Source organism: Rhinoderma darwinii, chromosome 7 (genome assembly GCF_050947455.1).
Source record: "Rhinoderma darwinii isolate aRhiDar2 chromosome 7, aRhiDar2.hap1, whole genome shotgun sequence".
Taxonomy (NCBI): domain Eukaryota; kingdom Metazoa; phylum Chordata; class Amphibia; order Anura; family Rhinodermatidae; genus Rhinoderma; species Rhinoderma darwinii.
Window position 1 is genome coordinate 107,411,333 of NC_134693.1, and position 72,089 is coordinate 107,483,421.

The 72,089-nt window shown below is 42.6% G+C and overlaps 1 protein-coding gene across 1 annotated transcript; it reads left to right on the plus strand.

Annotated features, from left to right (window-relative positions):
* Nucleotides 1-3,803: 3,803 nt before the first annotated feature.
* CDC42EP1 (CDC42 effector protein 1) lies at nt 3,804-33,870 on the plus strand. Its single transcript, XM_075832339.1, has 3 exons — nt 3,804-3,896; nt 24,877-25,699; nt 32,872-33,870. Exons 2-3 carry the CDS (start codon nt 25,291-25,293, stop codon nt 33,405-33,407), a joined length of 945 nt encoding a protein of 314 aa, XP_075688454.1. The 5' UTR covers nt 3,804-3,896; nt 24,877-25,290; the 3' UTR covers nt 33,408-33,870.
* The last annotated feature ends 38,219 nt before the right edge of the window (nt 33,871-72,089 follow it).

Sequence of the window (72,089 nt, forward strand, 5' to 3'; positions counted from 1 at the left end):
TATAGGGGGGTGTGGCACGATCTACAGGGGGATGTGTGTGTGGTGCTATCTACAGAGGCTGTGTGTGGCGCTATGTTCAGGGGGCTGTGTGTGCCACTATCTACAGGGGCTGTGTGTATGTGGTGCTTTACTTTACAGTGTTTAACACAATTATATTTAGGGGCACAGCGTTTGGTACTATTTTATTCAGGGGCACAGTGTTTGGTGATATTATATTTAGGGGCACAGTGTGTGGCACCATGATAATTTTATCTTTGTTTATAGGTGTGGAAATGTTGAAAAAGTGAGGAGCCGAAGACATCTGAGTGCCAAATTGTGCAGAAATGGGTCATGGCCGGGAGACGTCGTCATGAAGTCTGGACTGGATGGAGTAGAAAAGAGGAAAAAAACGACATCGTCATCTGTGAGTCACTAGATTTATAGAGAGTCATCTTTCCTGACATGTTTATTATAGGAAATCCTTGTATTTCACAAAAAGTCTTTGTGCAGTCCAGGACTGATAGACAAATGAGTGTTACTATTCCCCTTGTCAGGAGGATGTGTCCCTATACGGTGCGATACTGTCAGCGGTGGTTGGAGACTGTATGTATATAGGGACACAGCCTTTTGACAAGGGGAGTCGTAACACCCATTTTTTTAATGCCTGGACAAAAAGGAAGTGTTAACAATAATTACGGGGCGGCGGTGGAGAAAGGGGGCCTATGGTCTACTTAATCCGCCACTGGGGATATCAATCAAACATGAAAACGTGGGTTTGGATAAAGGACTATGTGACTCTTAAGCATAGCATCACCGCCCCATGATCCTATAATGAGTAATTAGCATATAGTGTGCACCGTTTTAAAAGTGGATTTTAAAGATATTGCTGCATCTGAAAAAAACATACATTTGGAAATATTGTCAGGTCATGTATTAACGCATGGTGGCGGTTCAAGGGGTTAAAACTACCTGACAGGTTCCCATGAAATATACAATGAATTGAGAACAATTCCATCTGCCCTGCAATTTTGTTATTATAAATATATCCTATATAATTACAGCTCCAGACCCAAGCTCATACATATATACTGCACCAGAACCAACCTCATACATGTATACAGCACCAGAACCAACCTCAGTACATAAATACAGACCCACAACCAAGCTCAGTACATAAATACAGCACTAGAACTAAGCTCTGACATATATACAGCACCAGAACAAAGCTCAGTACATATATATATATATATATATATATATCCCCAGAACCAGGCTCAGTACATATATAGCACCAGAACAAAGCTCAGTACATAAATACAGCACTAGAACCATGCTCAGTATTAACGCATGGTGGCAGTTCAAGGGGTTAAAACTAACTGACAGGTTCCCATGAAATATACAATGAATTGAGAACAATTCCATCTGCCCTGCAATTTTGTTATTATAAATATATCCTATATAATTACAGCTCCAGACCCAAGCTCATACATATATACAGCACCAGAACCAACCTCAGTACATAAATACAGCCCCAGAACCAACCTCATATATATATATATATATATACAGCACCAGAACCAACCTCAGTACATAAATAACGCCCCATAACCAAGCTCAGTACATAAATACAGAACTAGAACCAAGCTCTGACATATATACAGCACCAGAACTAAGCTCAGTACATATATATCCCTATAGATAGTGCCCTACAAATAGCTCCCCTATAGATAGTGCCCTACATATAGCCCATCCCTGTATATAGTGTCCCACATATAGCTCCCCCTGTATAAAGTGCCCTACATCCCCACATATAGACGGTCTATATGCGGGGATGTGGGCCACTATATACAGGGGGGTCTTTATGTGGGGATGTGGGGCACTATCTACAGGGGGGTCTATATGTGGGGATGTGGGGCACTATCTACAGGGGGGTCTATATGTGGGATGTGGGGCACCATCTACAGGGGGGCTGTAGATGGTGCCCCACATCCCACATATAGACCCCCCTGTAGATAGTGCCCCACATCCCCACATATAGACCCCCCTGTAGATAGTGCCCCACATCCCCACATATAGACCCCCCTGTAGATAGTGCCCCACATTCCCACATAAAGACCCCCTGTATATAGTGGCCCACATCTCCGCATATAGACCCCCCCCCTGTATATAGTGGCCCACATCCCCACATATAGACCCCCCTGTATATAGTGGCCCACATCCCCACATAAAACCCCCCTGTATATAGTGGCCCACATCTCCGCATATAGACCCCCCCCTGTATATAGTGGCCCACATCCCCACATATAGACCCCCCTGTATATAGTGGCCCACATCCCCACATATAGACCCCCCTGTATATAGTGGCCCACATCCCAACATATAGCCCCCCTGTAGATAAAAAATTACATACTCACACTGATCCCGTTCCCACGCTGTCCGGTGGCAATGCAGCTATCTTCTGAGCAGCTCTGCTGGAGCTGAACGGCGCAAGCGGCGCGTCGTTCAAAGGCGCTGACTGGCAGGGCAGAATGAATTGCCCCGTCAATCAGCGCCTTTCAATCATGGAAGCAGCGTGATGACGTCACCGCGCCACTAGCGTAGTTGAAAGGCACTGATTGGCGTAGCAAGTCATTTTGCCCCGCCAATCAGCGTAATTGTAAGGCGCTGAATGGTCGGGCACAGAACATGCTGCTGCATGTGTTTGTACCTGCGTGCTCTAGACGCAGGTACAATTACTGCAAGAGGGGGTGACTGTCGCTAGCACCCGGGCCTCCTTTTGTGCTAGCAATGCCCCCATTATGAGAGGGCCTGTGTCGCTCGGCCCATACATGTTAGGGGCTCAGCGGCGCGGGCCTCGTAGTAGCTTCGCTACGGCTGTAGCAGACATAACGGCTGCTAGCAGCATCCACCGGGCCTATGGGCGGGCGTGTCGGCTGGCGGCATGGGCCCCCTCAAGCCGCGGGGCCGTACCTGCCGCTATGGCTGCTACCGCGGTAGGTACGCCACTGCCCTCTTGTCTTCTGACAAAGTCCCTGCCCACCTTCTGTATTCCCCTGCCGCTCGATAGAGCCCCTGTCATGTCATTCCTTTCCCCCTACATACTCTCCCAACAGAGCCTTACCACATTAGTGTCTCCCCCCTGCTCCTCTCTTTAGAGCCCCTGCCATCTTGTGTCATTTACACCCCAAAGATTCTCTGCCAACATGTCTCCCGCCTTTCAAAGGGTAATGGAGGGTCAGACTTCTTAGCTGTTTGGGTCCCTGGAATACCTGATGGTGGTCCTGTGTATAGTACTGCTGTCCTATGAGGCAAAAGGGCCTTTAGGCTCTCTCAGATGCCAAGATTGAGGCAAGACTGCAACAATTGTGCCCCCTGTAGTTATGACACACCTGTCGTATGTGGAAACTGCTACCGCCGTTAAGAGATTTGCAAATGTATTGTATAGACCAAGTTCACACTTTTCAGTCCCGGTGCAGTTTTTTTTATGCATTTGGACAATGGACAAGTTTATACTTGTCTTTATTTTGATTCATTCTGAAGCATGCAAAAACGGCATGAAAATGCAAAGTGTGAGTACAGCGTTAAAAAGGATCCGTAAGCAGTTCACTGTAAACTTATACAGTGTGCCCATTTTGTTTTCTAGAATATTTTTTTATCTCCCAATCCTTCTTACATATTAACTCTCACCTAAATCCTTCATCCATTCCCTACTCCTGTTACAGAACTTCCTAACTTCCCTCCTTTCCGATCTCATCTCCCTCTCTCCTCCCTATAGGCTCTTTTCCTGCTCCGTCTGTCCAGCCTTCTTTCCTACCAAACTCTGACTCACTTTGTGGACCCTTATTCTTCCAGCTGTTATGTTTTTCCGCTGAAGCTGTACACTCGCAGCCTGGAACATAGATAGACAGACAAAACAGGTAATTGTACAAGATTGCATATTCTTTATTATATCTATTTCTAAGCAGCTCTTAATAGTTTTCCTTCAGAGGGTCCTCAAACATATTGAAAGCATAAAAGGCATTGAGTGACTTGACACCATAGATATAAACCCTCTAAGCCTTAAATCCTTGTGATCCTGTAATGTCTCATATTGAGTACTTAAAGTTCTAAATACTTAATCTTCTATAATGCTGACAAGTGTAAATGGATATACATGTCTGTGGGTTATCTGCATACATTTTCTTGGAATTAAAGATAAAAATGAACACGTTTCTTTAAAACTTTACATATTTTATTGCCAGGATTCTGACACTTTCTGTTGATTCAACTGTATTTAAAGGTAAACAAGGCGCCACATAATATATAGGTATGATAAATAGGGAGCAATGATCCAACTGGCTTACTAGACAACACAGGTCCAGCATATTAGTACCATACTTCTATAGCTGTACTGGTGACCTGTACTGGTGACTCAAGCAAACTATGGCATTTTATATTTTACTTTATGCATTTACTTTAATCTAATGCATGTAGACTTTTGTCATGCTTTGTGTGTGATAGGTCTAGAAATGCATAAGTGTGATTTAAGCATGATTCACACTGCATTCAGGCGTTACATTCGGCAGGACAAGTTTAAACCGTTCCATGGAACATGTGCCCCCGACTGTATGCCTATACGGTTTTAACCATCTGCCATGGACTCCCATTAAAAAATTACGCTTTTCAATACACTTGAGAAAAAGGTGTACAGATGTATACTGGCCACTCTATTGACATATGTTTGGCTAATAATAAGAGGTGACTGCGCATCTGATTGCTAAATCATATGACATCAGTAACCTTGTTGCCCTAGTCTAATAATATTAACCTTTATTTATATATAGTACATATGCAAAAAAGTTAATTGTTAAATATTTAAGTTCCTACTATCAGTACTTGCAGAAAGCAGGTTGCAATCTAGAGATTTGCGTTGTTAACCATTTCATTGCTGCAGTGGCCAAAGTGATTGTCCAGCACATGGCAAAAAATTGTGCTTTCCCACTTTGTGTCCCCTGCAGTCAATAGTCTCCTCTGTGTACAATGTTCTGACCGCTCTCTTATCTTCAATGTATAAATAACTTTCACATTTGTTCAACTGTTTATTATTAATCTGTAATGCCCTTTCCAACAGAACTTACTTCCTTCTTCTGGATAAAACATAGTCTATCCATTTTTATTGTATATTTTCCACTTTTTCACCTATGCTACCACTTCTATACATTATAATATTTGAAGTACTAAATGACACATCTAGATATCCAAAGGAGTGGTGATCCAGCGTTGTCACCCACTGGTGGCATCAACTCTTGTCAGACAGCTGTCTGATCTTATTGGGCCAAGAAAGGCCAAAATCAAAAGTGTGTTGTTTTTTTTTATTAAGCCCCATTCATACAAACGTGTTTTTGCGGCCGCAATTCACCCGCAAATCGACCGTGGTCCGTGCATTGCCGGGGTGCCCGGACCGCAAAAAAATAGGACATGTCTTATTTGCTGTCCGGTCTCTTTGAAATTAATGTACACGGCCATGTGCATGGCCCGTGATTTGCAGGCGGCCCGCGGGTTATACTCCGCGGCCGTCCGAGCCGCAAATCACAGGCCGTGCACATCACTTCGTTCGTGTGCATGAGGCCTTATTTTTATATTTTTAATAATTGATGTTGAAAATTAGATGTTTATCTTCTTCAATCATTTTTCGTGTTTCTCTTCTCCAGAAATAATCTATTATTTTCAAATCTATCTATTCTGATCTATTCTTTTTCTCCATTCAGTTTATTCCCAAATTCTGCTCTTCATCCTCTTAATTGTATATCTTCTCTATGCACTGGTAATAGAAGGGTGGATCTGCTGGACACAGCCAAAAATGCTGAAGAAAGTGCTGATTATACCAAATTTAGCTCAGCCTCAAGACGAAAACTGCTACTGAAAGCAAAGAATGAGAAAGTGAGGGTGAATGAGGGAGTGACTTCAGGAGAGAAAGTATTTGGTGGGCATGAGAACTAAGCTTTGGCAGACCTTCGTATATTAATGTAACCCTTTCACTGCTACAGATGTCTGGAATGTTACTGTATGAAATACCCATCCAATTTAGAAGCTTACCGTACATAATACAAAAGTAGCCGTCCTTACCTTAACTTTTAGCGCATTAAATAAACAATGGCTAGATCTCTTATCTTGACTTTTTCAATGACTTTTCAATGGCTTTTGTTGTGTGATATCAAGCTGCAGCAAGTTATCAGAATCCAGTTAAAGATGGCTACATCTGTAGCTCTTTTAACAGATGTAGATGGTTACAAACCATGTTAAGGGTATGTTCACAGAGGGTGGATTAGCTGCGGATTTTCCGCCATGGATCAAATTGCGGAAAATTTTTGCCGCGGAATCACCCTACTTTTGTTGCACAATTCTCCTATTGAATTCAATGGGGAGGTAAAACAAATATTGCAATTTTTGCGGCGGAAAAACTGCAATTCTGCCGCAAAATCACAAATCAGAAAAAAGATAAACACTTTTTTTGTTTAACCCCTTAACGCACCAGGATGCACCGGTACGTCCTGCATTGAAGTACTTTAAGGCACAGGGACGTACCGGTGCGTCCTGGCTAAAAACTGTCACCCTGTCAAATGACAAGGTGACAGAACTGTGCCGTCAACTGTTTATGACAGTTGACCGGCACAGTAAGATGGCAGGGGACCATTCACAGCGGTCTCCTGCCGGCGATCGCTGTGATTGGTCAGTCAAAGCAGACTGACCAATCACAGTTCCATGACGTAAGGTATGTGATTGCGCTGGCTCAGCTTGAGCCAGCACTATCACCGCCGGTAATCAGATGTCCGGCACCCCTCTGTAACGGCCAGGACCGGAGCTAGGCTCCGATCCGGCCGATTAACCCCTTCGATGCATCGATCAACGCGATCGATGCATCGAAGTGTCTTGTAGCCTGTCGGCAACCACGATGGTTGCCACGGGCGCGGGTGTCAGCTGTTTGTCACAGCTGACATCGTGCTCTAACGGCCAGGACCGGAGCTAGGCTCCGATCCGGCCGATTAACCCCTTCGATGCATCGATCAACGCGATCGATGCATCGAAGTGTCTTGTAGCCTGTCGGCAACCACGATGGTTGCCACGGGCGCGGGTGTCAGCTGTTTGTCACAGCTGACATCGTGCTCTAACGGCCAGGACCGGAGCTAGGCTCCGATCTGGCCGATTAACCCCTTAGATGCAGCTATCGCTGCATCTAAGTGATTAGACCGCACGCTATGGTTGCTAATGACAACCATAGGCACACGCGGGTGTTCCGATGGTTGCTATGGCAACCATAGCCTAACAATCGCTTCCTAGTACGGAAGCCTATTAGGCCCCGCCCGGAGGCGAAGCCTAATAGGCTTGCTGTCAGTGAATAGCTGACAGCTCTAATACACTGCACTATATAGGTCGTGCAGTGTATTAGAATAGCGATCAGGGCTTCATGCCTTCAAGTTCCCTAGTGGGACACAAAAAAAAGGTAAAACAAGTTAATAAAAATGTTGTAAAAAAGTAAAAAAAAAATAAGTTTCATGAAAAAAATAAGTTGCAAAAAACACTAACAGCCTTTTTTCCTATTAGGGTATGTGCACACACACTAATTACGTCCGTAATTGACGGACGTATTTCGGCCGCAAGTACCGGACCGAACACAGTGCATGGAGCCGGGCTCCTAGCATCATTGTTATGTACGATGCTAGGAGTCCCTGCCTCACTGCAGGACAACTGTCCCGCACTGTAATCATGTTTTCAGTACGGGACAGTTGTCCTGCAGCGAGGCAGGGACTCCTAGCATCGTACATAACTATGATGCTAGGAGCCCGGCTCCCTGCACTGTGTTCGGTCCGGTACTTGCGGCCAAAATACGTCCGTCAATTACGGACGTAATTAGTGTGTGTGCACATACCCTAATAAGTCTTTTATTATAGGAAAAACATAAAAACATAAAAAAAGTACACATATGTGGTATCACCACGTCCGTAACGACCCAAACTATAAAAATATCACGCTATTTTACCCGTACGGTGAACACCGTAATTTTTTTTAATAAAAAACGATTCCAGAATCGCTGTTTGTTAGTCACTACCCCTCGCAAAACAGAATAAAAAAAGGGATCTAAAAGTTGCATGTAACCCAAAATGATACCATTAAAAACTGAAGCCCGTCCCGCAAAAAACAAGCCCCCCCCCCCCGCAGCATTTTTGACGGAAAAATAAAAAAGTTATGTCTCTCAGAATCTGGTGACACAAAAAATAAATTTGAAACAAGTGATTTTATTGTGCAGAGGCTTCAAAGAATAAGAAAAACTATATACATCTGGTATCACCGTAATCGTACCGACCCGCAGAATAACGTAAAATTGTCATTCATAGCGCATGGCGAACGCCGTAAATTTTTTTTTATAAAAAACATCAGAATTGCAGGTTTTTGGTCACCTTGCTTGCCAAAAAAATTAAATACAAAGTGATCAAAAAAATCGCATGTACCCCAAAATGGTACCAATGAAAACTACAGATTGTCCTGCAACAAATAAGCCCTCACACAGCTCCGGTGGAGAAAAAAAAAAAGTTCTGGCTCTCAGAATATGGCGATGCAAAATGTGCAGAGTGTCCAAAAGCGGATAAGATCTGGCACCATTTATCAGTGCGACACAGGCCACATATCTGCGGATTATTATTTATTTACCCCATTATTACACCCCCTTATTATGCCCCTGATGTTCTCCGCACATATTACATATGCCCTCACATCATAAACTGAAATACCAGCAAAACCCCAAACAAAACTGCCACTAAGCAAAATCCACGCTCCAAAAGCCAAATGGCGCTCCCTCCCTTCTGAGCCCTGCAGCGTGCCCAACGGGCAGTTTACGTCCACATATATGGCATCGCCATACCCGGGAGAACCCGCTTAACAGTTTGAGGTATTTGTCTTCAGTGGCATGAACTGGGCACAAAATATTGTGCACTAAAATGGCATATACCTGTGGAAATTTGCAATTTTCACTCTGCACCATCCACTGAGCATTCATTTATTATAGAAAAAAAAAACCCTGTGTGGTCAAAATGCTCACTACACCCGTTAATAAAATGCCTTCAGGGGTGCAGTTTCCAAAATGGGGGTCACTACTTGGGGGTTTGTTTTACTATTTGACCTCAGAGCCCTGCCGTTGTGGGCTAATGCTGCGAAAATCACCAAAATAGGTCTCACATGCGCCTTTCACGCCTAAGCCCTGTCATATATCCAGGCAAATTATAAATGCCTTGAGGGGTGTAGTTTACAAAATGGGGTCACTTCTCAGGGTTTTACACTCTACTCTGGTACCTAAGGGAGCTCTGCGAATGCGACATGGCGCCCCTACACCAGTCAAGCAAAATCGGTGCTTTAAAAGCCACATGGCACTCCTTCCATTTTGAGCTCTGCCATGTGCCCAAACAGAAGTTTAGGGCCACACATGGGGTATTGCCGTACTCGGGAGAAATTGGGTAACAAATTATGTGTGGTTTTTTCTAATATTACCCCTTGTGGAAAAAAAATTGGGTGCAAAACTACATATTTTTTGGGGGAAAAAAAATAATTTTTCATTTTCACTGCCTCATTCTAATACAATCTATGAAACACCTGTGGGATCAAAATGCTCAGTATACCCCTAGATGATTACCCTGAGGGGTATAGTTTCCAAAATGGAGTCACATCTCAGGGGTTTCTACTGTACGGGTACCTCAGGGGCTCTGCAAATGCGACATGGCGCCCAAAAAACAATCAACCAAAATCTACATGCCAAGTAGCACTCCTGCCATTCTGAGCCCTGTGGTGTATCCAAGCAGCAGTTTATGACCACATGTGGGGTATTACCGTACTCGGGAGAAATTGGTTTACAATTGTTGGGGCGCTTTTTCTCCTTTATTCCTTGTGAAAATGAAAAAAATTCAACATTTTAGTGGAAAGAATGTAGATTTTCATTTTCACTGCATAATTTCAATAATTCAGCAAAAAAACTGTGGGGTCAAAATGCTCACTATACCGCTAGATAAATTCCACGAGGGGTCTAGTTTCCCAAATGGGGTCACTTTTGCCGAGTTTGCACTATTTTGGCCCCTCAGTGGCTTTGCAAATGTGACATGTGGCCGCAAACCATTCCAGCAAAACTCGAGCTCCAAAAGTCAAATGGCGCTCCGTCCTTTCTAACTTCCGCCATGTGTCCAAACAGCAGTTTATTACCACATATGGGGTATTGCTGTGCTCAGAAGAGTTTGCTTTACAAATATTGGGGTGTTTTTTTTCCTTTATCTATTGTAAAAATGAAAAAATCTGAGCTAAAACGACATTTTATTAGAAAAAAATTTAGATTTTCAATTTCACGGCATAATTCCCATAAGTTCAGCAAAAACCGTGTAGGGTCAAAATGCTAACTATACACCTAGAAAAATTCCTTGAGGGGTGTAGTTTCCAAAATGGGGTCACTTTTGGGGAGTTTCCACTGTTATGGTCCCTCCAGGGCTTTGCAAACACGACATGGCACCGAAAATCAATGCAGCAAAATCTGCGCTCCAAAATCCAAATGGCCCTTGTTCCCTTCTGAGCCCTGCCGTGGGTCCAAACAGCAGTTTATTACCACATGTGGGGTATTGCCGTAATCGGGAGACATTGCTTTACAAATTTTGGGGTGCTTTTTCTCCTTTATTCCTTGTAAAAACTAAAACATCGTATGTTTTTTCAGAAAAAAAGTAGATTTTCATTTTCACAGACCAGTTCCAATAAATTTAGCAAAAAACCTGTGGGCTAAAAATGCTAACTATACCTCTTGTAAAATTCCTTGAGGGGTATAGTTTCCAAAATGGGGTCACTATTGGGGAGTTTCCACTGTTATGGTCCCTCCAGGGCTTTGCAAACACGACATGGCACCTAAAACCATTCCAGCAAAATCTACGCTCCAAAATCCAAATGGCCCTCGTTCCCTTCTGAGCCCTGCCGTGGGTCCAAACAGCAGTTTATTACCACATGTGGGGTATTGCCGTAATCGGGAGACATTGCTTTACAAATTTTGGGGTGCTTTTTCTCCTTTATTCCTTGTAAAAACTAAAACATCGTATGTTTTTTCAGAAAAAAAGTAGATTTTCATTTTCACAGACCAGTTCCAATAAATTTAGCAAAAAACCTGTGGGCTAAAAATGCTAACTATACCTCTTGAAAAATTCCTTGAGGGGTGTAGTTTCCAAAATGGGGTCACTTTTGGGGGGTTTCTACTGTTTTGGCACCACAAGACCTCTTCAAACCTGACATGGTGCCTAAAATATATTCTAATAAAATAGAGGCCCCAAAATCCACCAGGTGCTCCTTTGCTTCTGAGGCCGGTATTTCAGTCCATTACCACACTAGGGCCACATGTGGTATATTTCTAAAAATTGCAGAATCTGGGCAATAAATATTGAGTTGCATTTCTTGGGTAAAACCTTCTGTGGTACAGAAAAAACTGTATTACAAATGAATTTAGTAAAAAAAAATTGAAATTTGTACATTTCACCTCTACTTTGCTTTATTTCCTGTGAAATGCCTAAAGGGTTAAAAAAAATTCTGAATGTGGTTTTGAATACTTTGAGGGGTGCAGTTTTTAAAATGGGGTGTTTTATAGGGGGTTTCTAATATATAAGGCCCTCTAAGCCACTTCAGAACTGAACTGGTCCCTGAAAAAATAGCCTTTTGAAATTTTCTTGAAAATGCTAGAAATTGCAGCTAAAGTTCTAAGCCTTGTGAGGTCCTAGAAAAATAAAAGCACGTTCAAAAAACGATGCAAACATAAAGTAGACATATGGGAAATGTTAACTGGTAAATATTTTGTGTGGTATTACGATCTGTTTTACAAGCAGATACATTACAATTTAGAAAAATGCAGATTTTTGAAAATTTTCTCTAAATTTTGGTGTTTTTTACAATCAAATATTGAATTTAATGACAAAATGTTTTCAGTATCATAGAGTACAACATGTCACGAGAAAATAATCTCAGAATCGCTTGGATAGGCAAAAGCATTCCGGAGTTATTACCACATAAAGTGACACATGTCAGATTTGCAAAAATCGGCTGTGTCCTGAAGGCCAAAACAGGCTGTGTCCTTAAGGGGTTAAAATTGAGAAACAAAACAATACTTACACCCTGGGTGTTGTCATAGCGACACATTCATCTTTTTTCCGTGCAGCCCGGCGTCCTGGGATGATGTTTCATCCCATAGGACTTTTGCAGCCAATCACAGGCTGCAGCTATCACATGGACTGCAGCGTCATTCCAGGAGACCAGGCTGCACGGAAATCAGAGGGACGCGTCACTATGACAACGCCCAGTGGGTAAGTGTCATTTTTTGTTTTTTCTTCCAAGCACTGTTTTCGGCAGTGGAGATTCTGCCCGAAAATCTGCACCATATTTGATGCGGTTTTTCGGCCAGAATTCCCTGCGGGTAATAGGACGGATGCACTGGGTACTTTTACTCAGCATATCCGACCTGTGTGAACATACCCTAAAAGGTTAAAGAGACCTTCCATATTTCAAATATTCTGATTTCATTTAGATATCCCAACTGAGAGCTCTGAATGAAGAGGTCCCAACGCTTGGTAAATGGCCAGACTCCTTTTATCTCTGATTGGAAATTCCATGTCTGACCAAATCATCTATAAAAATCCATTCAGTGGCCTCTGTTGTTGTATCCGCAGATAGCTACGGCCCACATATTAAAAGCCATATTTGGCATAAACTGTGGCCAAAAATGTAGGTAAACTTGCGATAACATTTGTGACGTTTCTTGTCGTTTGCCAAATTTAGAATGTGACGAGAGAGAAGTGGATGTGGTCTCCAAGGAGACAAAGTTTAGGCCGCAATTATTTAAGTGAAAATGGAACAAATTTTGCCACAAAAATAGATTTTATTTTCTGACAGGCAGATATTTCAAAACATACTAAATATATTAAGATACACCTTTTAATAAAATTTTAGTAAATGACTCCAATTGCAGTACCTCCTTTACTGAATTTATTCATATTTATACTTAATTTATTTGAATTAACAGATGGTAGCTACCCTTCATTGGCCAGGATATTAAGACACAGGGTTAGGCCAGCAAATAAAGTATTTGCCCCCAGGGGAAGGAAAACCTCTGATGTGACCTATTCCATTCCATTGTGATCTGAATATGATCTAAAAATACTAACTGTTTCTTATAAAGAAAACTTTTGGAATCCCTTTTTTCCAAAAAACCTAGTTATTGTATTCTGAAAGGAATACACCATAGAAACCGCACAATGTGGCTGCCATGGTGCCCATTGGAAGGGGACATGCAGTTTGGTTTAGCACCATTCCCTTTCCTAATGGGTGATATGAACTTGTACAGGGCATGCTTTTCCATAGGCATTGCAATTTTAGCAAACAAAAAGGACCAAAAAGACCAAAAATAATACCACTATTCTTTCAATCTTTCTTCACCTATGTATGATATTATCTGTAAGGCTAATGTGCCTCGTTTACCCTATTCATAGCAGCAAATATATGGCTTTATACTCATTAGTTAATAGATGAAACAATGCAATGGCAACATGCCATCTATGTCATGACAGCTATGGGTCAAAAGCGAAGTGTGTAGATACACAACATCAGGGGAGGGACAATCCAGAGCATGGTGCCAAGACACGTTTACAGCTCTGTTCCTTGTGATGAAATCTGGTAGCTCTAGCTTAATTTGTAACCTGTAGTTTCTTAACAATCATGCTACAAAATATATCTACCTTAAGCTTAGAGATAAAATATACTGTACTTTGTATGGAGTAACAAGTGAATTATTGGGCTACATATATCACGATAAGGATGGGTCCATCTGAATCTGTAAGATTTATGGTAGAATCAAGCAAACTATTGAAACCTGCTTCACCGGATTATGATACACAAAGCCGCAGAGCACTAACTGCATTCATGGCAATTTCTGTCTAAAATATTGATATATTCTTTTAAAACTAGTCAGGCTGAGGAGCCCGTACAGACAGATTTTCAATAAGTGAATGATGCTGGGCAAATAACAGAATCATGAATTGTTAAGTATAAAGTTTTTGATAAATATCTTTACCACTTCAGACAATAGCACTGGCTTGAAATGGATTTATCTTTGAGTTAATGAATAAGGTTGCTTGATGTCTGGAGAGTTTATCTCCTTCGACGTCCCATTTATATGGAGTGATTTTCTTTTTTTTTCAAATGCAATTATTAAAAAGTGATCGCAATGAAATGTGGTCTGTTTAAATGAGCAAAGCAATCATTCCCCTGAGATAAACTGGAATTTTTGGTTAGAAATGTTATTGTAAATGCATAAAAATTCAGTTACCATTTTTTTTATCAAGTAATCATGTAATTTAAAGGTTTAGAACACCCTGGGAATTCTGAATTAAAAGATGGTGTTCCATCATTAAGGACCCTCATTTATTTGCAAAATAGGAAAGCAACTACGATGAGTTTCTCCAGCTCTAGAGGACCCATACATCGGCGGCCCGTTGATTTCAATTTGAACTGTGCAATCATTTATTTTCACTGTGGTAGCACTGGAGAGAAATTTAAATATTTAAATTTAAATATTGGTGACATATTCCCCTACAGATTATGGCTGTATGGTGGGGTAGCAGCAGAACACCCTGCCTGTCATCTGACAAGCAATCATTCTGCATAAACCTACCTGAATTTGTAGCAAATCTTGCTGTATCAGTAAGGCCTTGTTCACACCGCGTGTATTTGATGCGTTTTTTGCGTTGAAAAACATGTCAAAAAAGCGTCAAAAGATGCATGCTTTAAGCTTCCCAATGGAAAACGCTTTGTAGTGCATACAATGCGTTTTTTTTACGCTTGCGTGTTTAAAAAACGCGTTGTGTAAAAAAAGAAGCGCCAGGTAAAGCCTAATTCTCATAATCAATTGGAGTCCTAATTACACGCCCAAAAAATATGCTGAAAACGCGGCAAAAAATGCGGCAAAAATGCCTGTACTTTAAAAAGCGTTTTGCAAAAAACACTATCATTTTTTACGTGTTTGCTCAACGTTTTTTTGAGCGCCGTGTGAACAAGGCCTTACAATTATAACAATTTTACGAAATCGTTGATCTCTGTTCTGTGTGGGCGGATGCAAAGGAACCTTTGGAGGTTCTATTCCTGTCAATGAGATGGCCCATTTATGAGTTTCATCTTTCAGCTACAAGACCGGATATTGACTTCAAACAGTTCCATTTCTTGCCTTTTCAAGACTCAGTAGGCTGTCCTGTTTGATATTTAACACAATACAACTCACTGTCTGATGGTCATGAATACAGTTGCTCCGTGCATGCTTCAAAATACATCATTTCCATGTGTCATAATTTCTCTTAATGTATATAATGCTTTAGTAACTTACAAAACTGCAGATAAGGACGTAGGCATTTTTCTTAAATATTTGAAGGAAGGAAGTAACATTAGAATCTAAGGATTTCACTGGGGCCAGAGGGTCCACAGGAAAGCCAATGTAAACTTCCCCCCATTAACAGAGCATTGAGTAGGAAGAAAGTAGACAATGGGATCTTGGAGGAAGGGCGAGGACACGAGTTTAACATTGGAGAATGAGAACACAGGCGGCTTCCACCTGTGCCAATAACATTGTAAACAAGTAAATCACTGAGTGATATTAAAGTTACTTTATTTCTGGAGATGATCCAATTCCAGGACAAATAAGTAAACTATGAGTAGAATTTATAAATGCCCTCTGTTTTCAGGAGGTAGAAAACTGACAGTTTTATCAGAATAAGTACAATAGTACTTTCAACGGAGGATAGTTTCTGCATGGATAAACAGAGAATAAGGAAAGCAGAACAAGATCATCAAAAGATATGATTATGCACGGCTATTTAAACACATTGGTGGGCCCAGTACAAAGATTTTAAGAATGGACCCCCCGCCCTCCTCTAGTGAACATTGCTAATTGTCTTACGACATCTACACAGTGAATTAAACATCATAAGAACAATTCTATCTATTTACAGTCAATTCTTTAGAGACATTAATGAAAACATTTTGGACTCACAGGTGACACCTTCTCCGATTGGAGTCCTTGGCTTTCCCTATTCTTCTCTATCTGGTCCAGACTGCCATGATGACTTCTTCCAGCCAGGATTTGACAGTGCCCCTGAAAACAATAGTGCCAGATAGATAGTGACCCAAACAGGAATAGTGGACCAGGCAATAATAGTAAAATTACCCTTGTTTGTGTTCCATACACTAATAGTGCCCCCTTTAGACCCCTAATACTGCCACATTTTAGACCCCATACACTAATAGTGCCCCATTTGTGCCCCGCACAGTAGCATTGCCCCCTTTTGTGCCCCACACTTTAATAATGCCCCCATTTGTGCTCCCTGCTGTGGGGAGCACTGTCTAGGCTGTAATATAGGCTGTAACTCAAGATCAGTGTAAGATAAGTAATACAACGTTGCTTTGAATCTATATATAAACTATACAAGGTAGGCTGCAATCATAGTCCTGCTCCTGTTTTTTTTATTTAAAACGGCAAAGGGAGGAGATAGGAGCAACTACATATCCTCCTAGTAACACAATGATGTAATTACAGACATAACCTAGACATTAAGAGTCCTGACAACCCAACATCAGCAGTTTGGTGCAGGTAGTGCGATGATGTGACTGCATTGAACTGCTCCACCATAGTTTTCAACTGTATCTGCATCCTGAGATCGCATATACAGCTGAAAATAATGCCGCTGCCAGGGGACCCAGTGCAGGTGCACCATATGCTCTATGGTTATAGCGGCCCTGTGTTTATGTGCAGTCACTGATAGTTTTACCAGCCAAAGTAGGAAAAGAAATGCTGGGGAAACTCTGCATTGCAGCCATCTAGATAAGTATTTTTTGGGGAAAGGCTGTTTGATCTATTTCTGGACAAAAAACCCCATTTATTTGTCAAAATTAATTTTAAAGTGAATGCCCAACTTTTAACACTGCTGTATGTAATTTTTAGGTCCAACATTCTGTGCTAATTATTTCTTAATGTAGCTTTGTAGTGATTGAAGCTCCGGTTTTCTGATGCAAAGCTCCAAATCACCAACAGAGACATAAAGTGAAATGATAAAATTCCGGCTGCCTGCAGTTGCCCCTAGGGGCAGTTAGGAGCCATTTTTATACTATTTTATTATTGAGTTCTATATATAAACAGTATGAATTAGGTTGTTAAGCTCCCCCTATAGGTTGTATAATTTAAAGGCAATCTGTCAGCTGTTTGAGCCCTCAAAACTGCTGGCAGCACTATATACAAGATGGGAAGAGCAGCGTAATGATACCTGTGTTGATGGTCATGCAACTTGAATGACCAAGAAATTTACATTTTGATGGCCCCAGCGGCGCAATTGCAAGTGCCACTCTGTCCTCTGAGTGACAGCTCCAGAAGTTTCCTGATTGGACACTAGCGCCATCACTTAGAGCAGAAGAGTGGAGCTGGCAGCGTTCGGTGCAAAGAGCCCGAAACAAGGAACATGAAGAGTTAGTCTCTGTGGCTCTTGTGATCGCAACGCCAGGCACATTAAAGGTTAGATTTCTTGGTCGTGCAACTTGTATGACCAATAAAACCGGTATACATCGAGTCAGCAGTTTTGAGGGCTCAACACTGCTGACAGATTCACCTAAAATATATATCTTTGCATGGGTTATGAAGTGTTGTATCAGATTAAAGGAGCCAACCAACAATAAGTCTATATTCAGAAAATAATCTGCATAGCACTTTGAATATATTTACATTATATTACAAAATGATGTTTAAAAAGGTTTTCCGAGTTGTTTAAAAACATTGGCCACGGTAGGAGAGATGCAAAAAAAAAAAAAAAAAAAGAGCCATTGCTTACCTCACAGATCCCCGTTGTTCGAGCGCCGCTGTTTCCGGTACTCTCTGCCGCTTTGTATTGACCTAGCTGCAGCAATGATGTGCTTGTATATCCACACGATCGCTGCAACTAATTACTGGTCTCAGTGGGTATACAGCACAGGATCGCTGAGGCCAGTGCTTGGCTGCAGCAATCACGTGGGTATATGGGCACGTCTTCGCTGCAGCTATGTCAATAAACAGCGGTGGAGAGCAACGAAGCAGCGGCGCTGGAACGATGGGGATCTGAGGTGAGGTGAGGTGAGATAATGGCTCGTTCTTTTTTTTTTTTTTTACATCCCTCCTACCTTGGCCAATTTTTTAAATAACTCGAAAAACCCCTTTAAGGGTAGATATTCAATGCATTATTTTTATCTGTATTCATCCCATTGCATATTTCTCTCTTATCTGCGTGTTTAGATTCAGAAAAATTACATATATAGAAAGAGCTGAGATATAGCTGCATATTGACATACATGACCTACGTACCGATTATGAGTAAAAAAAAATACTGTATAAATAATTTAGAAAAATGGAACAGAGTCTGCCATTAAAAATCTGTGCTATAGACTGAGCTGTTTTACCATATGAGTAAACAATGTTTTTACTTGTATATTTTCCCCCATAAAGATATTGGAAGGTGGTATTGAGTATATTTGGATCATCATGCAACAACCCAAATTGCTTATTTAGATATTTTCAAACATCACTATTCACCACATAAAAAACCACTATGGCGGTGTAGGTTCCTTTGTCCTCTTATTCCAACCTATTACAAACTAAATTAGTATATATTTTCTTTAGAAAGCACAGTATAGTACACAAAGGCTACAGGGTATATACCATCTCGCCTAACTCTAAAAGTCTTCACAACATTATCATTACATCTCAGATAATAAAAGAATATACAGAATATTCGACATGAGCACTGTGCAGAGAAGCCAGGACTCACAGGCTTACGGTACCTAATAATAAAAAAGTTAAATTTAAACCTTAAAATCATGCCTACTCATGAGCCAAGTAATGGGCTTTAAAGCTGGTTGGTGTGATATTTCAGCCCAGTATATTGGGAACTATTGAGTGTAAACAGTATTTATAGTAACACTTTACTACATGTTGGGAAATCAGTTACCATTATAGGACCTGAGAAAAGTAACCACTGGCACCAGACTTCTCACTATATTCAGCCTTCTTAACCCCTTTATTGTAGTATTGGAATGTTTTAAACGTCAGGTCCATTAAGTGTCTTTTTGTTATTTAAAAAATATATATATATTTATGCCGTAGCATACACTGTTCAGCAATAGAGCAATCAACTATATATTAAAAAATAAAATGTATAACAAGTATGTGTAGATTGCCAAACAATTGATTAACATTAGCTTCATTTAATAGATTTCATAATACACATGTTCTATTAAAGGCTTTTTATCTAGGAGTATATCAGGCACAGTATCCAGTGTGTATGACTCATTGATAACCTAACCCCTATAGTGACACAGGTCAGGGTCTGAACAGTAGCTGATGTGGAATTCCTTTTGATAAGTGTGTGTGTTTACTAAAGCATTGATAACAGAACAAAGGTAAACTTGTGTGGCGTGGGCTCTCGGGAGACTATGATGGGTGTAGATCGGTCTTCAGAGGATGGGTGAAAAAAGAGGGAGACATATATCATTAATATTTCATGTCTTCTTCTTATCTTACTGGTTCAGGTTACAGGGTCATTGGAAGTCTGGCCAGACAGGATATTTCTTTTAGGTATTAAGGGCGTTGATGTTTGTTTTTGTTTGTTTTTGTTCTTTTACCTTTATATTTTTCATTGCCTTTGCTGATGAAATGCAGATTGAGAAACAAGGTTTTCCAGGTCCAACAAATCCTATATATATAAGCATGTGCCTTCTAGTCAAAAGGAGGCACCAAGTGACTGTAATTTTGATGTTTCTTCATAGTAAATTTCTAGGCTCGATTTTGGTTTGACTACCAGACTGGATGACTTCATGTTAGCAAGACAGGCAGCTCCGTAATAATGTCATGAATTTCCAAAATGACAATTTATAGCAGATTTATCTTAACTGCAGGAATATGAGTATGCAGGATTTTCAATCCTACATATGCTTGCATTTTTACCCATTATCTCACATTCCACATTCTACAGTAGCAAGTCAACATAATGTAATTTTCCTACATTGCCATCCGTTCAGTTTATTTGAAACTTGTGAATTGCATTCTGCAGCGGAATGTTATTTGTCTGTAGCATCAGATAATGTCCAGAGAAAATCTAAAATTGTTTCAACCAGTTCTGTCATTTCCAGTCATAACTAAAGACATTATAAAGATAACAGAAGCTAGAAATTATTCAATGACAGACACTAGACGTAATTTAAAGAGCATTTTCCCATAGAATAAAATGAAAAATTCTGAAAATATAAAGGTCTGAATTGTTCTTATGTGTGAAGTTTCTTTAAAGGAATTTTACCAACATAGACATTTATGGCATGTCCCCAAAAGCCGGACCATCATATAAGAAAAGCGGGGTCCCTTGATCCCCATTTGCCAGATGAGGTGGTCACATTCAGACGGAGATTGAATGGAGACCATTCAAGTGCATTGTTTTATCTATTTTATACTTTGGGAGTCACAGAAACAGCCTCTCCATTTAATCTCTACCTGGATGCAGTTTCTTGGTCTTCTACAGTACATGAATAATGATGGATTTTATAGGGGTTAGCACGCATATAAATCTTTATTGCCATGTGATTTAAGACTGCATAATAATAATGCAGATTTTATACGATTCAGGGTCTGTGAAGGTTGGAGGTGGCAACCCTTTAAGTTCTATAATGGCAGCCATTACAGATTGCCACCCAGAATTCCATACACATGTAGACCAAGATTATTCAGGAATAGCTGAGCAATAAATAAAAGACATGAAGACAAGCTAGAGGTTTCAGATAATTATTTTATTTGCGAGTAAATGCTCAATACAAGTATCTGCACTGAAACAACCTTTCCTTTAGTAATGAACACATGCAGCTACCAAAAGAAACAATATATTTCTAATATTGGAGGAAATTAGCCGTCCATACAATTCAATGTACTGATGGTGCATACCAATATAGCAACCATTTGGTTTTATCTGCAGTTAAATTTCATTTTAATGCTGGGTTTTCCGAAAAACCTGTAAATGCAACATATTTGAATTTCATGACTTGGATTTTAACTATGACTGTGGCCAGTGAGGCAGAATACAAAGTTGAGGGGTTACTGAGGGAACATCTACCAAATTGCTTTTCGTGTGGGAACTTACTAAATGCAAGGAGTTGTAACAAAATATTCAGTCCTTTTAAGACTGATTTTTACTTACTCTACACCATGCAGTGTATGTTTTTGTTTTTGTTTTTTCAGTTTCCCAGTGCTCTTTATGTACATTCAGTGGAATGCTGGGCTTGTTTGTCACGAGATATTTTAGGAAGCCTCTATAATACTAGCTTTGTCTAAGTTTCTCTACAAGTTAAGGTGTCATTTTTCTAAAGGGTATATTGCTCTAGACTAAAAAAAAATTGCAGCTACTGTAAATAATGAACCATTTTTTTTCTTTTATTTTTCTTTTGACAAAGAAACCCCAGTATCTAAATATGATGTATACTTTTTAGTACTGTCTCTCCTTGGTGTTACTATTCCTATGTCATTCAACGCGTTTTATTCCAGATTATCATATAAACAAAAGGTTAAAGCAAACCTTACTTTTTAGGGAACTCTTCAGAATAAGTCATATGGGTGTACATGAGGAATATCAGTATTCTGCATTATTTACCACTTTTCCCCTCTGCAGGCTCTGTCTCTAATGCTCAGTTGTCTCTGAGCTAGTGGGTGGAGCCTAACGGCTATCATGTCTTCTATAGACTGCACACATAGAAGAGGAGAATCCTGGTCTTCTATCTCTATCTATAACAAATATGTAGAAGATGCAGCAGCATGGAGCAGATGGTGGAGATTGTACAGCAGTACTAAGCAGTGTAGCTAAGAATCCAGCAATGGGGTGACATAGAAATATTACCAGCAGCGTTTGTCTCTCTCTCTCTCTCTTTCTCTCTCTCTCTCTCTCTCTGCTCCTGCTTCCTCCTCCTGCTCCCCTCCCCTCTCCATAGACTCGTATGCAGCATGTATGTTGCTAATTCATTCTCTCTCTGCTCTCCCCTGCTGCTCCCCCTCCCCTCTCCATAGACTTGTATGGGCAAGCAGAGAAGAGACACCCATCACATTTTGCAGGCAATCATTTCTGTTCTGTGACCAGGGACGGACTTTGCTTGACAATAGGGGGTGGACAGAAGATTACAGGTAGGGAGACACCAAGCGGCAGTACCTTCACACAGAATTTTAATGGTTAAAATAAAATACATTTTAACAGTAAGTAAATTACAAAGTTGATCTATACCAGTTATACTTTTGGATATGCATAAATTGTTTGAAAAGTTAGTGTTTATTTAAGGCTCTGTTTACAGTGGAGTCATACTTCTTTTTCCATCAGGTTTCCATTCCCCCTAATGGACAGAATAGTGTAGTCCGTTGCACTATTCTACCTGGTAAAAAAAAACACAAAAAGACCCTGAAACTTGACAGACCCATTATAAGTTAATGGGATACATTAGAATCTGTTATAAAGATTATGCATCTTTTGAACATGCAAACTAATTGCAAACCTATCTTCACTAGGCTTGACTTTGTCTGACCAATAAATGACAATTACTACTGAGAACATAGTCCTCCAAAATGAACCTTTTTTTTATCTAATGTGGTAGAAAGGTTCAGACAATTTCTCCTTCAACCAAGTATATATAAAGGTTTTCAAGGAAGGAATTAATGAGAGTTTTAACTTTTATTTAATCCCAGAAAATTAGAGGTATTTTCTGGTAGTACCTGTAAAGGATCTGCGAGACACAGCTTCTGTGTCGACGCCCGTGGTTAATCAGTCTGCACCTGCTCCTAGGTCTGATAGAGTGACTCGATCTGCTACCACTCAGGCTGGTAGGCTAAGGAGTGGGAGAACCTATCACAGCCTGGCCAGACGGTTCTAGCTCCTGCCCTCGGTCTATTTATACCTTAATTTCCTGCTTGTCTTTGCCTGTGACTCTTTCCTGTTTCCTGGCTCTGCTGCTCCTGCTATTATTATTCACCTTGCTTCATTTTGACCCTGGCTTTACTGACTACGCTCCTGCTCTGCGTTTGGTACCTCGTATACTCCTGGTTTTACTCGGCTCGTTCACTACTCCTGTTGCTCACGGTGTTGCCGTGGGCAACTGCCCCATTTCCCTTAGCTTCTGTGTACCCTTGTCTGTTTGTCTGTCGTACACATATTGAGCGTAGGGACCGTCGCCCAGTTGTATGCCGTCGCCTAGGATGGGCCGTGCAAGTAGGCAGGGACTGAGTGGCGGGTAGATTAGGGCTCACCTGTCTGTCTCCCTACCCCGTCATTACAGTACCCTTAAAATGTAATGACATGTCATCCATAGGAAACCCCTTTAGTTTCTATTGTAACTGTACATCTACAATAACTGATATGAAAAGAGTAGAATCGACAAAGACAACCAACTGTGAGGTACCCAAAGATGTTATGGGCCAAATGTATGCCAAAAGGGTGTTGTATTGGGATACGTTAGACAGGCTTACAGTAGGATACCTTTTTTTTGCTGTATAACAATAATGTAGGCTGCAAAATTATTTAATACTACAAAAAGTATGCAACTGTATGATGTACAGTTGCATTTAATTTGTCTTGGTCAAAAAACAAAATATCTGTCTCTGTATGGCCATAAACATGGTGGGAAAGGCGCCTAAAGGTGGCCTTACACATGTTGGCCGAACCCGCAGATTTCAGAGTCAGACAGCAGCTTATTCCCCTCCCCCGATTAAAAAAAATCATGCACGCTCGGCCAAGCATGCATGTTTATGGTTGAGTCGGCAGGAGGGAAAAGAATTTGTAGCACTCAACCTACGCTGTTTTTCTTAAATGAGTTGGCCACTTTCTATTCATATATCTAAAATGACCTAAACTTCTGTGTTCTGACACAGGTAACCATAAATACCCCTATTACTTAACCGTGAACTGCATTTGATCCCATCCATAACTCTCAAGATGGTGGCGGTCACATGATTTATCAACATGACCGCCTCCCCAACTGCCTGCTCTTCTGTGTCGGGGGTGAACTATGTGTGAACACATTCAGCTAATGGGCAGATACAGGCAGAAGAGTCTCCTGCATCTGTGTATATAGTGTTCAGTCATTATTCAGCACCAGCGTAGAAGAGCAGGCAGCCAGGGAGGCGATCACGTGGTTAAATCACTTGACTGCCACCATCTTGAGAGCTATGGACAGGATCACCACCGTCTTCCATTATTTACACAGCCAATCCAGAAGGGGTAGGGGGACTTGAAATGCGACGCAGGGATAAGCAATAAGGGTATTTGCATTTACCGATGTTAGAACACAGCAGTTAGGGTATTTGTTTTACTAGAAAGGGGACAAATAAACTGATTTTGATATGAAATAAAATCAGATGGAAAACCTATAACAACACCTTGAGTAATTTCAGTAAGGTTTTATTAATTAAGAAAATGCTGCCTGTTTGTATCTTGTAGCAGATTCTCATTGAGACTTTATTTTGGCATTATGCCTGGCATAATAGTTTGTAACAGAATGTAAAATATGAGTATTATTTATTTCTATTTATAAATTTATACAAATTTAATGTTCAGAAGATTTGTTGGAAAAAGAGAGATACACAATGTGTAAAATTGTTAAATTTAAAATGAAAGCTAATTATAAAAAGTTTCAAATGTTAGAAATACAATAATAAATTTTTTATAGACAATACATCACTATAATTTGACTAAATAAAATGTATACCTAATGACAGATGGCAGAGCAAAAGTTTTTTTTTTGTTTGTTTTCTTTTACTAATGTAATTTATCTTTTCTTTTGCAGGTTGGGCTTCAGTCTTAACACTTTGGTTGCTGTCATCTCATCTAAGCTCACCTTTTCCAGAGCTGATACGTATATTTCTGTTGACATCTACAATCTTCCATTGTTTCCACCATCAGAAAAACACTAGACTGAATTAGTTGTTATAAAATCTCCTCTATCGTGTTGGCTGGTGTTTCTTACATCTACTGTGTGGTTTCATTATTTCAATTTCACAAGAGGCACATACAACGGTTATAAAAAAAATAACAACTTGTCATCTCATAGAAGATTATTGTCAGTTTTGGTTCAGGGATCCTCAAGAGGTTCTTGTCAAGATTTATATAAGTATGTGAGACAGTGTTAGAAAAGACGATGGTGTGAAGATCCTCTTTATGTGTTTCTTGTTCAACAATTTCACGTTGTTAAATAGACAAAATGAGTCTGGGCAGTCTTCCAGTCATAAAAAACTGGGTTTCCCGATCCAGGCGAGAACGGGTGCCACTAACAACAGAAATGATCAGTCCTCCTCTGGGTGACTTTCGGCACACAATGCATGTAGGCCGAAAAGGAGAAGTCTTTGGGGACACCTCTTTTCTCAGCCAATGTCATGAGAAACACAGACACACTCGTTGGAACTACATCACCAAGAAGCTACGCCAGACTCGATGGGTGACTCCTGAACACCAATCTCTTGGGCATCCAATATCTCCCCCTCCACCTATTTCTCCCATTATTAAGAATGCTGTATCCTTGCCTCTTCTTAATAAGCGCAATTGGGATGAAGAAACAGATGGGAACCCAGAAGAGTCATGGAACGCTATGTCAGAGTCACACAGCCATTATGGTAAGTTTGTATAAAAGTACATTTAGAGCCTAACTGTGCCCAAAAACCTGAACATACATGTGTGAAATTTCTTTCAATATTATTCTTACAACGGTCCAGGAACCTGGAAAAAGGTATTAAGGTTAACTGAAGGCACGCTTGCAGTCACATTTTGATTAAATGAGGCTTTTAACTACTACTTACATTGGTATGAAAGCATGCATATGTCTTGAGAACATGCACATCTTCACACGACATTTTTCGTAAGGTAGAAAAATATCTGCCTCCAAATACCTTCAGGAATTTTGAGGCAGATTTTGAATTGACGGGGTTTTTTTGCTGTGTTTTTTGGCCACGTTTTTATTAAGCTGTTGAAGCAAATGCAAAAACAGTAGACAAAAAAGCACTTCAAAAGAGCGCTGCAGGTTTTTTCTTCTTCCTATTGATTTTAATGGGAGGTCAGAGACGGAAACCGCTCGAAGAAAGAGTCTACCGCTTTTTTTTTGGCGAGCGGCCAAAAGTCACCCGGGAAAAATGGCACCTCTGCATCCCATTGAACTCAATGGGGGATTGGGGTTCATTCCACGGTTTCCGCATCAAAATCGGCACCAAAAAACGCAGTGTAAACTGACCATTATGAGCCCTGGAGACAGGTCCTTTGCAGCTGTCACATGGACAGATGTTTGTGGTGTGTGAAAGAAATGTGTGGCAGAATTAACTAGGTTGGCCAACAAGCTTGGTCTGAAAAATAAGATGCACTTTATACTTTGCTACACTTTTACATTACACCCCACTCCCAAACAAAACACAGCAGTGAGGAAATTACCCCCTCACAGTAAAATGACCATCAGCCCCCACTCACAGTAAAATGACCATCAGACCCCCACTCACAGTAAAATGACCATCAGCCCCCACTCACAGTAAAATGACCATCAGCCCCCCACTTACAGTAAAATGACCATCACCACCCCCCAGTAAAGTGACCATCAGCTCCCCCAGTAAAGTGATCATCACAGACAGAAGTTAATTCCTTCCCCCCGGAGAAAGCACACTATAACGCCACTACAATAACATCATAGAGATGTGATTGTAACAGCACAAAAGTGTTCTTACTGCGGGGGAAGGAATCACATACTTATGCTGCCCAGGACAACAGCGTTAATAGCTCCTCTACATCAGTCTCTTCCAGCGGGAAGTGGTGGGCGGTACTTGTAGCAAAAGTGCGTGCATCACGTCTGCTACAAGCAAAAGCATTTATTTTATTATGGCAGTGGATGTGGAGTGTAGCGCCACCCCTGTACCGTTTTCACGGCATCCCAGGGTGCCGCAGCACCCCGGCTGGGAACCACTGCCTTAGGGGCACGCCTGTTTGACAAATCGTAACACCCAGTTGTCAATTTATTCATAAATTTATAGGAGGAATAACAAAGGGACTGCACAAAGCAGAGTTGTAAGAAAAGATGTTCCAGAATTGTTATTTCATGGGGAATACAAGTATAAACTAAAACATACATGTCAGGAGAGGCGACAGGTCCTCTTCAAATATCAGCTCCAATAGAATATCATACAGATATCAAAGAATAAGAGTATGTTGACACGCACAATTAGAAATGGCTGAAAATTACGGAGCTTCTGATTTTCAGCTGTTTTTGAAGCAGAATAAATTTTTTGAGGCTTTTTTTAAGCCGTTTTAGGGGCTGTTTTTCAGTTGACCCTATTAAAAACAGCTCCAAAAACGGCTTAACAAGTGACATACTCCTTCTTTTTATGTGGCGTCTTTTTACGTGGCGTTTTTTATAACAGCGGCGTAAAAAAAAAACACCCCGTCTGAACTAAACAACGTTTTTTCCATTGATTTAATTGGGAAGCTATTTGTCAGCATTTTACTAGCGTTTTTCAAGGCGTATTTCGAGGAGTTTACGCCCCGAACTATGCCTGAAAACCCTGCGTGTGAACATACCCTAACAGGGACCTAAGCCGGTTGGTGTAACATATGGTAATGCACATTGCATTTTCATTAATTGCTGAAGTGTTGCAGCGATACAATGGGGGTATAGTTTCAGTGTAAAAATAAACATTTATATGTTATTTTCTCAGTGCATGATAATATATCAAGAAAGAATGAAAATGCACGTGAGGAAATCTTAAAAATACAATAAATGCATTTCCCTATGTTTATGTAGTTCATTTAATGCTTTAGAGGGTTTCCAAATGCCTTATTTCACAACAAATCAAAGCATTTTTTTGTATTTGAACTGCACATTTATCAGTTATTTAAAAAAATGCCATAGAAATGGTACATACAGTGCCTCAACAGTGCGCCACTAGTGCCACATAGTGTCCGAATAGTGCCCCATCAGCTTACTTGTCCAGATGTACGTGCTGTGGGCCTCTACCAGTCCACGGTTGTCTGTGAACTAACGCAGGATGTCACATCAATACAAAAAACAAACATAGGCCACATACAGATAACTACACAGGCCACAAGCCGGGGGAGATCTACATGGTAAATAGCAGGGTAGGGAGGCAAGGGTTCTAAGCTCATACTCAAATAAAATATGCTTATGGGGTATCAAGATGTCATTTTGCTATAATTACTCCCTCTAATAGTAGGATCTGTTTTTACACCTGTCTAAAAGACTGTAATAATTTTTGTAAACTGCAAAATCTGTAAGGAACCTTTACACATGGACCATCTGGTCCACACTGGAGCATTTATTGTTAATTATTTTCTTATTTTTAATTATTAATTCTTGTCTTAATATGCAATGAAATTAAAAGCACATATTAATGCATCTACATTTGTACATAGGACCTACAATTTTGATAAAACTACAGTCCTGGCAAAAAGTTTTGAGACTGACACAAATTGGTTTTCGCAAAGTTTGCTGCTTCAGTATTTTTAGATCTTTTAGTCAGATGTTTCTATGGTTACTGAAGTACAATTATAAAGCATTTCATAAGTTTTAAACTTTTATTGACAAATACATCAAGTTTATGCAAAGAACCAATATTTACATTGTTGATCCTTCCTTTTCAAGACTTCTGCAATTCGCACTGGCATGCTGGATATCAGCTTCTGGGCCAAATCATCCGGACTGATGGCAAACCATTCTTGCCTAATCAGTGCTTGGAGTTTATCACAATTTCTGTGTTTTTGTTTGTCCACCCGCTTTTTGAGGATTGACCACAGGTTCTTAATGGGATTGAGATCTGGGGAGTTTCCTGGCTATAGACCCAAAATGTCAATGTTTTGTTCACCGAGCCACTTAGTTATCACTTTTACCTTGTGACATGGTGCTCCATCATGATGGGAAAAGCATTGCTCCTCACCAAATTGCTCCTGGATCGTTGGGAGAAGTTCCTCTTGGAGGTTGTTTAGATACAATTCTTTATTTATAGAAGTGTTCTTAGGCAAAATGGTGAGTGAGCCCATTCCCTTGGATAAAAAGCAACCCCACTTTAATGGTCTCAGGATGCTTTTGTAACGACCAGCAAGTTTGTAGACCCACTAGGCTACTCCGCCGGATTGGCGTAGGGCCACCTCTAAGGGCATTCTCTAAGCAGCCTCCACTTCACCTATACTCCTATACAGGTATTTGGTCTTTGCTGCGGGGAGACTTCCAGGTCACTAATTCTTGACGTGGTCCTGGTGGCGTAGGTGCTGGCCAAACAGAAGATAGATAGACACCCGGGTAGATGGTACCATAGTGGCGGCTGGTTACAGGCAGGTAGCAAATACAGGACACAAGCTAGTGCCGGATTACTTGAAGCAGGCTGGTGCCGTATTACTGGAAGCAGGCTGGTGCTGGATTACTGGAACCAGGCTGGTGCCGAACTACTGGAAGCAGACACAGGGTACAGGATACCAATAGGTAGCATACACAGGATACCGACAGGTATCGGAGACAGGATAAGGAACCTTCGCAGAATAACACAAAGTATGTCTAACTTTGCTCAGGCACTGGGACAGTGGGTAGGCTTAACTATATAGCCCAGTGTGTTCAGGTATAGGCTAGGGACATCTTTATTGCTGCACGTGCTGGCCCTATGGGCAGACAGAGCAGGAGAGAGGACAGGACTCAGAGCACGCTGGCGTCCATAGAAAGGCGGGGACCAGAGGCTGGGAACTGATTGACGCGCGCAGCTGGTGAGGAGAGAGAGACAAACCGGAGGTCAGCAGCCGCCAGCACTACAGCTTTACTGCTGGCAAGACACAGGATTCATGGTAGCACTCACCTTTTCTTCTCTGGACAATCATTCTTCCAGATGTCCCAAAAAGTCAGAAGAAGGCTTCATCACTGAAAATAACTTTACTCCAGTCCTCTGCAGTCCAATCCCTGTACTTTCTGCAGAATGTCAGGCTGTCCTTGATGTTTTTCTTGGAGAGAAGTGACTTCTTTGCTGCACTTCTTGACACCAGGCCAGCCTCCAAACACATTTGCATCAGTGTACGTGAAAATGCACTGACACCTGCCTGCTGCCATTCCTGAGCAAGCTCTGCAGTTGTGTCAAACCGATCCCATAGCTGAATCCTCTTTAGGAGACGGTTCTCGCACTTTCTGGACATTCTTGGGCGCACTGAAGCCTTCTTCACAGCCATTGAACCTCTCTCCTTGAAGTTCTTGATGATCCGAAAAATGGTTGACTTAGGGGCAATCTTACAAGCGGCAATGTCCCTGCTTTTTAAAGCAATTTTGATGCAAAGCAATGATAACTGCACATGTTTACCTGGAGGTAATCATGGTTAACAGAAGAAGACAATGATTTCAAGCACCATCCCCCTTTTAAAGCAACCAGTCTGTTCTTATAATTCAATCAAAAATAGATATTGGGATGCACTCCTCAATCTATTGGCGTGGTGCTAGTAAGGTAGGGACGAGATTCCCACAATATTGGAAATATATAACCCCAGCACACACAGAGGTACACAAGAGATCCAGATGCAAACAAATTTAAGTTTTATTGCAACAAAAGTTGGTAAAGTTGAGGTAGTAAGCGACTTGGTAAGGACGTTTATATAATTTCATGTAAACAGAGATAACTCATCTATATATGTTATTTTCATATTATTATTTTACATTTGTTCATACTGTATTTTTGTACATTTTATTGCCACCTTTGTAAAAGCATTTTATTCTTTACCATTTTAGTGACCGTGACAAAGGCTGAGGTTCGGCCTAAACGTCCTTACCAAGTCGCTTACTACCTCAACTTTACCAACTTTTGTTGCAATAAAACTTAAATTTGTTTGCATCTGGATCTCTTGTGTACCTCTGTGTGTGCTGGGGTTATATATTCCTTATAATTCAATCAACATGACTGAGTGATATCAGCTGCCTTGTTCTCGTTAACACTTTCTCCTGAGCTAACGAGATCATGAATCATCTGATCACTCTTCTTAACAGTCTAGAGTTAATGCAAATTGCCACTATAAAAACTGAACCAGCAAACTTTGTGAAAACAAAAATTTGTGTCAGTCTCAAAAGTTTTGGTCAGGATTGAACTATTACAGGGTTAGAGCAATTCTATCACAATTTCATATTTAAATTGATTTTCAAATGATTTTCCTTTCATAAAAATGATTGCAAACTATCGTATTTAAGCAGCCCCATATAGGCAGTGGCGGATTAAGTAGAACATAGGCACTAGGCTGTTACTCAAATTCCCCCCCCCCCCTTCTCCACCACTGCCCTGCAGCGGCGTAACTACTGTTAATAATACTTTTTTGGGCAAGCATTAACAAATAGGTCTTATGATTTCCCTTGTCAAAGGGTTGTGTCCCTACATACTGACAGTCTCCAACCATAGCTGACAATATCACACTATGCAGGGACACATCCTCCTGACAAGGGGAATGGTAACATCCATTTGTCTATCAGTCCTGGACTGCACAAAGACTTTTTGTGAAATACAAGGATTTCCTATAATATACATGTCAGGAAAGATGACAGATTCTCTATAAATCCAGAGATCACAGGTGATGTCTTCTCAGATTATAGTAGTTTTCTTTCCTCTTTCTTCTCCATCCGGTCCAGACCTTATGACGCCTTCTCCCGGCCATGACCCATTTCTGCAGAATTTGCCACTCAGATGTCTTCGGCTCCTCACTTTTACAACATTTCCACACCTATAATCAAAGATAAAATTCTGGTGCCACACACTGTGCTCCTAAATATAATAACCATACACTGCGCCCCTGAATATAATAGTACCAAATACTGTGCCCCTGAATATAATTGTATATGCCTATGGGGATTCACCACTGCATATACGTACACCAAATTAAATATATATTTGATGTCTCACCTGGTCAACTGATCTTGGTCTTGTCTACCTTTATTATTAATCTGCTGTAGTTAATCTACATATTTTGCGTTAAACCACATTTCTAGTGATCTGGACAAAAAAGAATTGCTTGCTAAGTCTAAGAAAGGAGTCATTCAGAAATAGAAAGATAGTACAGTATCTGTTTTTTTTCCCATAAACATTTCCACGCTTGTTTATAGGCTGTGTATACCAGATAAAGCCTACAAAAAAGTGTAGGGTTGTTACTGGGGGAAAATAGCAGACCCTGGACAATTCCTTTACAATACATACTTTGTAATCACTATACCAAGTTGTCTGGCATGCCTAGCTGTCAGATAGTTGACTGGGAAGCTATCAATACCTGTCTATAGATTACTATATATTACTATACATGCATTATCTGTGCACTTACATCAGTGGTGAAACTGGTGGTTGATGGCTTGAAGACTTATTTGTATAAATGTATCAGCCATATGCATTTCTATCTATGGCTTAAACCACTGCAAATATTTATGAGAAATTGTCTGTTGGTTAACAGTTATTTGCATTAAAAGATATGACTAATAAATGGATAATAGTGGAAAACCCAGGAAATTAGACATTTAATTGAGCTTACAAGACGAGGTTGCGGAAGCCTTACATACTTTTGTCTGTGAGCCTGAGAAACTGTATTAGTCACATGAAAGCAAATATGGCTGACAGGATGTAGTTATATCTTTTTTAAGCCTGTAGTTTAAATATCTAAACTTATACTGCCCACAGTTACTGCACAAAAGGATTTGAAAGTACAATCCAGTCACCATTTTGGCTGGAAGAATATTTTAAAGTATGATCTTTCCATATCAGAACAGCACTAAGTAAAATTATTGTATTTCTCCGCTCAGGTCTACAATCTGGATTTTGCACCATGCCTCGCCTCTCATCCTCAGAGGATCCATCAGAGGACACTATCTCTCAGAAACCTGATGATGACTGGGCCAGCTCTGGACTTCCAGATACCGAGGAATGTAGTGTCTGCACTGTTCCCTTGGAACTTTCTAGCAGTCTGTGGCATGCTGACTCCATGCAATCTTTGGTTATGGACTTTGGCCCATCACTTATGTCTGAAATCCTAGAAGGTATTAGCTTTTCAGAAACTCCCAAAAAAACAGAGGGTGCAAATGTGCCCTACGAAAGTATGTTGTCAACTAACATTAACCGGTCCAACTTTGACGTAACTTTAGATAAAAGCAAAACTGAAGCAAAGCAATTCCATTGTGATATCCAAGAAGCAAAAGGTCTTGTAAGTTGGGAACCAACCACAATAACCGAAGAAATGGAGATCGATACAGACAGTGGGATAACAGGATCGGAACAGGGAAGCAGAGGTATCACAGGAGATCTATGGGACTCTGGTGATGGCTCTGAAATAGAAATGTAGAAATTTCTAAATATATTCAAGCCTTTTAAGAAAACAAGGCTTTAGGGATTTGTATATACGGCAAATATATATTTTCACTGATTAAAGTTACCATTTAAAGAGCATGCACTTCTATTTTATGGACTGGGATGAAAAATGTATCCATGTAATCTGCAACACAGAGAATTTTTGCTAACTCTACTCTATATTCCGTATAATAAGAACCCGCGTAACAAAGGACAATATCTGACGGCAAGACATCAAGAAGTTTTCCAGCTCTACTAATGTATATGAGAGAGAGCTTATAGTAGAGCTTAAATGTACAAGGCCAAAGAAAAAGCATTCCTTTTTTATTTTTAATACCCTGTAACTCCTGGTTCATAGTGCAAATGCAAATCTTTGTACAGGCGTAGCCATCTTTAACTTGAGTCTGATAAATTGCTGCAGCGTGATATCGCACAACAAAAGGCATTGAAAAGTCATTGGAAAAAGTCAAGATAAGGGATCTTGCCACTGTGTATTTAATGCGTTAAAAGTCAAGGTAAAGACGGCTACATCTGTACATGTATATAGACAATTATTAGCAGGACACCTTCAGCTTTATTGTTTGGTTTTATATATATATATATATATATATATATATATATATATATATATACACACACACATATATAGCAGAACCTGCATAATCTTTCCATAACAGTCTTCTAATAACAGTTTTATTGTTACAGCTAATTTCTAATGGAAGATTTTTGGAGAAAATTGGTCATTGAATACATAAGGCTGCAGACCATCTTCAGTGAACATGGTCGTCAACGGCTGCATGTTCTCTCAGTATAATAAGGTGCCAATAGTAGTTCAATAAATCATAAGTTGCAGGAAGACTGTACAGACACAAGTAAATAGCATGAGGCCTATTTAACATACTGTTGATAGATCAATTTTGTTTTTAGTTGACTAGATACAAATTCCGAATATTTTGACAATATTCCTCCTAGTAGATGCTAAGAGATCTGTATCATCCAGTTTTATTTTCTCAATGGAACAAAAATGTACAAAAACAAAAATGTGCTATGAAATACCCAAGGTAAAAATTGGATGTTTACTTCAACAAGAATGGTTATGTCAAAGCTAGATGTAAGAATTCAGAGCAATTCAGTTTAATTGATGGTCTCAGCAGATATCTATATAGAGCAGAACATATAATTTTCCATTAATGACTATATGTTGAAAAAGTTTGTCTGCAAAATGTTGAATTTCTTTTATTTTGTTTTTTTTCAGTAGCTTCTATTATAGCAGGCAAGTCATATAAAAGCCAGCTATGAACTTGTAGTCGTAGCTTCTCATGGGTATTTAGTGGGGCTCAGCAAAATGTAAGCATTGGCAATTGTTAATGTCATTAAAGTAGATGCCAATCCCGGATTTTAGAGATTTAACCTTTGGCTATTTCAGGTCTATCTTTAAGTATAATTGACCCATGTTCCTTAATAAAGAAGTACCAAATTAAATGTTTTAATGTTCCAATGTTCAATGGAAATAAGAGAGTTGTCAGATCATACAAGAATTGTAGAAGCCATGGAAAGCATATGAATGTGATATTTATTTTATTTTTTTGGCAAGGGCTCTTGTCTGTAGTAACTTCATTATGTGAAATGCCAAAGTATAAATGTCAGGGGGCAGCATTAGATATTGCTTTTATCTACTTAGCATTTCAAGAGATCAAAGTTCATGGTTTTGAACTATAGTCGCTTTGTAAGATGATGGCTTATGGTTTGGCCTACTGTTTTGAAAACAGTTGATTTTCAGTATATCAATATATTTATTGATACTCTGAAAATCAACTGTTTTCAAAATGTATAATGTATATGTTGATGATAGCAATATGATAGCAAACTTGTGAACAGATATTGGATTACCCAAACTCACCATTTGTTCAAAGGATAAAATTGCTACTGCCGAATGTGTTTTGGAATCCTTTAGTCTTTTGACAGATTCTATGTGACGTGACAATTGGACAAAACAGCTAGTGAATTTTGTAATTGCATATAGCATTTTGTTGCGCTTTAAATGATCTTTTTATATACAGTACTTGGAATCCCCCAGAACAGCAGATTTTCCAAAATCCAGAAAATATTTAACTCTGTAAATACTCACCACCTTCAGTTTATTTTTAGAGGACAGATTCTGTGTTGAAAGCCCTGGCTTTCAGCAACTCCAGCAACTTTTTGAAAGAGGTATGGATTTCAAAATTGGGGGTGGTAGATGTAAGGCTCTCCAAAATCATTGTTCACATATACAACCACCTAGATATATGGTTGACTATGTAGACGGGACCTTGTGGGTTTAGTTCAGGAATTTTCAGAAACCTTGCTCCCATTATGGGCACTTGTATTATGCTATATGTATTATAATATCCAGGTTTAAGTTTGTACAATGTACACACGCAATATAGATAAAGTACGATAAATATAGGGCATTACGTGAATGAATATTTTCTATGTACCTAAAATTATACTCCTAATGCATGTTTTAGTATTAAAGCAACAAAGAAAAACATATATATATATTATATTGATCAATTTGAATGGTATCAGCTTACTTTTTATTCAAGAATAAATGTTATTATAATGAAACATTGTAGGTTTACTGGTTATCCTTTTTATGGTCCTACATGGTTTTACTGGTTATACATAGCTTCTAATATGTCATCATAGAACTAATGAAATTGCTTTAGTCTCTGCTGTGATCCATGCTCTTTGTTTAAAAAAATATATGAATAGATGATAGTGAGGTTGGAAGAAGTGAGGGTTAAAAGGGTTGTCCCACCAGGGGCCAGTTTCTGAAACATCCCAGCAACAGCTGATATCGACGCCATTTGTGCCAGCAGCAAGGAAAATTTAGTGTTGCATGGCGACCAATCCAAACGGCCAACCCAATGGTTAACGGCCAAGATGGACGGGCCTGGTATGCCAGAGTAAGAGCTGCTCTTTTTTAGTGGCTCTTAACTCTGGCTAATAGAGGGGGGCTCTGAGCAGAAAGATATCCATATGCCTTAACAGGGCATTTGGATAGTGGTTGTCTTATTGAAACAAATCCCTTTGAAAGAGCTATGAAAAGGATCATGTCACACTGAAAATGGTGTCCGATATGCAGGCATCATGTTATAGAGCAGAAGGAGCTAATCGGATTGATATATATTTTGTATGAGAAAAGATTCACTTGTATTGTATTGTATTCATGTAAATGTCTGCTCATTGTGGACAGTGGGCGGTCATACTCAATGATTGACAGCCTTCTCATTGTGAGCATGCATACAAACATATAGTAAATAATTTATAGATCTATATCCCAGCGCTTTCTAGGTTTAGGAGTCCAGTGGGCAGTCCAATTCAGTGATTGACTGATGTGTCTGTGTGCATGCTCACACTGAGAAGGCTGCCAATCATAGAGTGAGACTGCCCACTGAAGTCCTTAGCCCAGTATGAGCAGAGATTTAAATGAATAAAATACAAATTATTCTGAATCTTTTCAACATAAATTATGTATCAATCTGTTAAGCTTCTTATGCTCTATATCATGCTGCCTGCATATTGGACTGCATTTTAAATGTGACAGGTTCCCTTTAATACATTGAAGGTCCATCCATTCATTGAACTCTCTTGCCTGACTATACATTTACTGCTATGTTGTGTTTTAGCATCTACGGCCAGTCCCAATGATGAAATCTCAGATTTAGGGGTATGTAGGGTATGAACATGGGAGAGGTTTATAAAATTTAGAAGGTCCACAGGCAAACTGAAGCTATTTTTATCTAAAGAAATCCAACACTGCTATGTGACCATGACCATTGTCCCAAGATCTGTGAAATATATGCACCAAAACCTATCTCCACCACCTAGGCCTAATGGCACCATATTTGGTTACTGGTAAATCCCTTATTTATCGTACATTTCCAATCTACCAGCTTTTTCAAATCTATAAGGAAGAATGATAAGGGATTGAAGTTGTATGGAAATAAACATTTTAAATTTGTGACAATGAACATCATGGATAAACATTGTTTTGTTTTAGGGACAGCTTTATCATCTCCTGTAGAGAGGCTGCGATGAATGTGAAGGCAGTGCTTTTTTATGTGCATATCTGGAGTAAGATGAGATATTTATTCACTCACATGCTGTTTTCTCACGTACTTGTTTAAGTATGTCAATGACATTTTGCATTCAGGGCGGGCTAACATTTAGACATTATCAAGTTCCACAATTTTTTGGCACACTACCTAACATTCCATGTACACAGTGAGGATATTATGTCTTTTGTCCTAGAAAGACATTAGACATTTACACTTTGATATGTATTTAAAAAAACAAGAGATAAAGAAATATGCTAGCACAGACTGTATTTTTCTCACAGAAAGCAAATTCCTTACTCCAACTTTCGATGAGTAAAATAAAGATTGTAAAAAAAAAAAAAGATAAAAGAAAATTGGCATAGGAATCACATAGCAAACACTGAACCTTTTAATGCTTATGTCTTGCTATTAGTTTTACATTTCTTATAGAGATAAATCTTATGATCTAATATAAATCACATCATTTTCTATTTAAATATTAAATGTCTATTGCTTTCGGCCTAACTGCTTCTTCCATTGAAATGAATAGAAAATGTGGAAGAGATTGCATTGCTACCTCCCAGATTACATATAGACTGTCATGTATAGTAGGTGTTCTTATATCAGTGTAGGAGTTCCCTCTCCTTTTTGTATTGCTTCAAGTAAGCAAATAATGCAGAGTGTGGGACTATGGGAATAAAGACACATTTACAATGGGCAATTTTTATCACATTCAGACATGGAGGTCGCAGGGTATAGTCTGCGTAGACTTGTTGGCTGACCAGATGACCAAAGACATCACTCCCTTACCTTCAAAATGTCTGACCATGTTTGCAATTCCTGTCCCGGATTACCATTTCCAGAACAGCTCTAGAGCAGAAACTACTGAAGTGGAATAGAGAACTACAACATTAATAAACATATGTGAAGTTTATTTATATAGAAGACGTGCTTTATCTCTCATCCTAGAAGTATCCATAAAACTAAACCATAAAGGAACCCAAGATTTCTGGTGAGGTGGCATATACCCTGACAAGAAAGATCAATGTTGCTTGGGTGACACTAGAAATGTGTTTATGTTTCTGTACCTCTATGCAACTGATTATGTACATGATAAACATTTAACTAATTACTCAGGGCAGGATTATTTCAATGCAATCATGTTTCCTCAAGTCTGATATAAGACCTAATAATTATATCCTATGACGTTTTTATATAAAGTTTTGATTTGTTTTTGAAATGATACATTTGTAAGTAGAGTTGAACTGAGACTTCCCTGGAACGCTGGGCTCAATGTAATGGCGTTACCACATCCAGCATGATAACATCACATCCAGCATGATGAGCTTTAGGATTAGGAACACCTCTGGACTTCTTTTGTATGCCTGAAATGATAAGAGCTTTTGTAGACCCTCTCAGCTTGGTGATCCAACTGCTTGCTCCACCAGACAAAGGGGCATGAATTACATTAAAGGAACACTACACTACAAAATACAGAAAAAAAATAAAGTCTGTACTATGCCAAGTGCAGTGACTCAGTCGGCAGGCCATAACACAAAAATTTTATTTTTGCTGTTCTTTGAAACAGTGTCATATACCGCCCTCTCCGGCCCTGCAATAGGCATAATATTGTGTATCAGTTTTGGCCAAAGAGTTTTTTAACCATGACATAAGAACTGAGGCGTAATTTAAGGCACATGTGACCCACTCCACAATCTGTAACAGAGTCTGAGCATATGGAAGGGGGGACCTACTATATGCCCAGAGCTGCACCTTGCCTTAGGTGACGCTTTTCTCTGATGCAGGGGGTGGCAAATTAATAAAAATATGCCACCCACCTGCATATTTTCACAACATGTGGTTTCAAATGCAGTGTTTCTAGACCACGACTAGAATAGGTGCAGAACCTTTTCTCCTGTGGCCGGGTTTTACAGTTGTTTCAATACATTTTGAGGCAAGTTAGTTCAGACTTTGCGGAAAACTCCGCTGCGGACCATAGGCTGCAGTGCGGAAATTTCCCTCCGCAGCATCCACTGACTGTTGCGGAGAAGAAGCGGAATTTCACTGCAGATTTCAGACTTTGCAATGCAAAAACTGAAATCTGTGGCAAGTCCACTGTCTTTTCTGCAACGTCTGAATTACCTGTCAAATATGCAAATGTTGGTGCAGATTCATTGCGTTATTGCCCCAAATCTGCACCAACATTTGCAGCGGAAAAACGCTGCCTCATCTGGACGTGCCCTTAGGGACATCATGGTCACATCACTAAGGTCATGTGCCCAGGCACCGTAGAAGGACTGTGAGTAGTGTGTGAGAGTAGTGTGTGTAGTGTTTTTGCAGTATTGGTGTAGAGCATAGGCAGTGCCGTGTCTGCGTGTGAGGTGCGTATATGTGTGGTGGGTGTATTGTCTACCTGAGGTGTCTGCGTGCAGTAGGCAGTAGTGGAATTTAGCTGATTCTCCCCAGTTCTGCCAATCATTTTGAATTGAGAACCAAGTCACAGAATCTCGTAGAAGAAATATTCCAACCCCGATGGGTTCAATTCTATCTGTGTCACCAGGATGCAGATACAATTAAATAAATGAAGTTGCCCAACGAATATAAGAGAGCCTTGTCTGGGAAATCTTTCCTGCATCATTTCCAGACAGCATAGATGGGGCCTGCAACACTGAGAAGAGACGTACACCACTAAGTGGATTGTGGAAACAGGAAGTCAGGTTCAGGGGCACTTTATATATGGTGCTATGCTATGTCAGAGAAACTATATATATATATATATATATATATATATATATATATATATATATATATATATATATATATATATATATATAAATATATATATATAACTTTTTTTATAACCTATATGTGTGACACTATTTTAGGGGATACTATGTGTAGAACTATTATCGGGGGCACTACATATGGTACTATTAAAAGGGGCACTACATGTGGCACTGTTATTTTTTTTAAGGACACTATCCATAAGGCACTATTTTGGGGGGCACTATCTGCATGTCACAAATATTTTTGGGGCCAACTATATGTATGGTACTATTATAAGTGATACTATGTCTGGTACTTTTATTGGCACTATGTGTAGTACTATAATAGGGGGCACTACAAGTGACACTATTATATTTGAGGGCACTATCTCTATGGTACTTTGGGCGGGCACGATCTACATGTCACTAATACTTTTGGTAGAACTATCTGTGTGGCACTATTATTTTTTTAGTCACTATAGCAATATTAGTTAAATATGAAAGGTAGTATTGTAGCAGCAGCATGGCACACTATTCATGGAACTGGACACAGCAGGCAAGCTTTATCAAAAATGGTGACACTGTGAAAGCAGGCATCAAGATGAGGAGTTTGTGTTCTTAAAAAACACTAAGATAAGCAGCAAAAGCTGAAAAGGTTCTAGTACAGTATATACTGTATCTACTGTGCTTGGTTCTGGTCTCATTTTTTTTTTTTTTACTGTGCTTAGTTCTGGTGGCATATGTATTTACAGTGCTTAGTTCTGGTACCTCATTTATTTACTGTGCTTGGTTCTTGAGGATAAAATGTGGAAAACTTTTCCCAACTCTTCCCTCTTCTCTAAGTGAACATCTTAACTAAATAAACCATGCATGCCTATGATGGCAAACGCTCACACATACTGTAGTTCTATAGTGGATGAGGTTAAAGGAGTTTTCCAGGGACATTTTTTTTTTCATGCCGGGCAGCGCACGAGCACTGAAGAGTTTTATTAATAAGAGGCAAATGGGGCAGGCATTGAGGCGTAATCAAATAATTCAAATGGGTGGGCATTGAGGAGACTGTGGACAAATAGGATGCCTTAAACCTGGGTGTACATCAGAAGTCCAGGGTTTGAGGCTTCCTATTGGTCCACAGCCTCCTCAATATTCACTCCGTTCATTTTTTGCTTGTGCTTCAATAGCAGCACCATTTTATATATATAGTTATGATGGGGTACATATATTTAGGAATAATGGGGATCACATTCGACATCTGAGGTGCGGTCACAGGATTCTGTGACCGCACCTCAGATGAAGCAGGTGGGTGGGATAAACTAAAGGGGAAAGGAGAACTAGTGGGGAGGGCCAATAGACACAGAGGGGGCAGAATAATTAGTAAAGAACAGCCCTGTGTCATTACGTTAGCTCAGTGAGGTATCGACACAGGACTGTGTGTATACTAACTCTAGTGCACGAGCCTGTGTCGAGAAAAAAAAGACTCAAATGAAAATTAGAACTTCCGGCAAGAAAGAAAGGAAAGTGTTCAGATTTAATAGAGACTATATATTAGGAACTTTATTAAATAGTTACATACAATATTAGTTCAAAAATTTTGTGTTCCTGGAAAACCCTTTAATGTATTGAGTGTTGGTAGGTAGTCGTGTATGTAATGTATCTGTAGGCAAGCAATACAATACAGACTTTACATAACATTGAATAGAATTTTTATAAATCCTATACACTTGTATTGAACAGACGACATGTGAACATTAAGGCCCTTTTACACTGGGCGATTATTGGGCAGACAAGCATTCATAGAACGCTCGTTCACAATAATTGCCCTGTGTAAACAGGGCAGCGATCAGCAGATGAATCAGCAAACGCCCGATTATCTGCTGTTCGTATAATTTAAAAAAAGTTGAATGTTATCGTTGACGGCAACACATCTCCCTGTGTAAACAGGGTGACGCGCTGCTCACATTATAATAACGTATGGGGACGAGCGATTGGAGTAACGACCGCTCGTCCCCATACATAGCTGCGTGTGACAGGCGCAAACGAGCGTCTATCAACGACATCTCTTTGATCGGCGCTTTCTGCACTGGCCGAATATCGGTAGGTGTAAAAGGCCCTTTAAAGTTATGTGTCGACTACCCTGCTACCACGCTGCAGTGCTGGTGGAAGTGCCATTTCCGGCAGACTATGTATACCCCTCCATATACCACTTATAATACTGGTATGTTCTTTAATGGCAGAAGGGCCTTGGGCCCCCTCAGGCAACAGTGCTTGTGTGTGACTGCTTTCTCTGCACCCCATTACCTATGCCACTGCATATAAAAAAAAAAAAAACGTATGCTCCACTGCCTTTTTCCTCTTTTCAGCTTTGCATTGTTTTACATTCACTTGCTGATTTTCACAGAGATTTGTGGATAAAAACATTTTTTACAGCCTGTTACTGGAAGGAGCTTGACGTTAATTGCTGAGTGAGAGCTACATCAATTTGATCACCTTGAATGCTGCTTTGCTTGGATTAGCAGAATTCACCAGGCCACGTGACAGAACACTGGACATTTTTATTCCTCACACTCCTGCGTCATATACTGAGTGGCATACAAATATATCTTAAGCTCCATTCCCCTTGCTTTTCAAGTGAAAGGAGGTATGCAGACATAAACATAGCTGACTGTACAAAGCCACAAATAGCAGGAATAAATCTCCCAACATTTCTCAAGATAAAAGCTGTACAGAATTCTAAAGGTTTTTTCCAACAAGTGAACCCAAGGGATGCTCACATAACAATAAAAACTAAAAGTAAGCTAATATAAAAAAATGGGATTCTGCTTAAAAATAAAGCTAGATTAAAGGACTTAGCATATTCAACCCAGGGGGATACCTGTAGGTGGTGAATAAGTGGCTGTCGCACTAGTATTATAAATGGCACCTAGCAGGTGGGGCGCCCTGTTACAGATTTTGCATTGGGAACAAAGAACTACAAGTTACATCTCTGATTCTACTGCTAGGTGCAACACAGGGACATCTATATAGGCTGATGTATGGATACATGTGTATAGGTCGCTGTATGTATCATGCAATTATACCAGTACCCTTATTTCCACTGAATGTTTAGTCTAAAAAAGATGTTGGGTGTCTCAGAATGGGAAAAGTTGAAAATACACCTTTAAAGGCTATGTAAACCTTTGAGGGGCATTTTTTTTTTTTTTAATAAACAGGTCAGTCAGTATGTGTTTGGCGTAACTTTTTAATTAGTCTTCAATAAAAATTTGTTTTACTTATTTAGATACAGCTGCTCTGTATTCTGCATACAGAGCAGCTGTATGTAGTGCTAAATCCTGTTCCTGTCAGGTCTGTGGGACTGACAGGTTCAGTGACAGAGGATCCACCTGTTATCCATCACAATGCATACCTTAGATGTGATGCATAACAGGTGGATCACACGCAGGACCTGCTGACACTGAACCCGTCAGTTCCACGGGACCGACGGATTCAGGTCATAACGAAAGATGAAGCTGCTCTGTATAGAGAATACAGACCAGCTAAAATTAATTTTTAAAAAGACTGATTAAAAAGTTACACCAAACACACTGACTAACCTGTTTATTAAAAAAAAAAAGCCCCTCAAAGGTGTACATAGCCTTTAACCTCTTCACGCGCTGCTCCGCAATAGTACGTCCTGCACAGGGCTTGCTTCCCGCATCCAGACGTACTATTGCGGAGTAGTTCCCGGCGCACACTGTCCTAACGGGCAGTGTCCGGGAACCGGGAGGTCAGCTGTCCCCGACAGCTGACACTCCAGCCTTGCCGGTCAGCGGACCTTCGCCGCTGATTTAGGCAATTAACCCCATAAATGCGGCGACGGATTGCCGTCGCCGCATTTAAGTGGTTTGAAGCACATCGGAAGCCCCCACAAAGTGATCGTGGGGGCTACCGATGCTTGTCGTGGCAATCGGAGGTCAGACAATGACCTCCGGGTTGCCATGTACAGAAGCCTCGGAGGAGCAGCCTCCTGCTGGTCCTCCGAGGCTTCCTGTCAGTGCGACTGTCACATCACAATGACAGAGTACATTACACTATGTGTGTAGTGTAATGTACTCTAGCAGCGATCAAAGCTGCAAGTCTAAGTGTCCCCTAGTGGGACAAGTGAAAAAAGTTAAAAAAAGATAATAAAATTTTTTTTAAAAAAGAGTAAAAATAAAAGTTATAAGTTATATAAACAAACACTGCATTTTTTTCCTATAATAAGTCTTTCATTATAGGAAAAAAATGAACACGTTAAAAAAAGTACACATATCTGGTATCACCGCGTTCGTAACGACCCCAACTATAAAACTATAATGTTATTTTTCCCGCACGATGAACACTCCAAAAAAAAATCAATAAAAAAACGACACCAGAATCGCTATTTTTTGGTCACCACCCTCCCAAAATAGAGAATAAAAAGTGATCAAAAAGTCGCATTTAACCGAAAATAATACCGATAAAAACTACAACCCGTCCCGCAAAAAACAAGCTCTTACACAGCTTTTTTGACTGAAAAATAAAAAAGTTACAGCTCTCAGAATATGGTGACACAGAAAATAAATTATTTTATAAAAAAGTGATTTTATTGCGCAAACGCCACAAAACATAAAAAAAACCTGTATACATATGGTGTCGCCGTAATCGTACCGACCCGCAGAATAAAATATAATGGTCATTTGTAGTGCACGGTGAACGCCGCAAAAAATAAACTAAAAAACATTGTCAGAATGGCTTGTTTTTGGTCACCCGGCTTGCAAATTTTTTTTATAAAAAGTGATCAAAAAACTTGCATGTACCCCAAAATGGTACCAATGAAAAGTACAGATTGTCCCGCAACAAATAAGCCCTCACGCAGCTCCGGTGGTGAAAAAATAAAGACGTTCTGGCTCCCAGGAATATGGCGAAATGTGCAGTGTTTTCTAAAAGCGGGTAAGATCCGACACCATTTATCAGTGCGACACCGGCCACATATCTATGAATTATTATTTATTTACCGCATTGTTATACCCTCTTATTATGCCCTGATGTTCTCCGCACAGATTACATATGCCCCCACATTATAAACTGAAATACCAGCGAAACCCAAAACAGAAAAACTACCAAGCAAAATCTGTGCTCCAAAAGCAAAACGGTGTTCCCTCCCTTCTGAGCCCTGCAGTGTGCCCAAACAGCAGTTTGCGTCCACATATATGGCATCGCCATACCCGGGAGAACCCGCTTAACGCTTTATGAGGTATTTGTCTTCAGCGGCACAAACTTGGCACGACATAGTATGCACTAAAATGGCATATCAGTGGAAAATTGCAATATTCACACCATCCGCTGTGCATTAACCCCTTTGAGCACTATGACTTAATAGCACGTCATGGTGTGGGGTGTGATGTATGGAGCGGGCTCACGTGCTGATCCCGCTCCATACGCTGTGGGTGTCGGCTGTGTATTACAGCTGACACCCAGGACTAACGGACAGGAACAGCGATCGCGCTGTTACAGGAGTCTGTAAAAATAACAATATACTGCAATACATTAGTATTGCAGTATATTGTACCAGCGATCCAATGATCGCTGGTACAAGTCCCCTAAGGGGACTAATAAAATGTGTAGAAGAATTAAAGTTAGTAGTGAGAAAGAAAAAAGTTGAACGTTTAAAAGAAAAAAACTTTTCCCATTTTTCTTCAAAAGTAATGTAAAAAAATAAACAGAATTGATATCGCTACGTCCGTAAAAGGCCGAACTATTACAATATACGATTATTTAACTCGCACGGTGAACACCGTAAAAAACGTAAATAATTTAAACCGCCAAAATCGCTGTAGTTTTCGTTTTTACCGCACGGCGAAAGCTGTAAAAACGAAAACCCCAAAAAATGGAATCAGATTTTTTTCCTATATTCCTATATATTCCTATTTTTTTTTCAGTTTCCCAGTACTTTTTATGGCACTTTAAATGGTATCAATAGAAACTACAATTCCTCCCGCAAGAAATAAGCTCTAACATCAGTCTACTGACGGAAAAAAAAAAGTTATGGTTCTTGGAAGGCGGGTAGTGAAAAACGAAAATAAGAAAGCAAAAAATGGATCAGTCCTGAAAGGGTTAATTCATTTCTAATTAAAAAAATGTATGACCACATGTGGGGTATTTCCATACCCGGGAGAAATAGCTTTACAAAAATTGGTTGTTTATTTCTCCTTTATCCCTTGTGAAAATGAGAAAATGCAACATTTTAGTGGAAAAAAATTGTGATATTAATTTTCTCCGCCTAATTCTAATAAATTCTGCAAAAGACCCGTGGGGTCTAAATGCTCACTATACCCCTAGAAAAATTCCTTGAGGGGTGTTTCCAAAATGGGGTAACTTGGGGCGTTTGCACTGTTTTGGTCCCTCCAGGGCGTTGCAAAGGCGGCATGGCATCGAAAAACAATCCAGCAAAATCCGTGCTCCAAAGTCCAAATGACACTACTTCCCTTCTGAGCGCTGCTATGGGTCCAATCAGCAGGTTATTACCACATATGGGGTATTGCCGTAATCAGGAGAAAATGCTTTACAAATGTTGTGGTTCTTTTTTTCCTTTATTCCTTGTAAAAATTTACAATTTCTATGCTTTTTCAGAAAAAAAAGTTGATTTTCATTTTCACTGCCTAATTCCACTAAATTCTTCAAAAAACCTGTGTGGTCAAAATGCTAACTATACCCCTAGATAAATTCCTTGAGAGGTGTAGTTTCCAAAATGGGGTCACTTTTGGGGGGTTTCCCCTGTTTTGGTCTCTCTAGGGCGTTGCAAACGCGACATGGCACCGGAAACCAATCCAGCAAAATCCGTGCTCCAAAATCCAAATCGCACTCATTCCCTTGTGAGCCCTGCTGTGGGTCCAATCAGCAGTTTATTACCACATATGGGATATTGCTGTAATCGGGAGACATTGCTTTACAAATATTGGGGTGATTTTCTTCATTATTCCTTGTAAATATTACTAATTTCTATGTTTTTTCAGAAAAAAGTAGATTTTCATTTTTACAGACTAATTCTAATAACTTTAGCGAAAAACCTGTGCTGTCAAAATGCTAACTATACACCTAGATAAATTCCTTGAGGGGTGTAGTTTCCAAAATGGGGTAATTTTTGGGGTGTTTCCACTGTTTTGGCACCACAAGACCTCTTCAAACCTGACAAGGTGCCTAAAATATATTCTAAAAAAAAGGAGGCCCAAAATCCACTAGGTGCACCTTTGCTTCTGAGGCCTGTGTTTCAGTCCATTAGCGTACTAGGGCCACATGTGGGATATTTCTAAAAACTGCAGAATCTGGGCAATAAATATTGAGTTGGATTTCTCTGGTAAAACCTTCTGTGTTACAAAATTTTTTTTATTAGAAATGAATTTCGGCAAAAAAAATAAAATTTGTAAATTTCACCTCTACTTTGCTTTAATTCCTGTGAAATGCCTAAAGGGTTAAAACACTTTGTGAATGCTGATTCGAATACCTTGAGGGGTGCAGTTTTCAAAATGCGGTGACTTCTGGGGATTTTCTAATATATAAGGCCCTTAAAGCCACCTCAGAACTGAACTGGTCCCTGAAAAAATAGCCTTTTGAAATTTTCTTTAAAATATGAGAAATTGCTGCTAAAGTTCTAAGTCTTGTAACGTCCTAGAAAAATAAAAGGATGTTCAAAAAACGATGCAAACATAATATAGACATATGGGAAATGTTAACTAGTAACTATTTTGTGTGGTATTACTATCTGTTTTACAAGCAGATACGTTTAAATTTAGAAAAATGCTAGTTTTTGCAAATTTTTTCTAAATTGTGGTGTTCTTCAGAAATAAATACCAAAATTATCGACAAAATTTTTTCACTAACATAAAGTACAACATGTCACGAGAAAACAACCTCAGAACCGCTTGGATAGGTAAAAGCATTCCAACGTTATTACCACATAAAGTAACACATGTCAGATTTGAAAAAATCGGCTGGGTCCTGAAGGCCAAAACAGGCTGGGTCCTGAAGGGGTTAAAGTTGTTTTAACCCCTTAAGGACACAGCCTGTTTTCGCCTTATGGACCAGGCCATTTTTTTTCAAAACTGACGTGTCACTTTATGTGGCAATAACTTCGGAATGCTTTCTCCTATCCAAGCGATTCTGAGATTGTTTTCTCGTGACACATTAGACTTTAAGTTAGTGATAAAATTTGGTCGATACATTCAGTGTTTATTTGTAAAAAAAACACAAAAATGTAAAGAAAATTTGTAAAAATTAGCATTTTTCTAAATTTAAATGTATCTGCTTGTAAAACAGATAGTAATACCACACAAAATAGTTACTAGTTCACATATCCCATATGTCTACTTTATGTTTGCATCGTTTTTTGAACATTCTTTTATTTTTCTAGGACGTTACAAGGCTTAGAACTTTAGCAGCAATTCCTCACAATTTCAAGTAAATTTTGAAAGGCTATTGTTTTAGGGACAAGTTCAGTTCTGAAGTGACTTTGATGGCACTATATATTAGAAACCTCCCATAAATCACCCCATTTTAAAAACCTAACCCCTCAAAATATTTAAAACAGCTTTTAGAAAGTTTCTTAACCCCTTAGGTGCTTCACAGGAATTACAGCAAAATGGTGAAATTTACAAATTACATTTTTTTGCAGAAAATCCGTTTTAATCCATTTTGTTCTGTAAGGGTATGTTCACACGCAGTGACCAAAAACGTCTGAAAATACGGAGCTGTTTTCAAGTGAAAACAGCTCCTGATTTTCAGACGTTTTTGTAATTATTCTTGTTTTTCGCTGCGTATTTTACGGATATTATTGGAGCTGTTTTTCAATGGAGTCAATGAAAATCGGCTCCAAAAACGTCCCAAGAAGTGACATGCACTTCTTTGACGCGGGCATATTTTTACATGCCGTCTTTTGACAGCGACGCGTAAAATGACACCTCGTGGGAACAGAACATCGTAAAACTCATTAAAAGCAATGGGAAGATGTTTGTAGGCATAATGGAGACGTTTTTTTCAGGCGTAATTCAAGGCCTAAAACGCCCGAATTACGTCTGAAAACAGTGTGTGTGGACATACCCTAACACAGAAGATTTTACCAGCGAAACGTTACTCAATATGTATTGCCCAGGTTCTGAAGTTTTTAGAAATATCACACATGTGGCCCTAGAGTGGTAATTGACTGAAACACAGGCCTCAGAAGCAAAGGAGCACTTAGTGGATTTTGGGGCCTCCTTTTTATTAGAATATATTTTAGGGACCATGTCAGGTTTGAAGAGGTCTTGTAGTGCCAAAACAGTAAAAAATTTAGGAAGCTAAACCCCTCAAGGAATCTATACCTAAGGGTATAGTTAGCATTTTGACCCTACAGGTTTTTTGCAGAAATTATTGGAAGTAGGCCGTGAAAATGAAAATCTAAATTATTTTCAATAAAATTTAGGTTTAGCTTTTTTCTCATTTCCACGAGAACAAAAGCACAAAAAGCACCCCTACATTTGTAGAGCAGTTTCTCCTGAGTAAAACAATAGCCCATATGTGGTCATAAACGGCTGTTTGGACACACGGCAGGGTTCGGAAGGGAAGAAGTTCTATTTGGCATTCAGATTTTGCTGGATTGGTTTGTGGAGACCATGTCGCCTTTGCAAAGCCCCTGAGGGACCAAAACAGTGGGAACAACCCAAAAGTGATCCCATTTAGGAAACTACACCTCTCAAGGAACTTATCTAAGGGTATAGTTAGGGTTATAGTTTTTTACTCCACTGGTTTTTTGTCTGAATTTATTTGAATTAGTCTATGCAGACCGACCAGTGGTAGCGATCGGCGGGATGGCACCATCACTACTGCCTTACAAGTACATGGCAGGGATTGGTGCCGTCCTAGTTAGCACCAATCCCCACCGTATCATAGTGCTCTGCGATAGGTTATAGCCGAAAAAAGCCGCGATTGGCCGGTCTAAACTGAGCGACCAATCACAATGATCGACGATGTGGGGGGGCGCGCCACCCCCTGGGCCACATGTAATGATGGCCTGCTGTCAGGGACAGCAGCCATCTTTACTCTGTCACCGTGTCTTTAAACACAGTGACCACTTAACGCTCCAACGTACCCATACGTTGGATTGCGCTAAGTACTGTACCTAACGACAACGACGTACCCATATGTTGGATGTCGTTAAGGGGTTAAAGTATATATTAAATTATTGCATAAATAGAATTCCCCCCAAATTTTTTCCCAGTAATTCTTCCTTGAGACCATTTTGAGACCATTTCAAACAGTTTTATATACAGTACAGCAATATTACAGATGTCTGAAATGGGACTTACGCTGTGGAAACATTTTTAATTACCATGTTCTTGTACTGCCTTTTTATTAGCAGAATACAGGCTGTGTGGCTGTAGGCACAGGCTGTGTGCCATTCTTGGTACAACAGAGTAAACATGCAATCCATTGACATAAACAGCAGCATGCATTATACTGAACCGTCTGCAGGCTCAGCTCAGAGAATTTATATGCCTTGCAGTCCGGCAGAACATTCTAATCAATGCAATCAGTAAAGTGAACATTTACAGTAATATGACAGCAAACGAGGGGAGGCAACATTCATTGTAAAATGAGCTTGAGGTGAGCATGGGTGCTAGCCAACCGTAAATTTGTGGACAGTCCGTAAAATTGAAGACTTTTCTCATGTCCATAAAAAAATTGATGTTTCCATGATTTTTTTGGTTGGAGGAGCTTCTACAGATTAATTGGATTGTAATTAACATCATTTTAGTGCTATCAGAACATGCTGGTAATGTGTTCATATCTGTGTTCTAAGCTACTGTATATACATATATTCCTTATAATCTTTATGATTTCTTATGATTTTCTAATTTATTTGTAAAAAATGTTAGCTGCCTGCAGTCGTACATTAAGTAGATCATAGGCCCTGGGCTGTTTGGCAAACATGGGCCCCCTTTCTCTACCGCCGCCCTGCCGCGCCATGTCTATAGTTAACACCACCTTTCTGTGCGAGCATTGACAAATAGGTGTTACGATTCTCCTTGTCAAAGGGCTGTGTCCCCACATACTGACAGTATCCAAATATCACTGACAGTATCATACTGTGTAGGGACACATCGTCCTGACAATGGGAATGGTAACACCCATCTGTCTATTAGTCCTAGTCCCAAAGTCTTTTTGTGGAATACAAGAATTTTCTACAACAGGCTTGTCAGCAGAAGTGACAGATTCTCTATAAATCAAGTGGCTCACAGGTGGCGTCTTTTCATATTCTAGTCATTCTCTCATGTAGAATTTGCTACTCAGATGTCTTCGGCTCCTCACTTTTCCAACATTTCCGCACCTATAAACGAAGATAAAATTCTCGTGGAGTCTCAGAATAGAATAGTACCATACACTGTGCCCCTGTATATAATAGTAACATACACTGGGTCCCTGAATATAATAGTACCATACACTGTGCCCCTGAATAAAATTGTATCAAACACTGTAAAGCGCCACACAGACACAGTGTCCCCTGCAGCTATTGCCACTCACAATGCCCCCTGTAGATAGTGCCATTTAGAGTGCCCCATATAGAGCCCCCTGTAGATGTTATGGAATTGCTAGGAGAGCGATTCCCCAAAGGCTGCTGGAGACTGCTGGGGGAGAGCATGCATATAACTCCGCAAACTCAAATCCGCCACAACTTGGATCAACAGAGTCTAAGGCTACTCCATGGTATTTGCTAGAGCCCACCGCAAGGCGGAATCGATTTTGTGCATAAAACTCAGGTTGTTTTAGCAGAGTTCAATGTTGGATAAGAGCTGCAAAGCAGACAAATCTAAATAGGAAAACCAGACAGCCAGAGGTTAAACAGAAAGTCCAAATCAATAAGCAAGTGGATACCAGGAAAAGCAGAGGTCAGAGCCAGCCGGGAGCAGATAATTCAAATCAGCAAACAAGGGGTTAAAGAGAGATAAGGCGAGGTCAGTATTCCAAGAAGTCCAAAAGTTAGAAGTATGGGGTTTAGTCAGAAGCTTGATCAAGACACCTGAAGCATAGAAAAATCACAAGCAAAGACTGAGTGAGAGGGACAGATATAAATATTAAACGAAATCTGATAAGCAGAAAGACAGAGAAAAGAGAAAGGCTCAAGGAAAAACCAGAACCGCACAGAAGCCAGAATAGTAGTCATGGAGTAGATAGTGCAACCAACACTGCCCACTGAAAAAAACGAAAACATTACATGCTCACCTGTCCTTGTTCATAGACCAGGCCTCATCCAGTGGAATGACGCAGGCGACGCAATAACATCATTGTGCCGGCTGCATCATTGCTAAAGCTCCAAATTGACGCGGATACAATTGAGTGCAGGGGACCGGTTCCGGGTACCGCTTCTCCCAGATTCCTTAAACCGGCTGTAATTTTAACAACTGGTTCGGAAGAACCGGGGGGAAGCGACAGGATCCCATGGGGCCCCTGGGAGTCTCAGGTCTTGGGCGTCTACCATAACTGCCCCACTGATGATCCGCCACTGGCTGGCTGTGATTTTTTAATAAATTATTCTGAAAAATGAAAAAATCAGGTTGGCAACACTGGAGGTGAGGGGCATTCAATAGTCAGTGTGATTGAGAGAGGGAAAGAAAAAATTAGTGTGTAAAAGAGGGAGATTAATGCAGAACTCTTAAGAGGCAAAGGAAAAAGGAACTAGACACAAGTAATGAAGCATAGTATAACTTCTACATATATTGAACTGACTTGATGCTGTTGGTCATGCATGAATAGGGCCTCATTCATTTCTTGCTATCAGGCCCCAGATTACTTGTTACGCTCTTGAACAATATATAAGGGAAACTGCCATTTATGCCATTCCCTAAAAATATGTCTAAAGCCAACGAATGAGTTTACACAAAATGCCAACAAATGTATGTATGTATATATATATATATATATATATATATATACATATATATATATATACATATATATATATATATATATATATATATATATATATATATATATATATATCAGTATCTCAAGCTTCAGAATAGTTGTAGCCGACATATAGAATGGCGAACTAAGGGTTAACCACTTCCTTCTTGACACAGGATGAGAGATGAGGGGGAGAGACATACCACAAGGCTGAAGTCACAATTCTGCTTGGGCATTGCCCTCTGTACTGTGTGATTGTGACAAAAAAGTCAGCAGAACAAACACAGGCTCAAATTCCCAGACAATGCCCTCTATGTTGTGATAAGCTGTGTGTCATGTACACAGTCCATATAGTGTACAAACTCCCATTTAAAGGACAGGCAGTGTGTTGCATTGTAGTATCATGAGACAGACACACGTGTACTATCTACAAGCATGTGTTAAGCTTCACTTAGATGAAAGATAATTTTGCGGTCATACATAAATCGCTAAGATGCTATTTGCACTATAAGATCACTCTAAAACATATAAAGGATTATGGGCATTGAGGAATCATCACACGACATGTTATTTGTTTTGGTAGGCAATCGTTAGACAACTATTTACATGACCCATAATGAGGGACCATAACAATACATGTTAACTCCTTCCCCCTGCTTGCATTCTGGGCCCTAATGACCAAGCCATTTTTTAAGTTTTTCCATCGTCACATTCGAAGAGCTATAACTATTTTATTGTTCCGCCGATGCAGTTGTATGAGGGCTTTTTTTTTTTGCGGGACGACTTGTAGTTTTTATTGGTATCATTTGAGAGTAGATGCGACTTTTTGATCACTTTTTATCACATTTTTTTTAAGTCAGGATTAACAGAAAATAGCAATTTTTCCATTGTTTTTTATTTTCTTTTTTACAGCGTTCACCGTGCGGGTTAAATAATGTAACAGCTTTATAGTCGGGGTCGTTACGGACGCGGCGATACCAAATATGCGTAACCTTTTTGCTTTATTGTGTTTTAATAATAAAGCAGTTTGTAAGGGGAAAAAGTGGGTTTTTCATTATTTATTTTTTTTTCACTTTTTTTTTATTAACTTTATTCAACTTTTTTTTTTTACTTGTCCTACTAGGGGACTTTCATATGCGATCATCCGATCGCATTTATAATACACTGCAATACTTTTGTATTGCAGTGTATTACTGCCTGTCCGTTTAAAACGGACAGGCATCTGCTAGGTCATGCCTCCGGCACGACCTAGCAGGCATTCATTACAGGCAGACCTGGGGGCCTTTATTAGGCCCCCGGCTGCAATCGGAGACACAGACACTCGGCGATCTTATCGCCGGGTGCCGGTGGGATGAGAGGGTGCTCCCTCCTCTCTCCAAAACCACTCAGATGCGGTGCACGCTATTGTGCACCGCATCTGAGGGGTTAAATGAGTGAGATCGATACTAATATCGATCTCACCCGGCAGAGCAGGGACGCCCCCAGCCCTCAGCTGCCTCTGGTAGCTGAGAGCAGGGAGATTTAACAGCTCCCTGCTCTGTTTACTTTATTCTAACGCAGCGCCGTGGAATGGCGACGCTGTAGAATAAAGCCCATTTATGACCGCCGTGATAAGGCTAATCGGCGGTAATTAAGGGGTTAAAACAGTAAACAAAACTATTAACAAACATTATCTTTTGTAACTCTATCCAATCACACAAGTAGATTCTAGAAAGATAAGTTCATATCTAATGATAGATTATCCCATGTAAACACTTCAGTGCAACGGCAGATTAAATGGGGTTTTGTAAAGGATCTGCCAGGCACAGCTTCTGTGTCGACGCCCGTGGTTAATCAGTGTCACGGCGCGGGGTGTGGATCCACTGGGCCGTGCCGTGTAGCGGGCTAGCAGATGGCCAACAAGGTACAAAACAATGTCTATAGTTCAGAACGGGTACCTGAGGCAATGTAGACAGTGACAGGAACACGACTTGGCTTTCACAGCAGGTGACGCCGTGGATGCAGCGGGAAGACACGACTTGGCCTTCACAGCAGGTGACGCCGCGGATGCAGCGGGAAGACACGACTTGGATTTCACAGCAGGTGACGCCGCGGATGAACTGCCAGGAGCCACTGCGGAACTAGGAGTCCTGGAGTAGCGGTTTAGAACCACGGGTTTTAGCAAGGAGACGTGGAAGGAGTTAGGGATCTTGAGGGTAGGACGCAGTCGAAGCTTGTACGACACAGGATTGATCTGCAGCAGAATCTCGAAGGCTCCAAGGAATCTGGGGGCAAACTTGCAAGATGGCACCCTCAGCCGTATATTCCTGGAAGACAGCCAGACCTTTGTACCTGGAAGAAACTGGGGAGGTTCTCGTCTTCTAGTGTCTGCCTTTCTCTTCATGCGGTCCACCACCAGCAGAATAGAAGACCATGTCTGCTGCCATATTTGCAGAAAGTTCCTGAAGGTAGAATTGGCTGCAGGCACCTGAGACATAGTAGAGCCGGGCAGGGGTATTCGAGGATGTTGGCCATAGACTATGAAGAACGGACTGGAGGTGGTGGACTCACTGGTATGGTTATTATAAGAGAACTCCGCCCACGAGAGCAGCTGCACCCAGTCATCATGTCTTCTGGAAACAAAGTGCCGTAGGTAGTTCTCCATAATTTGATTAATCCTCTCAACTTGCCCATTGGACTGAGGGTGGTAAGCTGAGGAGAAGTCCAACTTTACCCCGAGTAGGCCGCAGAGTGCTCTCCAGAACTTAGAGGTGAACTGGACCCCTCGATCCGAGACAATATGCAGAGGTAATCCATGCAGACGGAAGATGTGTTGCATGAAGAGGTCAGCCAGTCAAGCGGCAGAAGGCAGACCAGTCAGGGGAACAAAATGAGCCATCATTGAAAAACGATCCACCACCACCCAGATCACACTGCATCCTGCAGAGGGAGGCAGATCTGTAACAAAATCCATAGCAATATGCCGCCAGGGGGCCTCGGGCACAGGCAGTGGTTGGAGCAGACCGGCTGGTCTGGAGTGGGCACCCTTGTTGGCTGCACACACGGTACAGGAGGAGACAAAGTCTATGACGTCTTTGGGCAGCGTGGGCCACCAGAACTGACGGGCAATTAGGTCTCAGGTCTTACGGGCACCCGCATGTCCTGCCAGCTTGGAACTGTGACCCCAGCGAAGGATTCTTCCTCTGTCTGCCAGCCGTATGAAAGTCTTTCCTGGGGAAATGCCTCTAACCTGCAGAGGGTTGACAGAGTAGATGCAGGAAGGATCGATAATATTCTGTGGGGACTCCACAGTGTCCTCTGTCTCAAATGACCTGGACAAGGCATCGGCCCTCACATTCTTGTCGGCAGGTCGGTAGTGGAGTTCGAACCGGAACCGTGCAAAAAACAATGACCACCTGGCTTAACGAGGGTTCAGCCGTTGAGCCGTCTGTAGGTAGATCAAGTTCTTGTGGTTCGTGAAGACCAGGATAGGATGCGCTTCGCCTTCCAGTAGGTGTCTCCACTCCTGCAGAGCCAGCTTGATGGCCAGTAACTCCCGATCCCCAATCGAGTAGTTGCGCTCTGCAGAAGAAAACAGCTTGGAGTAGTAACCACATACCACCGTCTTGCCATTTGAACCCCTCTGGAACAATAGAGCACCGGCACCAATAGAGGAGGCGTCCACCTCTAACGAAAACTGCAGGGCCACATCTGGATGGTGCAGAATGGAGGCAGACGTGAAGGCTTTCTTTAAGGTTTCAAATGCGATCTCCGCCTCTGGAGTCCACACATTGGCATTCATACCCTTCTTAGTGAGGGTGGAGATGGGGGCTGTCAGAGAAGAGAAGTTGGGTATGAACAGTCTGGAAGCGTTGTATGGCCCTTAAACCTTGAGGACGTGGTCACTCCAGGACAGCTTTGACCTTTTCGGGGTCCATCTTGAGGCCCTCATCAGAGATTATATAGCCCAGGAAGGGTAGAGACTTCTCTTGAACACACACTTCTCCAACTTGGCGTAGAGATGATTCTCTCTTAATCTAAGCAACACCTGGCGGACATGGCCCTGATGAGTCACAAGATCTGGGGAAAAAAATCAAGATATCATCGAGGTACACCACGACACAGACATAGAGGAGGTTACGAAATATGTCATTCACAAATTCTTGAAATACTGCGGGAGCGTTACACAGGCCGAAGAGCATGACCAAATATTCGTAGTGTCCATCACGTGTGTTAAAGGCAGTCTTCCACTCGTCTCCCTGACGGATCCGGATTAGATTGTAGGCCCCCCGCAGGTCAAGCTTGGAAAAAAATTTCACCCCCACGATCAAAGAGCTCAGAAATCAACGGCAAGGGGTACCTGTTCTTCACCGTGATCTGATTGAGACCCCGGTAGTCAATGCAGGGTCGAAGGGATCCATCCTTTTTTTTGACAAAGAAAAGCCCAGCTCTGGCCGGGGATGAAGGCTTTCATATGAAGCCCCTCTCTAGATTCTCTTTAATGTAGGCCGACATAGACTGGGTCTCTGGCAAGGAAAGAGGGTATACTCTACCGCGAGGAGGGGAAGAATCAGGGACCAAGTCGATAGGACAGTCGTATTCTCGATGTGGTTGCAATATCTCTGCCTCCTTTTTGTCTAAGACATCAGCAAACTGAGAGTAACCAAGAGGCAACCCTGTCAATGACTGAGGCGAAGAAGGCTGGGATGGATGGACATGACCCAGTCAGCGGTCTAGACACTTGGGCCCCCACTGAAGAACCTCTCCAGAGTTCCAATTCAGGATTGGAGCGTGAAGACGGAGCCAAGGCAAACGCAGCAGCACGGGGTTGACGGCCTTGGACAGGACATACAGAGAGATGAGCTCGGAATGAAGAGCTTCCACCTGGAGTCTCAACAATTTGGTCACAGACAATACTGTGTCAGGCAAAGGCAGTCCATCTACCGAGGCAACGATCAATGGTCTCTCCAGCAAAACAGTAGGCAAATGAAGAAGATCCACAAGGTCCTGACAGATGAAATTGGCTGCGGAGCCAGAGTCCAGGTAGGCAGAGACTGGATGAGGTCTCCCGCCAGCGACAATGGTCACAGGAATGATCAGCTTGGACGAGAATTCTCTTTCAAGTGCAGTAGCGCCCAGGGTTGTCTCTCCAACCAATCCCAGGCGTTGGGGTTTCTTAGGCCTCTGGGGACACAGACGCACCACATGGCCAGCGAGGCCGCAATACAGACAGAGGCCAGAGGTGCGCCTGCGCTGTTTCTCTTGATCAGACAGTTTAAGCCGATCCACCTGTATCGGTACCTCGGACGCAGCAGAAGAACAAGGCAAGAGGGGTTGCTGGAAGTTGGGCGCCAGTCTAGGAAGTCGTCTCTCCTGAAGAATCTCTTGGGATCTCTCTCTGAACCTTATGTCCACGCGGGTAGCCAGTAGAATCAGGTCATCCAGGGCAGCTGGGAGATCTCGAGCAGAAAGTTCGTCTTTGATCTCAGGCAAAAGGCCATGCCAGAAGGATGCAACCAAGGCCTCATTGTTCCAGGACAATTCTCCTGCCAGAGTCCAGAACTGGATGGTGTATTCACCCACGGAGGCGTCCTCCTGACGCAGATTAAAGATAGCAGTGGCTGCCGATGAGGCTCGTCCAGGCTCCTCAAATACAGAACGGAACAACCGCACAAACCCCTGGAAGTCTCTGGTCTCGGGTCCCTGTCGTTCCCAGATTGGATTCGCCCACGCTAGGGCCTTGCTGGCGAGTAGGGATACAATAAAGGCTATCCTGGCTCCGTCCGAAGGAAATGCTCGGGCGTTCAGAGTGAAGTGGATTTGGCATTGGTTCAGGAACCCCCTGCACGAACTTGCGTCTCCATGAAGCCGAGGTGGTAATGGCAGCGAGAACCGAGAGTCCGAACTGGAGCTGCCAGGAGGTGTAGCAGGAGGGTCGATCGGAGGAGTTTGACTAGGAGCAATGACGGAAGAAACTAGCGCACCAAGATGCTGCGCCATGTAGTCTACTGCGACAATGAGTTGATCCTGTTGCGCTTGCAGATCCTGCAGGTCCGCCTGCATGGCTTGGGAGGATGACAGGCTCTTGACTTGGCCAGTGGGGTCCATGGCCTGAGCGTACTGTCACGGCGTGGGGTGTGGACCCACTGGGCCGTACCGCGTAGCGGGCTAGCAGCTGGCAAACAAGGTACAAAACAATGTCTATAGTTCAGAACGGGTACCTGAGGCAATTGTAGACAGTGGCAGGAACACGACTTGGCTTTCACAGCAGGTGATGCTGCGGATGCAGCGGGAAGACATGACTTGGCCTTCACAGCAGGAGACGCCGCGGATGCAGCGGGAAGACACGACTTGGCCTTCACAGCAGGTGACGCCGCGGATGCAGCGGGAAGACACGACTTGGCTTTCACAGCAGGTAATGCTGCGGATGCAGCGGGATGACACGACTTGGCTTTCAAAGCAGGTAACGATAGCACGGGATACGGGGTACAGGCAGCAGGAACAGGTAACACTGGGAACTGGAAAACACTGGGAGACCTTTAGCAAGACAAACTAGGGTATACAATAACGCTCAGGCAAGGAACCAGTGGGCAGAGCCCCTTTTTATAGTCCAGCAGCCATTTGGGCTGATAACTGATTTTTGACAGCTGGACGCGTACTGGCCCCTTAAAGCCGTGCACGCGCGGGCGTGCGCGCCCTGCGGGAAACAGCACAAGGACCCGGAAGAGAGTGCCGGCATCTGCCAGGAGGAGGAGGACGCCGAGCAGAGAGATGTCCATGGCTGCGATCGTCAGGGGGTGAGTTAGAACGGCGATCCCCGGCCATGGACGTAACAATCAGTCTGCATCTGCTCCTAGGTCTGATAGAGTGACTTGATCTGCTACCACTCAGGCTGGTAAGCTGAAGAGTGGGAGAGCCTATCACAGCCTGGCCAGACGGAGCTAGCTCCCGCCCTCGGTCTATTTATACCTTCATTTCCTGCTCTTCCTTTGTCTGTGATTCTGTCTGGTTTCCTGGCTCTACTGTTCCTGCTAGCACTATTGACCTGCTTCAAATTGACCCTGTTTTTACTGACTACGCTCCTGCTCTACGTTTGGTACCTCGTACACTCCTGGTTTGACTTGGCTCGTTGACTACTCTTGTTGCTCACGGTGTTGCCGTGGGCAACTGCCCCATTTCCCTTAGCTTCTATGTACCCTTGTCTGTTTGTCTGTCGTACACTTATTGAGCGTAGGGACCGTCGGCCAGTTGTACGCCGTCGCCTAGGACGGGCCATGCAAGTAGGCAGGGACTGAGTAGCGGGTAGATTAGGGCTCACCTGTCTGTCTCCCCACACCGACATTACATAATCACAGGCCCATATACCTTTTCTACCCTACTATGGACCCCCTTGAGACCCTGGTTTAGCAAATGCAGGGTCTCTTCCTACAGGTCCAAGCCCTTGCTCAGAGGTGTAACCAGCGTGATGCTAACCAGGCAGTGCCCTCCGCCTCACCTCTTGAACCCCACCTCAATTTGCCTGACCAGTTCTCGGGGGACCGAAAAACTTTTTTCTCCCTTCTGGAGAGTTGTAGGCTTTATTTCCGATTAAGACCCCACTCCTCAGGTTCTGAGAGCCAGCGGGTGGGTATAATTATGTCCCGGCTCCCGGAGGGGCCCCAAGAATGGGCCTTCTCCTTGGCTCCTGACACCCCTGAACTTTCCTCCGTTGATCTTTTCTTTTCTGCTCTCGGGCTAATTTATGACGAGACTGACAAGACTGCCTTTGCCGAGAGTCAGCTGGTGACCTTACGTCAGGGTAAGAGACCTGTTGAGGAGTATTGTTCTGACTTTAGGAAGTGGTGTGTAGCTTCTCGGTGGAATGACCCTGCCTTGAGGTGCCAGTTTAGATTGGGTCTGTCGAACGCCCTGAAAGACCTGCTAGTTAGCTATCCCTCTTCTGACTTCCTAGATCAGGTTATGGCTTTAGTGGTACGACTTGACCGACGTCTCAGGGAATGACGACTTGAACGTTTTTGTGCCTTCCCCTCTGACCCCCACATGATGCCTCCCGAGGTTCCGTTGCTTCGTTCTTGCACGTAAGACTCGGATGTACCTATGCAACTCGGGGCCTCCGTGTCCCCCCAACAACGTAGAGAGTTCCGCAGGAAGAATGGTCTCTGCTTCTACTGTGGGGATGCCAAGCATCAAGTGAACAACTGTCCTAGGCGTAAGAATAAGCAGCCGGAAAACTTCCGCGCCTAAGTGATCATCGGGGAGGTCACTTGGGCGCACAGGTATTTCCCGTAAATATGAAATGTAATAAGATCTTGCTTCCCTTTCAGGTCTCTTTTGGTGGTAGGTCTGCTACCGGCAGTGCCTTCGTGGATTCAGGGTCCTCTGCTAATATCATGTCTGTGGAATTTGCTATGTCTCTTGCTATGCCTTTGATTGATTTGCCTAAACCTGTCCCGGTAGTGGGTATCGACTCCACTCCTCTTGCTAATGGTTATTTTACACAGCATACCCCTGTTTTTGAACTCCTTGTTGGCTCCATGCATTTGGAGCAGTGCTCTGTACTGGTGATGCAGGGATTATCGTCCGATTTGGATTTAGGCCTTCCCTGGTTGCAGTTGCATAATCCCACGTGGGATTCCAAATGGGGTAATGAATGCATGACGTCATGTTTTTCTGTTAATTCTATTTCTCTCCCTGAGGAGGTGAACACTCTACCTGAGTTTGCTCAGGACTTCGCTGATGTTTTCTCTAAAGAGGCCTCCGAAGTGTTACTTCCTCATAGAGAATACGATTGCGCAATCGATTTGGTACCAGGAGCTAAGCTCCCTAAGGGTAGGATATTTAATCTCTCTTGTCCCGAACGTGAAGCCATGAGAGAGTATATCCAGGAATGCCTGGCCAAGGGTTACATTCGCCCCTCTACTTCTCCGGTAGGTGCTGGCTTCTTCTTCGTAGGGAAGAAGGATGGTGGTCTTAGGCCGTGCATTGACTACCGGAACTTGAATAAGGTCACTGTAAGGAACCAGTACCCCCTTTCTTTGATTCCTGATCTCTTCAATCAGGTTCAGGGGGCCCAATGGTTCTCTAAGTTTGATCTACGGGGGGCTTATAACCTTATCCGCATCAAAGAGGGGGATGAGTGGAAGACTGCGTTTAACACGCTCGAAGGTCATTTCGAATACCTCGTCATGCCCTTTGGGTTGTGTAATGCTCCCGCGGTCTTCCAGAATTTCATAAATGAGATTTTAAGAGACTACCTGGGGGTATTTCTTGTAGTGTACCTTGATGACATACTTGTGTTTTCCAAGGACTGGTCCTCCAACATTGAGCATGTCTGGAAGGTGCTCCAGGCCCTTCGGGAAAACAAGCTGTTTGCTAAGACCGAAAAATGTGTGTTTGGGGTGCAGGAGATACCATTTTTGGGTCAAATCCTCACTCCCCATGAATTCCGCATGGACCCCGCCAAGGTCCAGGCTGTGGCGGAATGGGTCCAATCTGCCTCCCTGAAGGCGTTACAGTGATTCCTGGGGTTCGCTAATTTTTACAGGAGATTTATTGCTAACCTCTCAGTCATCGCTAAGCCTCTTACGGATCTCACTCGCAAAGGTGTTGATCTCCTCCACTGGCCTCCTGAGGCTGTCCAGGCTTTTGAGGTCCTTAAGAAGTGCTTTATCTCGGCCCCAGTGCTGGTTCAGCACAACCAAATGGAGCCATTCATCGTGGAGGTTGACGCCTCCGAGGTGGGAGTGGGTGCTGTCTTGTCCCAGGGTACCAGGTCCCTCACCCATCTCCGTCCCTGTGCCTACTTCTCCAGGAAGTTTTCGCCCACTGAGAGTAACTATGATATTGGCAACCGCGAACTCTTAGCCATTAAATGGGCATTTTAAGAGTGGCGCCACTTCCTGGAGGGGGCTAGGCACCAGGTAACGGTCCTTACCGACCACAAGAATCTGGTTTTCTTAGAATCTGCCCGGAGGCTAAACCCGAGACAAGCTCGATGGGCTTTATTTTTTACCAGATTCAACTTTTTGGTCACCTATAGGGCTGGGTCTAAAAATATTAAGGCTGATGCACTGTCGCGTAGCTTCATGGCCAGCCCTCCTTCGGAGGAAGATCCTGCTTGTGTTTTGCCTCCAGGTATAATCATTTCCTCTATTGATTCTGATTTAGTCTCCGAAATTGCGGCTGATCAAGGTTCAGCTCCCGGGAACCTTCCCGAGAACAACCTGTTTGTTCCCCTGCAATTCCGGCTAAGGGTACTTAGGGAAAATCATGACTCTGGCCATCCAGGCATCCTGGGTACCAAGCACCTCGTTGCCAGAAACTACTGGTGGCCTGGGTTGCTTAAAGACGTTAAGGCCTACGTCGCCGCTTGTGAGGTTTGTGCTCGGTCCAAGACTCCCAGGTCCCGACCAGGGGGCTTACTATGTTCTTTGCCCATTCCCCAGAGACCTTGGACCCATATCTCCATGGATTTTATCACTGATTTGCCTCCATCTCAAGGCAAGTCAGTGGTGTGGGTTGTAGTAGACTTCTTCAGTAAGATGTGCCACTTTGTGCCCCTCAAGAAACTAACCAATGCTAAGACGTTAGCTACCTTGTTTTTTAAACACATCCTGCGTCTCCATGGGGTTCCTGTCAATATTGTTTCTAACATAGGGGTACAATTTGTTTCATTGTTTTGGAGAGCCTTCTGTAAAAATGTGGAGATTGATCTGTCCTTTTCCTCGGCTTTCCATCCTGAAACTAATGGCCAAACTGAGAGTACTAATCAGTCTCTAGAACAATATTTAAGGTGTTTTATCTCTGACTGTCAACATGATTGGGTCTCATTCATTCACCTCACCGAATTTTCCCTTAATAACCGGGTCAGTAACTCGTCAGGGGTCTCCCCCTTTTTCTGTAACTTTGGGTCTAATCTACGGTTCTCCTCCATTTCACCTGGTAGTTCCAACAATCCCGAGGTAGAGGTCGTTCATCGGGAACTGTGCACAGTCTGGGCCCAGGTTCAGAAGAACTTAGAGGCGTCCCAGAGCATACAAAAGACTCAGGCAGATAGAAGACGTTCTGCTAACCCCTTGTTTGTGGTCGGGGATCTGGTGTGGCTATCTTCAAAAAATTTGCGCCTTAAAGTCCCGTCCAAGAAGTTTGCTCCCCGGTTTATAGGGCCGTACAAGGTCATTGAAGTCCTTAACCCTATCTCCTTCCGACTGGAGTTGCCCCCGTCTTTTCAAGTACACAACGTGTTTCATGCCTCCCTCCTTAAACGCTGCTTCCCGTCCTTGGCTCCCTCGAGGAAACCGCCTGTCCCTGTTCTCACCCCTGAGGGGGTAGAATTCGAGGTGGCCAAGATTGTGGATAGCAGGATGGTCCAAGGCTCCCTCCAGTACCTGGTCCATTGGAAAGGATACGGGCCTGAGGAGAGGACTTGGGTACCCGCCCGGGATGTTCACGCTGGGGTATTTGCTCAGGAGGTTCCACCTTCGTTTCCCCAATAAACCAGGTCCACCTAGAAAGGGTCCGGTGGCCCCTCATAAAAGGGGGGGTACTGTAAAGGATCTCCCAGACACAGCTTCTGTGTCGACGCCCGTGGGTAATCAGTCTGCACCTGCTCCTATGTCTGTGAGACTGACTCCATCTTCCACCACTCAGGATGGCAGGCTTAGGAGCGGGAGAGTCTATCACAGCCTGACCAGACGGAGCTAGCTCCCGCCCACTGTCTATTTATACCTGCCTTTCCTGTTCCTCCTTTGCCTGTGATTCTGCTCTGCTCTTTTCCTGGCTCTGCTGCTGCTGCTTGAACTACTGATCCTCTGCTTGTTATTGACCTTGGCTTACTGACCACTCTCCTGCTCAGCGTTTTGTACCTCGTGCACTCCTGGTTTGACTCGGCTCGTTCACTACTCTCGTTGCTCACGGTGTATCCGTGGGCAGCTGCCCCGTTTCCCTAGCTTCTGTGTACCCTTGTCGGTTTGTCTGTCGTGCACTTACTGAGCGTAGGGACCGTCGCCAAGTTGTACCCCGTCGCCTAGGATGGGTCGTTGCAAGTAGGCAGGGACTGAGTGGCGGGTAGATTGGGGTTCACCTGTCTGTCTCCCTACCCCGTCATTACAATTCATTACCCCATTTAGTAAGATCCCCAGTATTCCAGTTAAAAGTGGGATTATGCATCTGCAACCAAGGAAGGCCTAAAACCAAATCGGACAATAATCCCTGCATCGCCAACACTGAACACTGCTCCAAATGCATGGAGCAAACCATGAGTTCAAATACAGGGGTATGCTGTGTAAAATAGCCATTAGCAAGTGGAGTGGAGTCGATACCCACTACTGGGACAGGTTTAGGCAAATCAATCAATGGTATAGCTAGAGACATAGCAAATTCCACAGACATAATATTAGCAGAAGACCCTGAGTCCACGAAGGCACTGCCGGTGGCAGACCTACCACCAAAAAAGACCTGAAAGGTGTAAAGGATCTGCCAGGCACTACGTCTGTGGATACTCCCAGGATTAATCAATCGACACCTGAGGACGGACCTCTTAGACTGACTCCGGCTCCCACCAATCAGGGTGGCAGGCTCAGGAGTGGGAGAGCCTATCGCGGCCTGGTCAGTCGGAGTTAGCTACGCCCCCTGTCCATTTATACCTGCCGTTTTCTCTTCCTCATTGCTTGTGATTCTTCCTGGTTTCCTGGCCCTGCTACAGCCTTGCTCCAGCCTGCTACTGCCTTGCTTCAGCCTTGCTACAGCTTCCGCTTAACCTGCTTCGCTCTGACCCCGGCTTGCTTCCTGCTCCTTGCTCTGCGTCCGTATACTTCGTGACATCCTGATTCTGACTGGCTCGTTGACCACTCTGGTTTCCTCATGGTGTTCCGTGGGCTACTGCCCCTTCCCTTGCTTGTTCCCTGTTTGTATTCCCTTGCACTTAGTCAGCGTAGGGACCGCCGCCCAGTTGTACCCCGTCGCCTAGGGCGGGTCGTTGCAAGTAGGCAGGGACAGGGCGGTGGGTAGATTAGGGCTCACTTATCCCCTTCCCCTCCTTCCTGCCATAACATAATCACAAGCCCATACCTAGTCTACCCTTTCTTCTACTCTATCATGGACCCCCTTGAGACCCTGACCCAGCAGATGCAGGGCCTCTCCCTACAGGTCCAGGCCCTGGCTCAGAGGGTCAACCAGCCTGACGCTGCCAGAGTAGTACCCCTCGCCTCACCTCTAGAACCTGACCTCAAGTTACCTGACCGGTTCTCAGGGGACCGTAAGACTTTTCTCTCCTTTCGGGAGAGTTGCAGACTTTACTTCCGTCTAAAACCTCACTCCTCAGGTTCCGAGAACCAGCGGGTGGGAATCATTATATCCCGACTCCAGGAAGGGCCCCAAGAGTGAGCCTTCTCCTTGGCTCCTGACGCCCCTGAACTTTCCTCCGTTGATCGTTTTTTCTCTGCCATCGGACTTATTTACGACGAGACTGACAGGACTGCCTTGGCCGAGAGTCAGCTGGTGACCTTACGTCAGGGTAGGAGACCTGTTGAGGAATACTGTTCTGACTTTAGAAAGTGGTGCGTAGCTTCTCGGTGGAATGACCCTGCCCTAAGTTGCCAGTTTAGGTTAGGCTTATCTAACGCCCTGAAGGATCATGCTTGTATTTTACCCCCTGGTATAATCGTTTCTGCCACTGATTCTGATTTAGTCTCTGATATTGCGGCTGATCAAGGTTCAGCTCCCGGGAACCTCCCTGTGGACAAGCTGTTTGTCCCCCTGCAATACCGGCTAAGGGTACTTAGGGAAAACCATGACTCCGCACTATCTGGTCATCCTGGCATCTTGGGTACCAAACACCTCATTACCAGAAACTATTGGTGGCCTGGGTTGCCTAAAGACGTTAGGGCTTACGTCGCCGCTTGTGAGGTTTGTGCTAGGTCCAAGACCCCTAGGTCCCGACCTGCGGGCTTACTACGTTCTTTCCCCATTCCCCAGAGACCTTGGACCCATATCTCGATGGATTTTATCACCGATTTGCCTCCATCTCAAGGCAAGTCGGTGGTGTGGGTGGTAGTAGACCGCTTCAGCAAGATGTGCCACTTTGTGCCCCTTAAGAAACTACCTAACGCCAAGACGTTAGCTTCTTTGTTTGTTAAACACATTCTGCGTCTCCATGGGGTCCCAGTCAATATCGTTTCTGACAGAGGGTTACAATTTGTTTTCTTTATTTTGGAGAGCCTTTTGTAAAAAGTTGGAGATAGATCTGTCCTTCTCCTCCGCCTTCCATCCCGAAACTAATGGCCAAACGGAGAGGACTAATCAATCCCTGGAACAATATTTAAGGTGTTTCATCTCTGACTGTCAATTTGATTGGGTCTCATTCATTCCCCTCGCCGAATTTTCCCTGAATAACCGGGTCAGTAACTCGTCAGGGGTCTCCCAGTTTTTCTGTAATTTCGGGTTTAATCCACGGTTCTCCTCCGTTTCTCCTGGTAGTTCCAATAATCCCGAGGTAGAGGTCGTTCATCGGGAACTGTGCACAGTTTGGGCCCAGGTTCAGAAGAACCTAGAGGCGTCCCAGAGCGTACAAAAAATTCAGGCTGATAGAAGACGTTCTGCTAACCCCCGGTTTGTCGTCGGGGATCTGGTGTGGTTGTCGTCTAGGAACTTGCGCCTTAAGGTCCCGTCCAGGAAGTTTGCTCCCCGATTTATTGGGCCTTATAAGGTCATTGAAGTCCTCAACCCTGTATCCTTCCGTCTGGAGCTGCCCCCATCCTTTCGCATACACGACGTCTTTCATGCCTCCCTCCTTAAACGCTGCTCCCCGTCCCGGTCCCCCTCGAGGAAACCTCCTGTTCCCATTCTCACCCCTGAGGGGGTGGAATTCGAGGTGGCCAAGATTGTGGACAGTAGGATGATCCAGGGCTCCCTCCAGTACCTGGTCCATTGGAGAGGATACGGGCCGGAGGAGAGGACTTGGGTACCTGCTCGAGATGTTCACGCTGGGGTATTGGTCAGGAGGTTCCACCTTCTCTTCCCCACTAAACCAGGTCCTCTTAGTAAGGGTCCGGTGGCCCCTCATAAAAGGGGGGGTACTGTAAAGGATCTGCCAGGCACTACGTCTGTGGATACTCCCAGGATTAATCAATCGACACCTGAGGCCGGACCTCTTAGACTGACTCCGGCTCCCACCAATCAGGGTGGCAGGCTCAGGAGTGGGAGAGCCTATCGCGGCCTGGTCAGTCGGAGTTAGCTACGCCCCCTGTCCATTTATACCTGCCGTTTTCTCTTCCTCATTGCTTGTGATTTTTCCTGGTTTCCTGGCCCTGCTACAGCCTTGTTCCAGCCTTCCAGCCTGCTACTGCCTTGCTTCAGCCTTGCTACAGCTTCCGCTTATCCTGCTTCGCTCTGACCCCGGCTTGCTTCCTGCTCCTTGCTCTGCGTCCGTATACTTCGTGACATCCTGATTCTGACTGGCTCGTTGACCACTCTGGTTTCCTCACGGTGTTCCGTGGGCTACTGCCCCTTCCCTTGCTTGTTCCCTGTTTGTATTCCCTTGCACTTAGTCAGCATAGGGACCGCCGCCCAGTTGTACCCCGTCCCCTAGGGCGGGTCGTTGCAAGTAGGCAGGGACAGGGCGGTGTGTAGATTAGGGCTCACTTATCCCCTTCCCCTCCTTCCTGCCATAACAAAAGGAAAGTAAGATTTTATTAGGCTTCATATTTACGGGAAATACCTGTGCGCCCAAGCGACCTCCCCGATGGTCACTTAGGCGCGGAAGTTTTCCGGCTGCTTATTCTTACGCCTAGGACAGTCGTTCACTTGATGCTTGTCATCCCCACAGTAGAAGCAGAGACCATTCTTCCTGGGGAACTCTCTACGTTGTTGGGGAGACAGGGAGGTCCCGAGTTGCATAGGTTCATCCGAGTTTTCCGTGGAAGAACGAAGCAACGGAACCTCTGGAGCCATCATAGGGGAGTCAGAGGAGAAGGCACAAAAACGTTCAAGTCGTCGTTCCCTGAGACGTCAGTCAAGACGTACCGCTGAAGCCATAACCTGATCTAGAGAGTCCGAACAGGGATAACTAACTAACAGGTCTTTCAGAGCGTTCGACAGATCCAATCTAAACTGACACCTCAGGGCAGTGTCATTCCACCGAGAAGCTACACACCACTTCCTAAAGTCAGAACAGTACTCGTCAACGGGTCTCTTACCCTGACGTAAGGTCACCAGCTGACTCTCGGCAAAGGCAGTCTTGTCAGTCTCATCATAGATGAGCCCGAGAGCAGAAAAATGTAATCAACAGACGAAAGTTCAGTGGCCTCAGGAGCCAAGGAGAAGGCCCATTCCTGGGGGCCGTCCTGGACATAATTATACCCACTTGCTGGTTCTCGGGCCTTAAACGGAAATAGAACCTACAACTCTCCCGGAAGGAGAAAATGGTCTTCCGGTCCCCTGAGAACCGGTCAGGCAACTTGAGGTGGGGCTCAAGAGGTGAGGTGGGGGGCACTACCAGGGTAGCATCACACTGATTGCACCTCTGAGCCAGGTCTTGGACCTGTAGGGAAAGACCCTGCAGTTGCTGAGCCATGGTGTCAAGGGGGTCCATAGTTTGTCAGGGACCAGGGTAGAAAAGGTATATGGGCCTGTGATTATGTAATGACAGAATAGGGAGACGGACAAGTGAGCCCTAATCTACCCGCATCCCAGTCCCTGCCTACTTGCACGGCCCGTCCTAGGCGACGGCGTACAACTGGGCGATGGTCCCTACACTCAATATGTGCATGATAGACAACACAAGACAGGGTACACAGAAGAGAGGGAAGTGGGACAGTTGCCCACGGCAACACTGTGAGCAACAGGAGTAGTGAACGAGTCGAGTCAAACCAGGAGAGTACGTGGTAACAAAAATCAGAGCAGAAGAATAGTTAGTTAATCAAGCCAGGGTCGATATGAAGCAGGTCAAGTAAGTAGCAGGAACAGCAGAGCCAGGAACCAGAGAGAATCACAGGCACAGGACAAGCAGCAAATGCAGGTATACATATACCAAGGGCGGGAGCTAGAACCATCTGGCCAGGCTGTGATAGGTTCTCCCACTCCTTAGCCTCCCAGCCTGAGTGGTAGCAGAACGAGTCATTCTAGCAGAGCTAGGCACACATGCAGGCTGATTAACCACGGGCGTCGACACAGAAGCTGTGTCAGGCAAATCCTTTATAGCCTCATTTTTCAAATCTGACATGTTTCACTTTATGTGGTAATAACTTCGGAATGCTTTTACCTATACAGGCGATTCTGAGATTGTTTTCTCGTGACACATTGGACTTTATTTTAATTTCTCACATTTTTAAGAAAATTTCAAAAGGTTATTTTTACAGGGGCCAGTTTAGTTGTGAAGTGTCATTGAGGGCCTTATATATTAGAAACCCCCAATTTGTCACCCCATTTTAAAAACTTCACCCCTCAAAACAGCATTTAGAAAGTTTCCTAACCCTTTAGACGTTTCACAGGAATTAAAGCAGAGGTGAAATTTACACATTTCATATTTTTTTTGCAGAAATTCATGTTTGATTAATTTTTTTTTGTAACACAGAATGTTTTAGCAAATAAACACAACTCAATAATTATTGCCCAGATTCTGCAGTTTTTAAAAATATCCAACATGTGGTCCTAGTACTCTTAGGCTGGGTTCACACGACCTATTTTCAGGCGTAAACGATGCGTATTATGCCTCGTTTTACGCCTGAAAATAGGGCTACAATACGTCGGCAAACATCTGCCCATTCATTTGAATGGGTTTGCCGACGTACTGTGCAGACAACCTGTCAGTTACGCGTCGTCGTTTGATAGCTGTCAAACGACGACGCGTAAAAATACAGCCTCGTCAAAAGAAGTGCAGGGCACTTCTTTCAGACGTAATTTGAGCCGTTCTTCATTGAACGCAATGAAGCACAGCTCCAAATTTACGGCTGTCAGAGAAGCCTCGCAAAATGCGAGGAGGAGCATTTACGTCTGAAACGAGGCAGCTGTTTTCTCATGAAAAAAGTCTGTCTTTTCAGACGTAAAAGCCTGCTACCGTGTGCACATACCCTTAGGGTCTGAAGCACAGGCCTCAGAAGCAAAGGAGCACCTAGTGGATTTTGGTGCCTCCTGTTTAGTAGAATATATTTTAGGCACCATGTCAGGTTTGAAGAGCTCATTTTGGAAACTACACCCCTCAAGGAAATTATCTAGGGGTATAGTGAGCATTTTGACCCCACAGGCTCATAAACGGCTGTTTGGACACACAGTAGGGCTTAGAAAGGAAAGAGCGCCATTTTGCTTTTGGAGCTCAAATTTAGCAGGAATGGTTTGGGGAGGCCATGTCGCATTTGCAAAGCCCCTGAAGGGACAAAATAGTTGAAACCCCCCACAAGAGACCCTATTTTGGAAACTACACGCCTTGAGGAAATTATCTAGGGGTATAGTGAGCATTTTGACCCCACAGGTTTTTTGCAGAAATTATTGGAAATAGGCAATGAAAATGAAAATCTACATATTTTCAAAATTATGTAGGTTTAGCTATTTTTTTCTCATTTCCACAGGACTAAAGGAGATAAAGCACCAAAACATTTGTAAAGCAATTTCTCCTGAGTAAAACAATACACCATATGTGTTCATAAACCGCTGTTTGGACACTCAGTTGGGCTTAGAATGGAGGGAGCGCCATTTGGGTTTTGGAGCTCAAATTTAGCAGGAATGGTTTACGGAGGCCATGTCGCATTTGCAAAGCCCCTGAGGGACCAAAACCGTGAAAACCAGCAAAAAATTAACTCCATTTAGGAGACTGCACCCCTTGAGCAATTCATCTCAGCTCTCAGCTTCTGAGCCGGTGTCCACCATTTGTCATATGGATACGGCAAAATGCGGGAAGCACTGGCTTTCTATGACGTATCCCTACGACAA

Excerpts from the sequence above, each read along its gene's own strand:
- CDC42EP1 (XM_075832339.1), top strand. The coding sequence starts at position 25,291 with ATGAGTCTGGGCAGTCTTCCAGTCATAAAAAACTGGGTTTCCCGATCC. Across the intron at positions 25,700-32,871 it reads AGAGTCACACAGCCATTATG|GTCTACAATCTGGATTTTGC; the intron begins GTAAGTTTGTAT and ends TTCTCCGCTCAG.